This window comes from Monodon monoceros, unplaced genomic scaffold (assembly GCF_005190385.1).
Source record: "Monodon monoceros isolate NGI ecotype Baffin Bay Population unplaced genomic scaffold, NGI_Narwhal_1 Super_Scaffold_18, whole genome shotgun sequence".
Classification (NCBI taxonomy): Eukaryota; Metazoa; Chordata; class Mammalia; order Artiodactyla; family Monodontidae; genus Monodon; species Monodon monoceros.
In genome coordinates, this window is record NW_021703774.1 from 29,079,403 (window position 1) to 29,149,493 (window position 70,091).

General features: G+C 39.9%; 3 protein-coding genes across 3 annotated transcripts; all 3 read right to left on the bottom strand.

The window, feature by feature from the left end:
* Positions 1–1,135: 1,135 nt before the first annotated feature.
* BECN2 (beclin 2) lies at positions 1,136–2,440 on the bottom strand. Its single transcript, XM_029230984.1, has one exon. It carries the CDS (start codon positions 2,432–2,434, stop codon positions 1,136–1,138), a length of 1,299 nt encoding a protein of 432 aa, XP_029086817.1. The 5' UTR covers positions 2,435–2,440.
* Positions 2,441–49,120: 46,680 nt separating this feature from the next.
* On the bottom strand, positions 49,121–49,438 carry LOC114897793 (signal recognition particle 14 kDa protein-like). Its single transcript, XM_029226862.1, has one exon. It carries the CDS (start codon positions 49,436–49,438, stop codon positions 49,121–49,123), a length of 318 nt encoding a protein of 105 aa, XP_029082695.1.
* Positions 49,439–50,118: 680 nt separating this feature from the next.
* Positions 50,119–60,454, bottom strand: MAP1LC3C (microtubule associated protein 1 light chain 3 gamma). The gene is made up of 4 exons (XM_029227514.1): positions 60,397–60,454; positions 60,235–60,290; positions 51,105–51,211; positions 50,119–50,338 (listed from the first exon to the last, which is right to left on the bottom strand). The coding sequence occupies exons 1-4, from the start codon at positions 60,452–60,454 to the stop codon at positions 50,119–50,121; spliced, it is 441 nt and encodes a 146-aa protein (XP_029083347.1).
* Positions 60,455–70,091: the final 9,637 nt, after the last annotated feature.

Below are 70,091 nucleotides of genomic sequence, written 5' to 3' on the forward strand. Positions count from 1 at the left end.
ACAGCAATGACTTCCATTTACAGATGCTGAGTATGTATGAGAGGCTGTTCTAGGCACCACCTGGACTACTAAGCTAAAGTGGCTCTCAGGAAGTTTGTAGTTTGGTTAGAAAACACACAGAGAAGAACATGGGCAAAGACAGGATGGAGAATGGACTTAGCATGTTTGGGAACAGAAAGGAGCTGGGAGCAGTATAAGGTGAGCCTAGAGAGGCAGGGAGGACAGATCACCCAGGCTGAAAGCCATGGTAAGAATTTGGGACTTTATTCTGAGAGCAATGGAGAAGCAGGTAAATGACATGACACAATTTGATTTTTTTTTTTAAATTTTTTGGCTTCACTGCATGGCGCAGTGGCATGTGGGATCTTAGTTCCCCAACCAGGGATGGAACCCATGCCCCCTGCAGTGGAAGGGCAGAGTCTTAACCACTGGACTGTCAGGGAAGTTCCACAATTTGCATTTTTAAAAAGTCCTCTGGCTTTTACAACCTTCAGCTCTCTGTAAGGGCTCACCTTGTGACCCTTACCTGACCACTGATCAGCAGAAATGTTACCAGTCCTCTCTGGCCACCACAGCCCCTCACCTCCAGGTTAGTCTCAACATAATGGCACAGCCCAATGACACACTTTTCACTTTAAATCATTGAAGAAAGTGTAGAAGTTTATTGAAAGTTTTTCTGGGATGAAGAGGAAGGGTTTACACTGTATATCACAGCAGAAGTGTAATAATCTTTCAACATTTACTTCCTGACTCCAAAGTTCCACTACATAAAATTGTCCAAGTACTTTCCTCATAAAAAATTAAAGACCTCCACCTCTCTCCTTACTACCCCATCCTCTCACCCCCCACCCACCCCTCAGTTCTCTCTGCAATCTTTATCCCTTCTTAAGGAGGAATAATCTTGTCAACCTATGATTTCACCTTTGTCATTTTGAATGTTTGTCTGGGAAGAAAGGGAGAGGGAGGACAAAGCAAAGTCTTTTGGTTTGCTCTGGACAATAATCTTAAATTAGTGCCTGTATGGCCATCCATTTTTTAAATTATAAACATATTCTTCAGTTTTAAATTTTATCTGATAACATTTTCACAAATAAAATCTTAAAGCAAAAAAAAAAATTCTCTCGTAGAAAAAAAGTTATTTTTGACAATATCTTAAGGAGACCCAAGTGAGACTACACTTAAAATTTATAAGCATAAGCTTGAGTGCTTTTGTCCACTCCTCCTCTGTGTTCAAGTGGGTTCTGATGGAATAGAATCCACCACTGCTTCTGGGGTCTTCCATCAGGCCTTTCTTCACATGAATCTTGTAGGGCAAACAGAGACCTGACCCACCTTTCTCAGCCAGTTCCTTGAACTGCTGCATGCAGTCCAGGAAAGCCATCATAGCCTGGTCAAATTTGTTATGCAAGAAAACATTCCGCTTCCCATTAGAGAACAATGGCAGCTCAATGCAGTCATCTGTTAAAGACTTCAGATAGGAATGGTTTCCACAGGGGATGAGTCGGTACCTCTGAAACTCCAGTCCAATTGTATTGGACAGGGCAAGGAGCAGCAAGGCTGTCTGTCCCCAGGCTATGTTAATCTCATTCCAGCACACAGGGACAGTGGGGAGGCAGCCCAATCTGAAGTTATTGATGGTAGTTAAGGGGCCGTCATGCCAGATCTCAAATGCAGCATTAAAGACACTGGTTTTCTCCAGCTGGTGCCACTGGATCTGGGCGTACCATAGCCGCTTCTCCACACTACTCAGCTCGTCATGTAGTTCTAGTTGTTGCCATTTCAATTTACTGTAGTCCTTCTGGTACTGCTTTTCTTGCTGGTCCAGCATCTCAGTCTCTGCCTGGGCTGCCTTGAGATCTGCTGCTGCTCTTTGTTGGTTCTTTTCCACCTCCTCCAGCTCCTGGACCAGCCTCGTTTCCTCCAGCTCCAGGCCCTTCAGCTTCTCCTGCAGCATCTCGCTATCCTCACTTATCAACTCCCTGGTCTCCAAACAGCGTTTGTAGCTCTGAATCTCAGATTCTGTGATGGTGAGTTGGACGTCCAGTTGCTCTAAAAGATTGTCAGTACAGTCCTCACACATGGGGTGGTCCACATCTATTTCACCGGAGAGGATGTCAAACATGTCGCTTGCAGCCTTCTGGATGCTACTGAGACTTCTCAGGGAGCCCAAATTCCCAAGCAGGGTGAAGCTGTCAGGATTGTCCCAGGACATTCTGCCACCAGGGAGGCCAGGAAGGGTCCTGTAAGAGGCACCTTCCTGTAGATTTTCAAAATCTGCCTCCTCCCTGGAAGGAGGGCCTCCCTCCTGGGTTTCTCCTGGCTCCCCCTGAGCTGAGATGAGCATCAAAGCTTCAGGTTCTTGGGAGGTCTCCATGGACTGATTCAGTTGCAGGGGCTGGCTGCAGCGTTGGCAAATGAAGCGGAGGGAGGACATGGTGGAGGTCTTGACTCTCACCTTCACACTGTTCCCTCCGGGTCTCCAGGGAATTAACCCTTTATACCCTTTAAAACTCTTTCTAGAGGAGAGATTCTTTTCAAATGCATATCTCATCTTGTCACTGTCCTATAAACCTTACAATGGTACCCTCCTTAGATACTTTTAGACCTCACTTAACTTCTTATAGACAAGTGACTCTAAAAAGAAAAGCTGATCATCTTACTCCTCCTTTAACATTAAAGAGTAATCTTTCTAAAACTAAAATCTGATCATGGGCACCTCCTTAAAATGTTTAATGCCCTTATCTTAAGATAAAGTCTAATCATCTTAACCTGACACCAAGGCCTCTGCCCATCTTTCCAGCTTTTCCTTTCCCTATTTCCTGCCACCCTCACCATGCACTTCTGCATAATAACTGAATTTCAGTTCTTCCAACATTTCTTATTGTTCCCTCTGACTAGAACACTCTTTCTTTCCCTCTTTATCTGGATAACTTCTACCCAACCTTTAGGGTTATGTGTCATTTCCTTCAGGAAGCCTTCCCTGACTACCAAATTTAGGCTTTCTGTTCTGATGACACACTTCACATTCTTTATCACATAGTAATGTAATGGGCATACATGGAAAATATATTCGTTTAATTAACAAATCACACCAAATAAAGTAGTTTGGAGGTTATGTATTTTGCCATCAGCTCAGCCAGAGATTAATACACCAAACATTTACGTAACATAAAAGAGCAAATAACAAAAAACTTTAGAAGTATGTTGGCTTTCACAGACACCCACTCAAGTAAGCACCTTATGTTAGCCAGAAGTACTTGCTCTGAAATAAAACCCTTGTGAACTTCTAACCCACAGTTATTGACTTGATGGAGTGGAGCATAAGATAAACGCACACAGAAGAACCCAGTCTTAAATGGAGACCGCAGTAAGGGGCGGAAAGTCATAGGGCCTTTCTCTCCCAGTGTCCAGCAGGAAGCAGCATGCCAACCACACCAGGAGAGGCTCAGGGCGGGGGCAGGAAGCCTTCCTGCAGACTCACTGAAGTGTGGCCCAGGACCTTACCAGTTTAAGCACACGAGGCAATTGTGCTGCACTGCACTTCATGCTGAGGGACTTTGCTCTAGCAAGGAAACACACCTCCCATTGGCTACCCTTCACTGTAGTTTTCAAACCCCACTTAATCAGTCACCATCATGGCTGAAATTGGTAATTTACACTTGTTACCACTTAGCTCTTCATGCATGCTTTCACCAGTATCCTATGTGAACCTCAAAAATTCCTGGGAGGTGGGAAGATGGTAAAGAGAGGTTGAACAACTAGTCAAGGGTCCTTCTAGCCCTCATAATCTCTCTGAAATGCCTCAAATCAATCCATTATAGAAACATCCTCTAGAAGTTGGGAACATCTGATTTATAGGCAACCTGTCAGAAGCACAAGTGACAACAAGGCTTGCTATTGGCATCTGAAGTGGGGGGCTGGAGGCTGCCTTGTGGGACTGATCTCCTAACCTGTGGGATCTGATGCTATCTCTGGGTAGACAGTATAAGAATTGAGTTGAATTGTAGGACACGCAGCTGGTGTCAGAATTACTTGGTGAGGAAAGGACCCACACACTGCGATTGGGAGCAGAATCCTAGTTGGTGTAAGAATATTATGGAGTCAGTGTTTAATGGGGACAGAGTTTTAGTTTGGGAAGATAAAAGTTTCTGGAGATGGACAGTGGCAATGATTGCACAACAATATGAATATACTTAATACCACCTAACTGTATACCTAAGAATGGTTAAGATGGTATTTTATCACAATTAAAAATAAAATAATAGTAAAAGAAATTAAAGGACCTGCCTAAAGCAGCTGTCTCTCGGCAGTAAGTAAGAGAGTTATTAGAAACTGGCTAAAGAGCACTTTTCTACTTGCTAGATGGGATGCTGCCTGATTCATGAATCATTTAATAAATCCAATTAGGTCTTCGAAAAAAAAAAAAAGACAGAAAAAGACAAAAGAAACTGACTGAAAGGTTGTTCATTTTCCTGGAGATTTAAAATGTCCTGGGACTCTCAGCTGGGCTCAAAGTGCAAGGCCATCTCATTGTTAACTAGAAAAAAATATTCACAGCTCAAAAAGACTACCCAAATATGCCTCTGTTTGCTATGATTAAAATCGGAAACTTCATGTTATATATCTTACCACAATTTTAAAAAACCTCAAGGCTGCCCTGTCTAATGGGCCTTTGAATGTCCCGTTTCCTTTATAAACCTCCACAGACTGAGTGTGGGACATGCAAAGTGTCTGAGGAAGGACTTCTGCTGCTGCAGAGGCCAGAGACCTCGGGGGCCCAGATGTGACTCATGCAGAATAAAAAGGCAATGATCATAATTACAGGGGAGGCTAGCTTTATGGTTCACATAAAAAAATCTTGAAAAGGATTTTAAGCTTTATTTCATTTTATTTTGCTTCAGACTAACCAGGTGTCCTTTCAAAGTCTCCTTGCTAGCAAGACTCCAGATAAGTTATTTGGATCAAGCTGGAATGAAAATATTTTCTTCAAGACTCAAACCATCAAAAGAGCCAAGATTCTGGCTTTCTGTCCCAGGTCACCTGCTGATTTTGGAAATCATTTAAGCTCTCAGTCTGCTTAGTTAAATTCTGTGAAATGGGTGTAATGCTGGCAATTAAATGTTGCTCACAACAGCTATGAAGCGGTTTCCAGTATATGGACAAGGCAAAGTACACTGAGCACCCTCCTTGCTTGGCACAGTGTGTGGGTTAAGTGCTCAGTAAATCATTGAAAATTCGCATGCCGTCAGTGCTCGGAAGTGCTTAGACTGAGGGACTATAGCTCCCATCTTCTGCCACTCCCTACTCATTTCTAATACCGTGCCATCATCAGGGAGGGGAAAATTTCCCCCCTACCCCTCCTGAGTTCTTGTGGCTGGACTAATAATTAAATTGACACAAGACAGTTTAACAGGAGAAAAGTAAACAAATTTTAATTTGTGCACACACAGATCCATAGAAATGGGACCTAAGAAGTGGCCAAAGCAGGCAGCTTTTAAACTTTTTAGACAAAGAAGCAATACATTTGTGAGGAATTGACAGGACAAAGAAACTTAGGTTTTGGGTGCTCAATCAGTGAAGAATCTAAACAGAGTATGGGCTTGTGGTAGTAAATGTTAAATGTAACAAGGCTTGTTTATAGAGGCTTCTCAGCACCAATTCCCTATCTCTGGTGATAAGGGTATTCTTTCACAGGGGAAATTTATTTCCTGCTTTTGGGGAGACAGAAAGGAGGGTCCATGTGTTCCTCTTGCACTGGCTGTGTACAGTCCTTAAGTTCTTAAGTAACTTTAATTCAAAATAATCAATACACCATTGAGGCATATTTTGGGGCAGCCTACTCTGGGCCCCACCACTGTAAAAGTAAAGTATAAAATTACAACAGAGCTAACTTGAGGAAATTGTACATCTAAAACAAATATTCTTTATTTGCAAAAAACATTCACAGAATTCCTAGAAGTATATTGTTGGCTAATGTGTTACAGATCATTAACTCTTCATAATTGGGATTCAACACCAAATGAAGGTCAGAATTTTCTTCCATGACCATCTACCTGTGAAGACTGACTCCTCTTTCACCTAGGCACTGACACTTGCATCCACAGATCTCAGCAAATGGCACTTGGTATATTTACCCCTACGCTGAACTATATACCTCTTAAGAATATTGTTGAAACATCTTGACTCCATTTTATCCTTCCTTCCTTTCTTCTTTTCTTCCCCCTTCTTATGGAAGGGCTTCTAGACACCATGACTCATGACTCCAGTCAAATAATCCATACATCTCATTATAATGAAATATACAGTCATCCCTCAACATCCATGAGGGATTAGACCCAGGATCCCTGTGGATACCTAAATCCCCAGAGGCTCAAGTCCCTTACAAAAAAATGACACAGTATTTGCATATAACCCAAGCACATCCTCCCGTATACTTTAAAGCATCTCTGGATTACTTATGCTACCAGATAAAATGTAAATGCTATGTAAATAGTTGCCAAGGCGACAAATTCAAGTTTTGCATTTTGGAACTTTCTGGAATTATTTTTTTTCGAGTATTTTTGATCCTCGGTTGATTGCATCTGTGGATGTGAAACCCATGGATATGGAGAGCCAACTGTGTTGGTAATTCTTTTTTTTAGAAATCATAATAATTTGATAATTAGACTAAGGATCTGGGAATCAAGTTTTTATTGCCTGTACCAGATTATTCATCCCTTTCACAAGAAAGGCCCTTAGATATTCCTGATGACACATCCATTACCTCACAAGGGAACTGTGGGGATCACACACTCCCAAAGCCCTTGGCTATCCGTACAGGGAATGCACCATCCTCAATATTTAGGCTCAGGCAGATTTTGAGGGGAGGGGGGCAAGATGGCTGGAAAGCAGGACCTCGGTCCTCATTTTCTTTGAAGAAAGAATTCAGCAAAGAGACAGAGACTGCGAAGCAAACAAAGCATATATCAGAAGGAAAGTACGTGCGGAAGAGCACACAGACAAATTCTGTGTTATGTGCAATAGGGGCGGCATAGATTGCTTATATGGGGGCAGTATTTTGGGTTGTCTCCAGCCAATCATCTTGTTTGTGCCCATATTTGGCCTGACTCAGGGTCCTTCCTTGTGGGAGCATGTGCATCTCTCAGCCAAGATAGATTCCAGCGTGAAGGTTTCTGGGAGGTTGGCAGGACATGTTATGGACTGGCAGCCTCTCCCTCCTTTTGACCCCTTCCCTAGACAACCTTCCCTGTGCATGTGTGGGCTGGGAAATCCTCTTGACCACAAGAATGAGAGAAATGTGGTCACTTTGTCTTTTACCCAATCAGGGCCTGATGTTCCTGCTAGTGTCATACCTTGGAGCGTCAGCAGGAGACCTGTTGCAGTTCCTCAGCCTGGGGCTCATCTATCTCCTACCTCAAGGACTTTGTCCTTACCATCCTTATAATCATTATCAGGGAGAGGAAATTCCCCAGGAGGCGGCTCTCATCCTGATGACCTAACGTAGCTCCTGTCAAGATGGTGAATGCTCACAGGCAGGACAATATATAGAAGGCCAAACTAGCTGAAACCCAAATGCTGACACCCCCGACAATCTACCCACTGCTTCTGATGTTCTCCTCCGTGCCATGGGCTCCATTAAACATATCTTTCCTCTTTCTAAGACTAAATTAACACAACTACCCTCTTCTTTCTTCCCGGTTCTGGGGTTTAGGACTGTTGGTAGCCAGCTGGTTTCTTCTACTCTGTTTTGATATAGTAGGAAAATCTCTGGCCTGGGATTCAGGAAACTTGGTTTCTTTCTTTCTTTTTTTTTTTTTTAACATCTTTATTGGGGTATAATTGCTTTACAATGGTGTGTTAGTTTCTGCTTTATAACAAAGTGAATCAGTTATACATATAAATATGTTCCCATATGTCTTCCCTCTTGCGTCTCCCTCCCTCCCACCCTCCCTATGCCACCCCTCCAGGCTGTCACAAACCACCGAGCCAATATCCCAGTGCCATGCGGCTGCTTCCCACTAGCTATCTACCTTACGTTTGTTAGTGTGTATATGTCCATGACTCTCTGTCGCCCTGTCACAGCTCACCCTTCCCCCTCCCCATATCCTCAAGTCCGTTCTCCAGTAGGTCTGCGTCTTTATTCCTGTCTTACCCCTAGGTTCTTCATGACATGTTTTTTTCTTAAATTCCATATATATGTGTTAGCATACAGTATTTGTCTTTTTCTTTCTGACTTACTTCACTCTGTATGACAGACTCTAGGTCTATCCACCTCATTACAAATAGCTCAATTTCGTTTCTTTTTATGGCTGAGTAATATTCCATCGTATATATGTGCCGCATCTTCTTTATCCATTCATCCTATGATGAGCACTTAGGTTGTTTCCATCTCCGGGCTATTGTAAATAGAGCTGCAATGAACATTTTGGTACATGACTCTTTTTGAATTATGGTTTTCTCAGGGTATATGCCCAGTAGTGGGATTGCTGGGTCATACGGTAGTTCTATTTGTAGTTTTTTAAGGAACCTCCATACTGTTCTCCACAGTGGCTGAACCAATTCACATTCCCACTAGCAGTGCAAGAGTGTTCCCTTTTCTCCACACCCTCTCCAGCATTTATTGTTTCTAGATTTTTTGATGATGGCCATTCTGACTGGTGTGAGATGATATCTCATTGTACTTTTGATTTGCATTTCTCTAATGATTAATGATGTTGAGCATTCTTTCATGTGTTTGTTGGCAGTCTGTATATCTTCTTTGGAGAAATGTCTATTTAGGGCTTCTGCCCATTTTTGGATTGGGTTGTTTGTTTTTTTGTTATTGAGCTGCATGAGCTGCTTGTAAATTTTGGAGATTAATCCTTTGTCAGTTGCTTCATTTGCAAATATTTTCTCCCATTCTGAGGGTTGTCGTTTGGTCTTGTTTATGGTTTCCTTTGCTGTGCAAAAGCTTTTAATTTTCATTAGGTCCCATTTGTTTATTTTTGTTTTTATTTCCATTACTCTAGGAGGTGGGTCAGAAAGGATCTTGCTGTGATTTATGTCATAGAGTGTTCTGCCTATGTTTTCCTCTAAGAGTTTGATAGTTTCTGGCCTTACATTTAGGTCTTTAATCCATTTTGAGCTTATTTTTGTGTATGGTGTTAGGGAGTGATCTAATCTCATACTTCTACATGTAGCTGTCCAGTTTTCCCAGCACCACTTATTGAAGAGGCTGTCCTTTCTCCACTGTACATTCCTGCCACCTTTATCAAAGATAAGGTGTCCATATGTGCATGGGTTTATCTCTGGGCTTTCTATCCTGTTCCATTGATCTATCTTTCTGTTTTTGTGCCAGTAACATACTGTCTTGATTACTGTAGCTTTGTAGTATAGTCTGAAGTCAGGGAGCCTGATTCCTCCAGCTCCGTTTTTCGTTCTCTAGATTGCTTTGGCTATTTGGGGTCTTTTGTGTTTCCATACAAATTGTGAAATTTTTTGTTCTAGTTCTGTGAAAAATGCCAGTGGTAGTTTGAAAGGGATTGCATTGAATCTGTAGATTGCTTTGGGTAGTAGAGTCATTTTCACAATGTTGATTCTTCCAATCCAAGAACATGGTATATCTCTCCATCTATTTGTATCATCTTTAATTTCTTTCATCAGTGTCTTATAATTTTCTGCATACAGGCCTTTTGTCTCCTTAGGTAGGTTTATTCCTAGATATTTTATTCTTTTTGTTGCAATGGTAAATGGGAGTGTTTTCTTGATTTCATTTTCAGATTTTTCATCATTAGTATATAGGAATGCCAGAGATTTCTGTGCATTAATTTTGTATCCTGCTACTTTACCAAATTCATTGATTAGCTCTAGTAGTTTTCTGGTAGCATCTTTAGGATTCTCTATGTATAGTATCATGTCATCTGCAAACAGTGACAGCTTTACTTCTTCTTTTCCAATTTGGATTCCTTTTATTTCCTTTTCTTCTCTGATTGCTGTGGCTAAAACTTCCAAAACTATGTTGAATAAGAGTGGTGAGAGTGGACAACCTTGTCTTGTTCCTGATCTTAGTGGAAATTCTTTCAGTTTTTCACCATTGAGGATGATGTTTGCTGTGGGCTTGTCATATATGACCTTTATTATGTTGAGGAAAGTTCCCTCTATGCCTACTTTCTGCAGGGTTTTTATCATAAATGGGTGTTGAATTTTGTTGAAAGCTTTCACTGCATCTATTGAGATGATCATATGGTTTTTCTCCTTCAATTTGTTAATATGGTTTATCACATTGATAGATTTGCGTATATTGAAGAATCCTTGCATTCCTGGAATAAACCCCACTTGATCATGGTGTATGATCCTTTTAATGTGCTGTTGGATTCTGTTTGCTAGTATTTTGTTGAGGATTTTTGCATCTATGTTCATCAGTGATATTGGCCTGTAGTATTCTTTCTTTGTGACATCCTTGTCTGGTTTTGGTATCAAGGTGATGGTGGCCTCGTAGAAGGAATTTGGGAGTGTTCCTCCCTCTGCTATATTTTGGAAGAGTTTGAGAAGGATAGGTGTTAGCTCTTCTCTAAAAGAGGAAACTTGGTTTCTGCTCATAATTTGCTACAGATAGTTATCTGTCCATCTCAGTTTTCTCATTTGTAAACTAAGGGACTTGAAGCAAGTGATATTCAAATTCTTCTTAACCTCAATTGTGTATAACTTTTTCATTTCTTTTAGTTAGGGTTGCCAACTAGTTCTTGTGCCCACCTCAAACTCTCTCCTTCCATCCATAACTATATCACTGAAAAGTCATTTAAAACCCAGAGTTTATTAAAATGTACAGACTTACATCCAAAAATAACTATGTGATATGACCATATGACTATAGACTATGTTTTCAATTATTTGGGTAGCTTGGGCTAAGTGTTTATGCTTGACACACTGTTTCAATGGCAATGATGTTGGTGATTGATGCCAAATTCTGGGTCACATCGTCACGATGTGCCCAGCAAACAGAGCCTAGAGTGGCAGGATCCTGTGTGGTCCCAGGGCTGTTGGAGTTATGGAGAAGGTGGAAAGTGAGGGGTCTCTACCAGTTGTCAGGGCACAAGTTTAAGTGAGGTGCTGCAGGGGAGAGTGAAGCAAGTGGTCAGAGTGAGGAACACAGGATTAGATCTGGAAATGGTGGAACAGTTCTGGGCAATAAGACTGATGAAGGCAAAGGTATTTGGGGCCAGCGTGGAGGGCGGCCAGCCAACTTTATGTCAAAAGTTTGGGCTGGCTACAGAGTTAGCTTATCATTATCACATTCATTTATTGAATCCTTACAGGCACTGGGAAAAGGATGGAGGCTAACATTTGTTGAGTACCTGTCATGTTCCCAGCTTAGTTCATAGATTGTGTTACTGTTGCTCAAATATTCATCCTTCCCTCCCTCCACATAGGGACTTATTTTGTACAATGGACTGGGCTGAAGTGACAACATGCTAGTACCAAGTCCAGGTTTCTGCTAACCCTCTTCTGCTCCTGTCCTCCATCGTGAGACAAGCATATCCCATAAAGGAGCTGATCCTTTAACCTTGGTCCCCAGATGAGAAGACATCTAGAACCCAACCATAACCCACCTGCAAAACTCTGAGAAATAAATGCTTGAGTTGTAAGCCACTAAAACTGGGGGATTATTATCACAGCAAAATCTGACTAATAGACACAGTGTTAATCACTTGACATGTATTTTCTCATTTTAGTCCTTTGAAAACAGGCAACAGAATCTCAGAAAGGTGAATATCAGAATCCCTCAGGTGCTGGGATTTAGGCCCAGGCATATTTGACATCAAAAGCCATGATTTCCAGGGAATTCCCTGGTTGTGCAGTGGTTAAGACTCCATGCTCCCAATGCAGGGGACCCGGGTTCAATCCCTGGTCAGGGAACTAAATCCCACATGCATGCCACAACTAAGAGTTCACATGCTACAACTAAGGAGCCTGGCTGCTGCAACTAAGGAACCCACGTGCCACAACTAAGACCTGCTGCAACCAAATACATAAATAAAATATATTAAAAAAAAACATGTTTTACAGTAAAACATAACAACTCTAGTCCTTGATGAGCAAAGTGCGCTAAGTTGACTTAGCATAGAACTGTGGTCTTAGAGAAAATGTTAACTGAACATGCCTCCAGTAACCCTAGGTACAAAAGTCTCAGACTCTTCCACTGAGCAGATGTCCTAATATGAGTTCTATATAAACAAAGCAGCCTCAGATGCTCAGATGCTGGCAGCCTCTTCTCTCCCTTCTCCCTATAGGCCAAACATACATAATATAGTTAGGAATAGACCACAAAGTGGCATCACAGCTAACAGATGGTCAGACTGCTTCCAATACCTTTAGAGAGAATAAAAACAATATGACCCTACCTCACAGATCCTACATTCTTCTGTCAGAAAGCCATGGCTCTTTTGCTTTCATGAGTCATGCTTGCAGGTATTTGTGTGTGACTCTCAGGGGTGAAAAACGATGCTCTGGCATGGAGAAGAACTGCAGGGCTTACTAGTCCCTTACCAGTGGAAAGTAGGAAAAGGAAAACCATGTAACATGGAATGGAAAGGCTGTTTGGTAATTGGCTGGGGAAGGACAGCAGGATTTCATGGAGTCAACCAGAAAAGGTATTTCAAGTATATTTTTTGAAGAGCCTGAGTAACTTTTCTGTTTTCCAAATGTACTGCATCCAGGGTCAGACTGGCTCCAAGAGAAGTTGAATACGGCCCTGTGGTCTACTAAGAAACTTCTTTGTTAGTGTCTTTAGGGCTTAAAGGAAGGGTCTACTTCCTCTATCCTGTTGCTCTAATGTCTAGGAATTCACACAGCCTGTGCCTGGGTCAGAATCTATTTGTTCTTAGTTATGCAGAATTGGGAAGTTTCTTCTTTCTAGAACACGCTAAGTTCTTTCCTTTTCCTAGATGGCTCTTCAAGCACAGATGACTGCCTTCAGGCCTCAGCTTAAACTTCACATCCTCAAAGTCTTACCTGGCCATTCTGTGTAAGCAAGGCTCCTCAGGCACACCTAGGTTAGAGCACCTTTACCCCAACTGAGCTGTAGCTTAGCTGATTATCCTGTGTCTTTCCCCATTAGAATTTGGGCTCTCTCACATTAGGGAGTAGATCCAGCTTGTTCATTGCTGAGGCCCTTATGCCTGGCACCTTATGAGCTTAATAATTAGGGACTTAAATGAATGATTGAGTGAATGAGTGCATCCTTGCATCAAATCTGAAAAGCAAGTATAATTTTTTTATTAACTGCTGAATTCTGTTAAAAAGATTTAAAAAAATGTTGCCTTAATTTTATGACATAATATATAAATACTTAACACTACAGAAAATTCAAGTATTTTGAGGAAATGGAAGACAGAGGGAAAGTACCCCTTTCTTTATCCTCTACCTTTAGTCCCTCCCCCTCCCCCAAGTAACCATTTACAAGTGTTTGCTCTCTTTTCTATAAATGTGGTGATTTATAATAAGAAATATATATTTGGTCTTCAACCTCATTCCTGGCCCAGAGCCCCTAAAATCCTTAGAATTTCCTAAGAGATGAGAGTGACAAAGCTATTTTTTGTTATATTAATGAAGTGACTTTTGAACCACATTGACGGATGGGGGCTAATTGTCAAGAGAACCAACCAAGTGATTGGAGGGTTAAAACTTTCAGTCCCACCCCTGACCTCTGAGGAGGAGAGAGAGGCTGGAGCTTGAATCAATCACAAGTGGCCCATCATTATTTAATCAATCAAGCCTCTGTAATGAAGCCTCCATTAAAAACCCAAAAGGATGGGGTTTGAGAGCTTCTGAGTTGGTGAAAGTGTGGAGATTTGGAGAGTGATGCGCTCAGAGAAGGCATGGAAGCTACCCACCCTTTCCCCCTAGCTTGCCCTGGGTGTCTCTTCCATCAGGCTGTTCCTGAGTTATATCTTTTTATAACAAACCAGCAATCTAGTAAGTAAAATGTTTTCCTGAGTTCTGTCAACCATTCTAGCAAATTAATTGAACCAGAAAGCTGGTTTGGGGAACCTCTGACTTATAGACAGTTGTGTCAGAAGCAGAGTTAACAACCTGGGCTTGGAATTGGCATCTGAAGTGGGAGAGAGACAGACTTGTAGAACTGAGCCCATAACCCATGGGATCTGATGTTATCTCCAGGCAGATAGTGTCATAACTGAGTTGAATTATAGGACACTAGGGTGGTACCCAAGAATTGCTTATTGGTGGTGAAAATCCACCACACATTGGAATTGAATGATCAGAAACTTCGCTAACCTTCTCTTTTAACACGTTTATGTATCTCCGTGTCCACAGAGGTATCCTTTAATGTGAATTTTATTTTTCTTCAAGGATGACAGAGCCATCCTTTGTCCTATACGGTGCTTATTACATGTAACTTGTTCCATTTCCCTATCTACGGAAAAGTAGCAAATGGTAACCAAGTATTTGGGGACTATTTCTTTTTGATCTTTTGCAATTAGCTTTTTTTTTTTTTCGGTTGTGCTAGGTATTAGTTGCGGCAGGCAGGCTCCTTAGTTGCAACAGGCAGGCTCCTTAGTTGCAGCTCACCGGCTCCTTAGTTCTGTCATGTGGTCTCCTTAGTTGCAGCAGACGGGCTCCTTAGTTGTGGCATGTGAACTCTTAGTTGCGGCAGGTATGTGGGATCTAGATTCCCCAACCAGGGATTGAACCCGGGCCCCCTGCATTGGGAGCACCTAGCCTTAACCACTGCACCACCAGGGAAGTCCCTGCAATTAGCTTTTGTTTTCATCCAAAAGCAGAATTTACAAAGATTGGCTGTTTCCCTCAATAGTAGACAATGTAAACTGGTTTGCACTATCTGTAAACAAGTTACTTTTACTCTATAAATAATTATTTTGCAATTTCCTCTTGTAACAGGGAAGAACTAATCTGATTCCATATTGAATCTATTTTTTTAAAGCTCTAATCTTTGCACTCTATAGCTAATTACCTTGTTAATTCTGCACTCAGGAACATTAATTATAAAAGGATTGTGACCTATAGCTTGAAGTATATATAATTGCCCCTTTCCTTCCAGAAACTCTGCCTCCTATGCTTAACCTTTAAAGGTAAAATGCTTTTGCTTAGCTCACAGGTATCCTAATTATTAGAAAGATAAATCTCCTTTGCTTAGAGATCACGTATCCACATAGAGATAAGGAGTTACAGGACAGGAAAGGACATTTGTCTTAGGACAGGAAATAACACTTGTTGAAGACTTACAGGAGTATCATGACCAGGCCTCTGTTGAACACATACAATATCAAAGAATTAACATGTCCCCTTCAAGGTCTGGCCGGCGCCAAGAATTCTGCAACAACCCTTCACCTCTTGATCTCATTCCCTCCTGTCTTCCCCTTTGCAGCATAAAAGAAGCTTGTATTCAAGCCCAAACAAAATGGTTCTTTAAGATGTTAGTCTGCCATCTTCTCAGTTTGCTGGCTTTCCAAATAAAGTTGCTATTCCTTGCCTCAACACCTTGTCTCTCAACTTATTGACCTGTTGTGCTGCAAGCAGTATGAGCTTGGACTCAGTAACACTTTCATCAGAAACTCATGATTATGATTAATTCAAAACTTTGCACAGCATTTAATCCTTATTATAAGGGAAATTCATATTAATAAAAGCTTACCTTAGTGCTTCTATAGTTCCCATGTTTCATAAACACATTGACAGGTAGGTTTAGGGTCCTTGTTCTGTCTAGCCATTTTTCACACAAACTGAGTTGAATTGTGAAATAGCAGGAGGGAGGCCCAGGGATTGTAAAAAGCCATGCCTGATGTCTTCCCAATCCTGACTGCTCTTTTGCTCTGTAGACAGAGACCACTAAGCACGTGCAGACTCACTGCCTCTGCTGTAGGCAATGACCAATGGACTTGCCAAATCCAACACAAATCCTGAGACAGAGCACCAGGAGACATACTTTGGAGCTTTTGTCTCTTCCTTTGACATTTCTTGAGATGTCTTTTGATTTAAGGATAGTTTGAAAATCTTATTCATCAAGTACTTTTTTTTCTACTCTAATGTCCTGGCCAGCACCAGTCTTAGATTCCTTCCTATAAATTTGCTTGATGGATTTCTAGGAGGGGCATTATAAAAAAAATACATATTTTTTCCTTGAGAGCCCTGTTCAAGTACAGTATTAAAATTTTCAGTCACCTTGTCTTCTGTGGATACTTTAATCCCAGTACCTGGCACACAGCAGGTTTTCCATTAAATAATAATTGAATGAATGAAGTGCTAAACCTGAAGTATTCAGATTTTCTGACTACATGATGGTATATTATTCTACTTTTACTAGCGGTTGTTTTATTTAAAAATTCTTTCCTTCTCCCCTCTAGTCACAGTTATGCAAACTTGACCACTCTAAAAAAATAATTAAGAATATAATTTTCCTTTCTTTTTTAAAAAAACTTCAAAAGATTATTTTTATTTAATAAACATTTATTGAAGCTGCTATATCTAAGGCCTCATGCTTAATCTAGTTCTTGTCAAAAGGAGCTCACTCTAGCTCATCAATAACTATACAATGTTTTTATGTTATATTCTTCTTAATTTTTTAATATATTTAGGGGTGTGTGTGTGTGTGTGTGTGTGTGTGTGTCCTAGGGTAAGTGTCCAGCAAGAGTGTTAAAGACTATGAATTTCTTTTGGAATTCTGGGCTAATAGTCTTCCCTGAAAGATTTTATCAAGTGACAGCATCATTAGCTGTATAGGATATCCCTGTAAACACATATGAGTTAAAAGATTAGTATCAGAATATATAATGAATTTCTACAAATCAATTAGAAAAATAAACAACCAAAAGAAAAATGAGAGAAAGACATGACTAGTGATTCTTAACTCTGGCTGCACATTAGAATCACTGAGGGGTACTTCCCTGGTGGTCCAGTGATTAAGAATCCGCCTTCCAATGCAGGGGACATGGGTTCGATCCCTGGTTGGGGACCTAAGATCCCACATGCACAGGACAACAAAACCCTCAGGCCACAACCAGAGAGCCTGTGTGCCACAACTGCTGAGCCCATGCGCTCTGGAGCCTGCACGCCACAACTAGAGAGAAGCCCACACGCCACAACAAAGACCTAGCACAGCCAAAAAGAAAAAAAAAATCACTGAGGACTTTTAAAAAACAAAAATGCCTCCCATTGACTAATGACTGAAAAAAAATGCACAACATGAGAGTTGTGAGTTAAGTTTTATATGGGGCAAAATGAGGAATAGCTAGGGAGACAACATCTCAGATAGATCTGAGAAACTGGTCCAGAGAAGTAGGGGGGAAGGTCAGTATTATCGTGTGATTTTGGTGAAGGGGGATACATGCAACTAAGCACACATTTAGGCAGAGGGTTGCTGCTAGTCATGAGGAGCAGATGTCACCATTAATGATTTAAGTGCTTTTCTAGATATGAGGAGATGTGAAAATTTGGGCTCATAAAATCTTCTTCTGAAAATATCTAGCTAACTGAAGGCCTATTCTTCCAGTTTTTCCCAGAGCACAGAGTGGCTCATTCCTGATCTCAACCCTGAACTCCTTTCAGAGTATGTTGAAGGTCAATGGCTGCAGTGGCTAGTGACTTAATCCTTGTAGAGTCAGATGGCAAGGGACAATTTTCTGTTGGCAGCCCCAGATTCTGATTTAATTGGTTGGTTTGAGACCTCGAATCTGCATTTTTCTTAAGCTCTTTAGGTGATCCAGAATGCATTCAGCATTGAGAAACACACAGATAGAAGATGTACCTGCATCTGGTCTTGAAAGATCAGTAAATTCATATAAGAAGAAAAAAAGAGGAATAAAGTGTTTTGAAAGGGCATGGGAATATATGAACAGGAGTCCTATAAATCAGCAGGCAGAGATGGGGCGTACTCATGCAGAGGAAGGGAATCTTGTAATCTTAGAACTGGAAGGGGGACTTCTTTGATAGTCCAGTGAGTGAGACTCCACTCTCCCAATGCAGGTGGCCTGGGTTCAATCCCTGGTCGGGGAACTAGATCGTGCTGCAACTAAGAGTTCACATGCCACAACTAAGTCCACATGCCACAACTAAAGGTCCCACATGGTGCAACAAAGATCCTGCGTGCCGCAACAAAGATCCCGCAAGCCACAACTAAGATCCAGTGCAGCCAAAATAAATAAAATAAATAAATATTTTTTAAAAAGAACTGGAAGGAACATAACGACAACATAATTTCTGCTTATATCTCTCCTACTACTATGTTATCACTACTGCTGCTACTACAAAAGTTGTTGTAAAAAATGTGTGTGTGTGTGTGTGTGTGTGTGTGTGTGTGTTGAAGGCAGCAGAAAGTGCTTCCCCAAAATATGCCTCCTTGGCATAAGAATTACTTTGAGCTGATTATTTTGAGAAACTACAGACACAGAAGAAGCTATGAAAACAGAGTAGAAGTTACCCTTTTGCAAGGGAAATTTAGGACCCTACCAGAAAGGGAGCTATTACCAGAGACAACTTCTTCACCTGAGAGACTTACCTGCTTGGCAGGGCAACCTTTGTTTTGCAAATATGTCTTCCTCTCACCTCCCCATGAATTGCCTCCCCTACTTTGAAGCCCCAGGTGCCTATCCCTTTCCTTAGCTCAGGATGCTATATAAGCTTCAATCATCTGGCCGCCTTTTGAGTCTCACATCTTTGTGCAGCTCCTGTACAAACATATGTACTCTCTTTTTTTAAAATTAATTAATTAATTATTTTATTTATTTTGTCTGCGTTGGGTCTTCATTGTTGCACGTGGGCTTTCTCTAGTTGCGAAAAGGAAGGGTTACTCTTCTTTGTGGTGTGTGGGCTTCTCATTGCAGTGGTTTCTCTTGCTGAGGAGCATGGGATCTAGGCATGTGAGCTTCAGTAGTTACAGCACACGGGCTCAGTAGTTGTGGTTCGCGGGCTCTAGAGCGCAGGCTCAGTGGTTGTGGCGCTTGGGCTTAGTTGCTCCGCAGCATTTGGGATCAACTCAGAGCAGCGACTGAACCTGTGTCCCCTGCACCTGCAGGCAGATTCTTAACCACAGAGCCAGTATGGATGTCCCATACTCTTTTTTTTTTTTTAATTTTTAATTTTTTGGCCGTGTTGCGTGGCATGTGGGATCTTAGTTCCCTGACCAGAGATTGAACCTGTACCCCTGCAGTGGAAGCTCAGAGTCCTAACCATTGGACCACCAGGGAAGTCCCAAAACATATGTACTCTTAAAAATAAGGCAACAGGCCCAAAATGGAGTTATGTTAAGCCCCAGGTCACCAAACCAAGCCTTAATTAGTTGGCTCTCCCAGAAAGGTAATTTTAAATGGAATTTTAAACCAGTCAATCAGGAATCATCTGATCAGCAGATTAGTGGGGTAATCTGCCTGGTAGACCCCCTGCCATTCCTAAAGGAAAGTGACCTTGCAATAACCGAGCTGCTTTTTTGCCTGGTATAACTTTCCTGTTCCCACTCTCTTCTGCCTATAAAAGTTTTTCATTAGGTACAGCTCCTTTCTATCTGCTTGATTGGGTGCTGCTCAATTCTAATTGATTTTTGCTTAAATAAACTGTTAACATTTTTTTTTTTTTTTTTTTTTATGGTACGCGGACCTCTCACTGTTGTGGCCTCTCCCGTTGCGGAGCACAGGCTCCGGACGCGCAGGCTCAGCGGCCATAGCTCACGGGTCTAGCCACTCCGCGGCATGTGGGATGTTCCTGCACCGGGGCACGAACCCGTATCCCCTCGGACTCTCAACCACTGCGCCACCAGGGAAGCCCCTGTTAACATTTTTAATGTGCCTCAATTTTTTTTATTATTAATTAATTAATTAGTTTTTGCTGTGTTGGGTCTTCATTTCTGTGCGAGGGCTTTCTCTAGTTGTGGCAAGCGGGGGCCACTCTTCATCGCGGTGTGCGGGCCCCTCACTATCGCGGCCCCTCTTGTTGCAGAGCACAGGCTCCAGACGCTCAGGCTCAGTAGTTGTGGCTCACGGGCCTAGTTGCTCCGCGGCATGTGGGATCCTCCCAGACCAGGGCTCGAACCCATGTCCCCTGCATTAGCAGGCAGATTCTCAACCACTGCGCCACCAGGGAAGCCCAATGTGCCTCAATTTATCTTTTAACAGTTTGTAATTAAATTTTTCTCCTCTAATTTATCTTTTTACAGAGGGATCTCAGCCAAGAACAATGAAAAGTAGGAAAAAAAATTTTTCCTCCCCTACACTATAAAATAAAATAAATATTATTATCTACAATCCTATTCCTCCCCTACACTATAAAATAAATATAAAATAAATATCATATTTATTAGTATAATATGGTTATCATTTACATAATTTATTATATATAAACATTATTATATATATATGGTATTTATGATTTGTTGAGAACTTTGTTATTTGACTTGCATAATTCTACAAGGTAATGAAAATCACTAACCCCACTTTATAGTTGAGGAAACTAAAGCCAGTGAACCTCCATGACTTTGGCAGCTGTTGTGGCAGGTCACAAAAGCGGGAGCCAGGAAAGAAATATAATTTGAGGGACTTCCATGTCAGGTAATGGGGACTGGGGGGTGCCTCGTTTATTCAGATCAGCATTCCCACTGAAAAGAGATGAAAATGCTGGAAGACATCTGAAGACTTCTTAAAGCATAGAAGGAGCATACTGAAATATAGTGAGGAATGCAGGCCAAAATCTAGGAGAAGGAAGAACAGAGAGGAGAACAGGAACTCCACAGTTGACTTTTGCCCTTTGGGCATTTGCTCGTCTAGATGAAAACAGCTGCTAAATTGACAGTGGGGAGAGGCTAACAGAGGTAAAAGCCAAAGGCACCCTACAGAGAGGAAAGTCTACAAATGTCTCCCTCAAAATCAGACAAAACAGCAGAAAGCCATTCCCCTTTCCCATCTTTCTAGAGTTGTAGCAAGAATTTTCTCATTGTTGGGAGAGATGGAGGAAGCATGGGTGAAAAATGTGTCTCTGAGAGTTTACAAACCTAATGCCCATCTTTCCTGGGAATTGTATCCCATTCATATCAGAATCAAATGGTGAATTTAAAGTGGTTGCAGACTGGTAATGCCCCAGGAATTTAAGAAATACAAATGTAAAACCTCAATAGAGGAATAAGCCTATGCTTCTAGGAACACCAGTAACTATTCCAGAGCTATCAGAAACTTATCATCAAAGATAACTAAATTCATTTTGAATGGGAATCAGCTAAAACAATGGATGACATACACTGACCTCTGATGACTTTGACAATTGGAATGAAAAGACATAAATTATTCTAAAGGATGATTGTAGTATTTAAAATATAAGACATACTGGGTTTCCTTGGTGGCACAGTGGTTGAGAATCCACTTGCCAATGCAGGGGACACGGGTTCGAGCCCTGGTCCGGGAAGATCCCATATGCCGTGGAGCACCTAAGCCCGTGTGCCACAACTACTGAGCCTGTGCTCTAGAGCCCATGAGTCACAACTACTGAGCCCACGTGCCACAACTACTGAAGCCCACATGCCTAGAGCCCATGCTCTGCAATGAGAGAAGCCACTGCAATGAGAAGCCCACTCACTGCAACGAAGAGTAGCCCCCACTCACTGCAACTAGAGAAAGCCCACACACAGCAATGAAGACCCAACACAGCCAAAAGTAAATAAAATAAATTAAAAAAAAAAGACATACTAAAAATATCTTTGAGAAATAGAAAATTATAAATTGGATTCTAGCACATTTGAAAAAGAAAAAGGAACTTCTACAAAGGAAAAAATTCAATAACTAAAATTCAAAATTAATGTACTAATGAGTTTGGAAAACAAGAGAAAGTTACAGATTTAGAAGATAAGTCAGAAGCAACAATGCCACACAGACAAAAAGATGGAAAATATGATAGTGAAACAGGAAGGAAGGGGGCAGGGCACAACCTTTGAAATAATGACATAGCCTGAGGACTTGACATAAACGAATTAGAACCAAATGGGTCCAAGATGGTGGACAAGTCAACTTCTACTAGACCTTGAACCTCAGTATATGCTCACTGTAACACATCAGCAAGCTAAATGACACACCCACAGGTGCCATGACACTTCTAAGGCAACCATAAGGATCAAAAAGCAGGCGGTGTCCCAATTCTTGGAAATCCCTGCCCCTTCCCGAAATAGCTGTAATACTCCTCCCACTCATTAGCCAATGAAATTACCCACCACTATAAAAACTGACAACCCCATACCCTGGTGCCTTTCTCACCTTCTGAGTTGACCCACCTTCTGTCTGTGGAGTGTGTTTCTCTCTAAATAAATCCACTTCTTACCTATCACTTCGTCTCTCACTGAATTCTTTCTGTGATGAGACATCAAGAACCTGAGCTTCATTAAGTCCTGATACCAGGTGTGTGACCTCAGTTGGAAGATCGTGGGTTTTGGCTGGGTTTGAGTCCCGGCAGCATGGGTTCAAGTCCCAATCTGAGGTGCATGGTCTCAGCAGCAAGTATAAGAGTTGTGAATGATGGAACAGATGATCTAATATACATTTAATTAAAGTCCCAATTTAATTGAGCGAAGAGAGAGAATTGACAAAGGCAATATATGGAGAAATAATGACAGTGAATTCTCCAGAACTGATAAAAGATTCAAGATTTCAATTCAAGAGGCCTCATAAATCCCCAGTTGAGTAACTTTTTTAAAAACAATACCTAGATATATCATAGTAAACCTGCAGAAAATAGAAGTTAATGGGAATATCTTAAAGCAGTCAAAGAAAAAGTAAAATATTATCTACAATCCTATATTGGATGAAATATCTTTCAAGAACATGAACAAAACAAAAACATTTTCAGAACAAATGAAAATTGAGAGTTCATCACCTGTAGACTCTCATCTGAAGGAAATTCTAAAGAAAGTGGTAAATATGTGGGAAAATCTAGACAGATGTCGACTTCGTCAAACAGAAAAATAATGTAATGGAGAGTTTTTTAAAAAGGGTAAAACTAAAAGACATGAAATAAAGAAGTAACCTGGAGTGGTAAATGGAGTTAAAGTGTTCTAAATTTCTTTTATTATCTACAATGAGGTAAATAAATTAAATTTAGACATTAACGAATTAATAAAGCACATTGTAGTTTCTCATTCCACCACAAAAAGAACAGAAACACATAACTTCTAAGCTAATAAAGTGGAGAAAGGTAGATTAATAAAATATAATAGATGTCAAATAAACTATAAATGGAGACCAGAAAAAAGAAACTGGAAAACAAAAAGCATAAGCCTTATGGTAAAACCCAAACGTGTCACTATTATGCAATAAAGAGAGATACATCTAAAGCATACATATAGACTGAGAGTAAAAGAGTAGAAAAATATATACCATACAGACACTGATTTCCCCAAATCTGTATAGCTATGTGAATATCAGACAAAACTGACCTTAAGACAAAAAACATTATAAGAGATAAAGGGAGATATGATAAAATGTTCTAATCAGCACAGGATAAAACCATGATGAGTCTCTGAGCAAAGGAAGGCAGGGTTTTATAAAAGCAAATCTGGAGTCTATGGAATGAATAGTGACCCTCTCCTCAACCGTATGGAATAGTAAATTAATTGTCTTATCAGTATCATCCAGGAACACACCTGTAGTTAAAGTTTAGTTTATTAACTCCTTACAACAAAGGAGAACTCACATCATGAAGAACTGTAGGGCATTCCAGTAGGAGGGGTTAGAAAAGACTTAAGGGTTTAGGCTTGTGTGAGGGGCTGCTCTTCTCTTCCTCCAGCTGAAAACTATCAAGCAGTAGAGGAGCATTGTTAGGGAAGTAGTTCAGTTATTTATGTTTTCCAGGAAACCTTGTGATTTCAGCTGCAGAGTAGACTTGAGGTAGTCATCTCTGCTATAGTCCTGGCTTTGTCCTTCTCATTAGTTAAACCAGATCCACACCATTTCCTCATTATAAACCCTCAGTTTTAGTTTTTTGGTTTTGCACAATCAATATAGTTTTTGAGAGGTAATTTTCCTTTAACCTTATCTTTTTATTCATGAGGTTAGAGACAAGTTTGATAAAACAGAAGGCTTAATCTTGGGGGCCCAAATGAGTTGCAAATATTTAATACCAGGGCCAACTCCCATGAAATATCTTTATTCATACATTCCATGTTCTCCATTAGCATGAATCACTGACTTGACTGCAATATTTATAAGCTGGATGCAACTGCTCCCTGAACAAAGTGCTTTGTGTGAGTGAAGTGTTTTAATATCCTCTCATAAAAGACATATGCAAGAGTAAAATAAATTCCGAGTCTTTTCCCTTCTTTTTCAGCCAAAAGTTCTGTTCAAGATTTTGTGGCTGTAGCTTAATAGCTGTGACTAATTTTATTCTGTTACCAGAAATTCCCTCTGTTTTCTTCCCATGGTTTCCATTTCCTTCCTGGTGGTTTGAGCCTTCATCTCAGTCCCTGCCCCCACCAGTCACCTGGGCCACTCCCCGCCTTTGGGATGACCTCATTTGGGCCCCAGTTGCCATGGCAATGCCAGGAGTTGGGAGTACTGTGCTTTCTTCTATGAAGTTTTGTTACTTTCAAGGTCTCAGCAATTCTTTTCTCTGGATGACTAATTCAGGATCCTCTTGGTTAGTGTTTACATCAATGACACTCATTTAATTTTCCTAGCTACACTTCCCCCACATCTATAGGTAATCACGCCTCCCCCATGCCAGCCTTTCAGAGGACTCTCCTCTGAAATACACACCCACTAAGACATTTGAAATGGTTTGGATCTTTACATGTTTATTGGACAACAATCCAATGCTTCCCACACTTCTAGACGTTAAAAGCTAGATTGGTGCCAATTGGTAGTGGTGGTTGACACTAGCTTACTCATGGAGAAAATTCTGGGTTCCTGTAACTAGTTGGAACTTTCCAGATACCTACAGTGGTTCTAGAGAGAGAAGTGCTGGAAAACAGTGGGGACTCTAGGGCCCACCTCATCCTGATTCCAAAGACTGACTGCCTACTCTTTTCCCCTGTGCCATTCCATCCCTTTGTGTTCCCCTACAGCCTGACCAAGATAGGAATTTTAAAGACTTTAACCTGGATCCAGACATAATAATAATTAGGGTAAAAGTACCAATGAAGGCCTACATACCACATACTTAAATAGTTAATTGTTTAAATCAAACTAAAAATTAAAAAAAATATATGTTCTATTGAAACTGTACCCCATAGTGTTAATAGAAACGGGAATTCTTGAGCTTGTGTCTTACAGAACAACAGGTAAGGGAACAGGTTGTTAAAATCCGCCTTCACTGCCCAAGCTCACCTTAAGTATTTTTTGAACTGCTGATGTATGACCTTTTGACCTCAGAGGGCTGAAAACTCCACCCTCAGATCATGCTAAGTGCCTCCAGTTTTGAACATACATCCCATGAAGAAGCATGTAACTCAGGTATGCCCTTCCCCATGCCTAAGACCACCCTGCTTCTTTATCTTTTTGGGGCAGCGTACCTGAGATTTGTTCTCCTATCTTGCTTGGCTGCCTTGTGACTAAATCCTTTCTCTGCTGCAAACTTGGCGTCTCAGTGATTGGCTTGTTGTGTGGGGGCAAACAAACCTGGTTCTGGAATACTATCTTCCTACCTTGAACAATGTACCTTCATAAAACCTTGAAAGCCAGGTTCAAATTTGGAATTGTTTGACCCATTAGTAACCTGCATCGTGATGTGGTGGTGAGAGGGAGGTGTGGGGGAGATACTGTCCCGGTTCACAGATTTGGTCTCTCTCCTCGCTCTAACCAACAACATGAGGTGCCTTACTTAGACAAGGAAGGGTCCAGGCAGGCCCTGGAAGTGGGCTGTACCAACTTGTGTAGGTAATTCTGGGGCCTCAGTATCCTAGCACTGTTCAGAAGGGTCATGGGTTCCAGGTGGGCACCGTGGACTAGGACCCATGGGGAGGGCTGTGGCTAGAGAGGCTCAGAGCAGTACGCTTTAAGTCAGTGGCCAGGGAAAGGGCTTTACTGGCCCAGATCTAAAGGTGGGGCTGAGGACAGGGCTTGTCAGAGGGCAGAAGCCAATCTCAATTATGCCAAGTTTCAATTCAAATGATAGCTTGGAGATATGTGTCTCAGTGGATTCCCGTGATTTTTGTTTCTTCCATTTTTACTTTCCCTACCTCCTTCTTATTATTTGGATTCTTATGCTGATGATTGGTCACCATCTCCAGTGTGTGTCCCCACCCCCAGCACAATTTAGTCCATACCCCAGCATGAGTCAGAGAGCCATCCCTGAGCTCCAACTACAGGGAAAATCTGTGCACCTGAGGAGTGGGAGGTGATTCCCCAGCTGGAGACTTGGGCCTTGCACAGGGGCAGCCCCAGGTGCAGAAGACCCTCAGGATCTGCGTTGACTTTAATCTGCTGCAGTGCTCAGATGTGGGTGATGCTGGAGGTCAGGGCAGTTCAGTTTACAAAGGAAGATGCAAGACAAAAGGGGAGGAAGGGCTCTCCCAAGCTCTGTACTCTTAAACCCAGCTGCTTAGGTGGGAGTCTCCCTTGGATGTTGTCGACATTTTAAACCTAGGAAGTCCAAAAAGAAGTGTTGGTTTTCTCTAAAATGTAGTCTTCCCACTGCCTCATCCTGCAGGTCTTTCTTCTGCAGTAAATGGCAGCAGTGTCCATCAATGTAGTGCATCAGGCCTGACATTGAGCTTCACCCTGCATTTCTCTCTTTCCCCCAATCCCACACCCAGTGCCTCAGGAAGCCCTGACAGTTTAACCTCCAAATTAGCCCTTGGATTTGTCACTTCTCTCCATTTTCCCAGCCACTCCCTTATCTAAACTACATGCTCTAGCCTGGACCACCTACATCTACTCCTGCCTTCAATCCCTTCTCTGCACAGTCACAGAAGTGACCTTAAAGTGTCAATTGGATCATTTCACCCTGGTGCTTGCAACACTTTCATGACTTCTTATCACATTTAGAATAAAATCCTAAGAAAATAAAGGTTCTGCCCGATCTCTCCCCTGCCCACCTCTCCACCTCTTCTACTTTTCCCCTTCTTTCCTTTGCACCAACCTCCTGGACTTTCAGTTCTCAGAACAAAGGCAGCATATTCCTGTGCCTATAGGGGATAGGCAGGGAAGGCAGTGAGGGACTGGAGACTGGAGAGACTAGGCTGCTCCCTCCCTCATGCAAAATGTCTCCAAAAACGAGAGCAAAATGATGTATTTTTTCAGAGCCCATTGGGTCCCTCAAGGGAGATTTAAGAGAAGTGGTAACAATGTTCAGGTGATGGAACAGAGACCCAGAAAAACCCTACTCTTCCTCTAAGATGGGATCATAAAGTAGAACCAAATTGTAAAATGTTTAAGGACAGAAAGTACAGGTGCTTTTATTAGATCTGATCTCATAAAAGCAAAAGAGGAAAAAGAAAATTCCACATGACTTTTAGAATAATTTATCAGAGAATAAAATCCAACACAGGAAAAGTGAAGGTCAGTATCTGAATAACCCAGTTAATTCCTTCAACTCTTGAGGATGTTTTCTCATGACCTATAAATTCTACAGTATTTGTGTGTTGTCTTTGATTATTCTCTGGCTTCCATGACTGTGTCCCTTCCCTCAGAGTGCATTATAACCCTCTTGTGGAAGAGTGTTGGGAATAGTAAGTATGTGGGTAAGTATAAAAGACTACTTTTTCCTCCTCATTCCTTTAAAGTACATATGACTATGTGGTGGGGTGTAGGATATATGCAGATATATACATATGACAATTACAAAATAAAGGAGAAGGGGGTGGGAACTGGTCCCGCACAGTTGCAGGGTTCTTATATTTTATGTGAAAGGGTGCATTATTAATTCTATGTAGACTGTGAAAAGTTAAGGGTCTATGTTTCAATATCCTTAGCAACCACTAAAAATAATAATAATAACACCAAGAGGTATAGCTAAAAGTCAATAAATAATTTAAAAAGAAATTCTAAATGATGCTTAATTAATCCAAAAAAAAGCAGGAAAGGAGAAGGAACGGGAGGAGAACAGGACAACCAGAAAATAAATAACCTCTGTGAGTACAGAAACCTTTGATGTAAGGAGAGGAGGGCAGACAGAATAAATATTGCTTAGCACACAGCAATATTTCCAGGAGAACTGCCGGGTGCTTTATGCCTGGTAGTTTATCTAATTTGACAGTAGCCTAAGACGGTGAGTGGTGTTGCCTTGGAGGGGCCTTAGGATGCCCCATAGCCTGCCCAGGGAGCCTGGGATGGGTGGGGAGGGGCTGCTCCTGTGCCTGTCCTTGGATCAAGTGTCTGTGAGCTAAGTCAGAGCAGGACACCCAGAATCAATCGCTCACTGATGGGCTTACAACAGGCCAATGTGAAAACCATAACACAAAACAATGCACTAATTAAAGGCAAGTAAGTCATCAATGTGATCTGGACATTCTTTCCCTGCAGGCCTATTTACGTGGGAAACCACTTCATAACAAGAAGATTCTTGCAAATTATGGGATTAGCACCTTCCAGTCATACTCTGGAGAGAAGCAGAATACTTAAGAAACCTTGGGAATGACATCGGAACTCCACTGATTTGTCACATTCTCTTTTACCCTTTTAGACCAATTATCAGCTATCTAACCCCCTTGCTACAACCTTGCATAATACTTGGTTTTGTATCTCCAGATCTTTTCAGATGTTTACACAAAAAGACATACATACATTTCAATCTTTTTATAAAAGTGAGATTATTAATATATTGTTTTATGTAATTTTATTTCCACTTAATATGTCACGAATACATTTCCAGATTTGTACCAGTAGGTCTTCTCACTTTTTTGCAGCTCCCTGTAATATTCCAGTGTACAGATGACACCAAGAAAGGACTCTTTTACCCCTTTATTAATGGTTATTTGTTGCTTACACTTCCCTTCCTGCTGAAGGGCCCTGAAGAGCCACTGTTTTCCCTCTGGGCCCTCTTTGCCCTTGTTGCCTTCACTGGATGACCTTCCTATAGAGGGAGCAAGCAGGTCCTCCTTTAGGTCTCTGCTTCAGTATCACTTCTTTAGCAAGGCCTTCCTTGTTCATCCACAGAATACCCTGCTCCCTATCTCATCATCCTTTAATCAAGAGCTGACTTTCTTTGTCTTAATATTACTTATAATTACCTGAAATCATGTCATCTGATTATCTCCTTTAAGGGAGTCTGTGAATCAGTGACTTCAGCTGACACTAAATAGATGTTCAACATATATTTGATGAATAAATAAATGAATGAATATATTTTTACTACCTCTGCAAGTATTGTATCTCCTTGGATTGGGATTGTTGGCATGAAATTTAGGTAAACGTTGCCATATTGTCCTCAAATGGTAAACACGTTTGTGCTCCTCATCACCAATGCTCCAGAGTCACTATCCCCCACAGCCTGGCTAATATAGAGTATTACCATTTAAAAAATTTTCCCCAGTGAGATGAGTAAAAAATAACCATCCCATAACTAATTTACTTTTTATTTCTTTAGTTATGTGGAATGCGAAACATCTTTTCAAATCTTTATTGGCCATTTGTATTCCTTTTTCTGTCAATTGTCTGTTTCTATGTAATCTTAGTCTGAAAGTTTCTTAAGAGGTCTACAACAATTGCTCTGTATTAACAGTATAATATTTAAACTAAAACACAGTTTCAGACAAAATAATTTTAAATACATAATAAGAAGAATATGAATAGCTTGCTAGGTGCTAAGCACTGTTTTAGGCACATTTCATATATTACCTCATTTAATCCTCTCCCAAATCCCACATGGTAAATATTTTTATTATCTACAACTTACAAGTGATGACCCTGAGGGCATCAGAGGCATTGTGATTTCCCAAGGTGGCACAGATGAAAAGGGCAGTCTGACCCTTCACACGTGGCATGCTAACAGAAGTTACCATCTGTCTCTGAAATGAGATATTATGAATCTTCTCATCTACCGATCATGGTAAGTACTCTGTGACAGCTGATCAATCTCACTCACTTGCATGTGGCTCTTTTCACATTACCCTGATTGTTTAGACAGAACTGGCAGCATAATTTGCAGGGCCCAATGCAAAATGAAAATGCATGGCTCCTGTTAAAAAGTTCTTAAGAGTTTCAAGATGGCAACAGCAGAGCATTAAACCAAGGGACCCATCTAAGTGCAAGTTCCTGTATGACAGATCATATGTCCATGAAGCAGTCCTAGGGTACAGTCCACAGTTATGACAGATAAAAAAATCAACACAGAGAGATGAAGTAACTGGACTGAGAACACAGAGGCAGGCCTAGCCTTTGAACCCAGGTTTGTCTGATTACAAGGCTTGGGTGGATTCTTTGCAAACCATTACACTGTTTCCTGGTATAATGTTGGGTTATGTACCTGTTCAAATTGTACCCATGGAATTGATCCTACTTGAGCTGGAGGAGGATGGAAAGAGATGAGGTATAAATAGGACACTTTTTCCAAGAGATGAGAAGAAAAAGCGGAGTGGTCTTATCACCCGTGACTCTAGACATTGTTAGGTCCCAGAGTAGGCTGCCCCCAAGTATGTAGCAATGGCATATTATTTTGAATTAAAGTTACTTAAGAAACAGCCAATGCAAGAGAGACACTCTGACCCTCCTTTCTGTCTCCTCAAAAGCAGAAAATAAATCTCCCCTGTGAAAGGTGTGCTCAATGATTTTTGATGTGGCTCAATGATTTTATATCATGTATTTTAATCTAAATAGAATATGGATTTTTAAAAATACTCAAAGTGAAAATAAAATGGAATGCAAAGCCATGATTTGTGGTCCCTCCCCATTATCACCCATGAGATAAAGTCTAAACCTAAATCCTTTCCCACCTTTCTATCTTAGCTCTCTCTGCTCTCCCATTTCCACCCCAACACCTAGGCCAAATACCACACTAGTGAAACCACTCTTCTCCTTACGTATCATACTGTTCCTTTATGCCTCTCCTTTGTTCCTTTTGCTCCCTCTACCAAGAAGCTATCTCTAGATCCTTCATCATCTGCACTTTCCTCCTCACCTTTCAAGATTCAGCTCAAGCTTCGTGTTCTGCATAAAAACTCATCTGCATACGACTCATCCTTGTTGTCCCTTCCCACCCCACTTGTGCTAGCACACATTTCCTCACAGTCAACATACAGTGTACACTCATGAAAATGAGAAACAAACTCAGCTGTATATCTGAGTGCAACAGGACTTCAGCCTTACATAAATCATGAGCCACAGGTTCACCTCCTTTTGATCCTCATAGCACATCAGAGAAATTGCTGGTGTGCATCAGCAAGGGCCTTTCCACCGCTTCCAGTCTAATGTGGAAAGTTTCCTGACGCTCTCTGGAGGGAGAAGAAAGGACTAGTCTAGTCCAGGGAAGGACCATGGGGCTTTTTAGAGACACAGCACTTTCTTTGGATTATACAGAATTGCCCAGCTCAGCAGAGAGATGTGTGCTTAAGGTGAAAAGTAGGAAAATGAGAGGATTTCGGTCTCTGATTTTAGAAGGAAAAAGTTGACTTCATCTCCTTAAGGCTGGTTCTTCTCAAGCTAATCTCTCTCTGACCCTCTGCACTCTCTAAAGCTCAAATTATTTCCTTGAAAAATGTGTGTTGGAGTGTGATGGGAGGAGATGAATATGTAAGAAGAGTTTAACTGTATAATATAACTGCAGTGATGAACTGTGTATGAACCATAGCGTAATGTGGCAGAAAGTAGGGACAAAGGTGTTTTGCCAGTATGGTGGGGCTTGACCTCTTTTGAGATGTTGCTAAGAATGGGCAAGGGAGTTGAAGTTTACATATTCATAAATTAAAAAAATATATACTGTAGAGGGAGATCCAGATGGCAGAATAGAAGGACATGGAACTCACCTCCTACCACAAATACATCTGCATGTCTCACAGAATACCTACTGAACTCTGGCAGAAGATCTCATACAACCAAAACTGTAAGAAAGAAAGATCACCATGTAACTAAGTTTAGATGAAAGAAAAAAAAGGAATTGGGATGGGAACTGTGTCCCTGTGAAAGAGGAAAGGCTCCCTCACCCTGGGAACCCCTTCACCAGCTGGCAGATCAACTGTGACATATAGGGAGCTACACAGGCTCAGAGGAGAGTTCAGCCCCTGGCTTGAAGCAGGCAGAACAGAGAGAGACCAGCACAGACGATCCTGGCTACCTTGCTGCACTCCCTAGCCTGAGACGCACACCTACTGTTGCACAGGGGGGCTGGGTGTTGAAACTTGGGCTTCAGTGTACAGACCCAGGGAGAGGACTGGGGTAAGCTGCTCAGAGACAGCTCAAAGGCCTGGAGTGTGGTCTGGAACACATCTGGGGGTGTGTGTAGGGTGGAGCCCAGGTCCACCATAGAAGCCCCATTGTTAACCTGTGTGAAATTAGGGTTATGGCCCCACTATAGCAGCCTCATTCTCAGTGTGCTCACAGTGGCCGTGACTCCACACTACCATCTCTGGGAGCACACAGGCACCAGCAGGTTGCCCACACACAGAGGCAGGACTGAGATCTGAGCCAATTCCTGGTGGCTGTGTGAACTTATGCCACCAGCAGATTTGTGAGCACAGTGCGTGAGGGACATTCGAGCAGATTATTGGCACCCCCGTGGATGGGGTGGGTCCAGTATCAGCAGCTGCAGGCTTTGTGGGTGCATGCACACAGAGGCGGGGCTGGGGTCTGGACTACTTCCTTTAGCTCCCATGGCAGGTTTGGGTGTCAGACTTTAGAAGACATGCTGACAGTTTTGTGAGCACAGTTTCTTTGGGACATCTGGGCTGATTGCCAGTGTGCCCATGGCTGAGAAAGGTCCAAGGGCAGGGTCAAAAACAGTGTATTTTGTTAGTACACACACGGGTGACAGGTGACAACATAGAGCACACTTCCTGGTGGACAGCTCCTGCAGAGGAATACTCAGTGGCTCCTTTAACAGCGGGAGCCCTCCCATTCTGCCTACCTCACACCGCAGCTTAGAACCAGATCTGAGGGCTTCTATACCAACTGGGGAGCAGACCCTGCCCCTGACAGGGCTGTGACAACCAAAGAACAAAGAGGAGGCCCCAACCAATATCCAGCACAGGCTCTGGTCACCACAACACCAATTACACCCCCTACCAAGGGGATAATGGCCAGCACACACTGAGGAAAGATGTGGTAGACATCCATACTAAAAAAAGACCTTGCACCAAAAATATTAGACTCACACAGGCTACACAGGGACACTCCCACATAAAAAGAGCCCTTCAAGACCACAGTAGATAACAGTTTCTCCTAATTCATAGGGTCAGAGAAATATAAGTAAAATGAAGAAGTAGAGGAACCACTCCCAATTAAAAGAACAAGATAATTGCCTTGAAAGGACAAACAATGAAACAGATCTTTCCAGTCTCCTAGACCCTGAGTTCAAAAAAGAGATGATAAAAATATTGAAGGAATTAAGAAAGGCTATTGATAGAAATGCAGATCACTGTAACAAGGAACTAGAAACTCTAAAGAGGAGCCAATCAAAATTAGACAACTCAATTGTCAAGATGAAAACCAAGCTAAAGGCAATAAATAGCAAAGTAAATAACGCAGCAGAATGCCTAAGTGAGCTGGAAGATAGAATAATGTAAATCACCTAATCAGAACAGCAGACAGAGAGACAAATAAAAAAAAATGAAAGCAATATACAAGACCTATGGGATAATATAAAGCAAGCCAATCTACCCATAATAGGGATCCCAGAAGCTGAAGAAAAAGGGGATCAAAAATGTATTTGAAGAATTTATGGCTAGAAACAGATGTCCAGGTACAGCCGCACAGAGGGTCCCAAACAAGATGAACTCAAACAAACCTACATCAAGATACATTAAAATTAAAATGGTAAAAGTTAAAGATAAAGAGAGGGTTCTAAAGGCAGCAAGAGAAAAACAAAGAGTTACTTACAAGGGAACTCCCATAAGGCTATCAGCTGATTTCTCCACAGAAACTTTGCAGGCCAGAAAGGAGGGGCAAGATATATTCAACGTCCTGAAAGGAAAAAACCTGAAACTTAGGACACTCTACCCACCAAGATTATCATTTAGAATAGAAGGAAGAATAAAGAATTTCTCAGACTAGCAAAAACTAAAAGAATATACAATACTAAACCTATCCTAAAAGAAATATTGAAAGGTCTTCCTAAATAGAAAAGAAGCAAGAACCTATAGGAAAGAGAAAATCACAATAGGATAAGCAAGTATATAAAAGGATTGAAGATCACTTAAGTAAGCCAGTATAGATTAAAAAAAATTTTTTTTAATTTTGTGAAAGCAATTATAACTACAATGAAGAGCAAAAGGATAAACATGAAGATGTAAAAGAGGATATCAAAATCATAAAAAGTGGGGGAGGGTCATAAGAAAATGTTTTTTTAGAATGTGTTTGAGTTTATGTGACTACAAGTCTAAAGCAAGTAGATATAGTAATGGGTTAATATACTTGAAAACCAAGGTAACCACAAATAAAAAACATACAATAGATTCACAAAACCCAAAAAGAAGAGAACAGAAGCATAATACAAAAGAAAATCATTAAACCACAAAAGGAAAAACAAAAAGTTAAAGAAGGAGCAAAGAAGAAATACAAAATCAACTGGAAAACAAGTTTAAAATAGCAATAAATACACATCTATCAATAATTACATTAAATGTCAATGGACTAAATGCTCTGATCAAAAGGAATAGAGAGGAAGATTGGATAACAAAACAAGAGCCTACAATATGCTGCCTACAAGAGATCTACTTTAGGGCAAAGGACACACATAGATTGAAAGTGAGGGGATGGAAAAAGGTATTTCATGCAAATGGAAATGATGAGAAAGTGGGGGTAGCAATATCATATCAGACAAAAAGACTTCAAAACAAAGACCATAAAGATAAAGAAGGACACTATATAATAATAAAAGGATTAATAAAGAAGAGCATGTTACACTTATTAACACATATGCACCCCATGTAGGAGCACCTAAATACACAAACCAAATACTAAGAGACATAAAGGGAGAAACTGATGGGAATACAATAGAAGTAGGAGAATTTAACACCCCACTGGCATCAACAGAGATCTTCCAGACAGAAAATCAATAAGGCAACAGAGATCCTAAACATATCCTAAATAAAATAGATCCTAAATGTATCCTAAATACAATAGAACAGTTAGATTAATTGATATTTTCAGGACATTACATCCCAAAAAACCCAGAATACACATTCTTCTCAAGGGCACATGGAACATTCTCTAGGACAGACAACATACTAGGGCACAAAGCAAGCCTCTAGAAATTTAAGAGGTTGGAAATTATTTCAAGCATCTTTTCTGATCACAACAGCATGAAACTAGAAACGAACCACAGAATGAGAAATAAGAAAAAATGATTACATGGAGACTAAGCAACATGTTATTTAAAAAACCAATGGGTCAACATTGAAATCAAACAGAAAATTTTAAAATACCTTGAGACAAATGACAATGAAAACACATCCATACAAAACCTAAGGGATGCAGTAAAAGTAGCCCTAAGAGGGAAGTTCATAGTGATACAGGTCTTCCTCAAAAAATGAGAAAAATCTCAAACAACCTAACCTACCACCTAAAAGAAGTAGAGAAAAAAAACAAACAAAACCTAAAGTCAGCACAAGGAAGGAAATAATAAAGATCAGAGAGGAAATAAGTAAAGTAAAGATTAAAAATACAATAGAAAAAAAATCAATGAAACCAAGAGCTGGTTTTTTGAAAGGATAAACAAAATCAACAAACCTCTGGCCAGACTAAATAAGAAGAAAAGAGAGAGGACCCAAGTAAACAAGATAAGAAATGAAAGAGGAGAAATAACAACTGATACTGTAGAACTACAAATAACCATAAGAGAATACAATGAATAATTATATGCCAAAACATTGGACAGCCTAGAAGAAATGGACAAGTTTCTGGAAACATCAGCCCACCAAAACTGAATCAAGAAGAAAGAGACAATTTGAACAGACCTACCACTAGAAGTAAAACAGAACCTGTAATTTTAAAATTCTATGCAAACAAAAGTCCAGGACCGGATGGCTTTACTGGGGAATTCTACCAAACATACAAAGAAGAATTTATACCCATCCTTCTCAAACTCTTCCAAAAGATTGAAGAGGAGGGAACATTCCCACTGTCATTCTATGAAGCCTCCACTCTGATACCAAAACCAAACAAAGACACTACCAAAAAAGAAAATTACAGGCAAATATCTTTGATGAACATAGATGCAAAATCCTCAATAAAATATTAGCAAACCAAATCCAACAACGCATAGAAAAGATCATACACCATGATCAAGTTGGATTCATCCCAGGGTCACAAGGATGATTTGACATATGCAAATCAATCAGTGTGATACATCAATAAAAGAAAAGACAAAAACCACATGATCATCTCAATAAATGCAGAAAAAACATTTGATAAAATTCAACATTGATTAATGATAAAAACTCTCACCAAAGTAGATATAGAGGGAACATATCTCAGCATAATAAAAATTGTTTATGACAAATCCACAGCCAACATAATACTCAATGGTGAAAAGCTGAAAGCTTTCCCACTAAAATCTGGAACAAGACAAGGATGCCCACTCTCACCTCTTCTATTCTACGTGGTATTAGAAATTCTAGCCACAGAAATCAGACAAGGAAAAGAAAGAAAATGTATCCAAATTGGAAGGGAAGAGGTAAAATTGTCATTACAGGCAGATGACATGATACCATATATAGAAAATCCTAAAGACGCTACACAAAAACTATTAGAACTGATAAATGAATTCAGCAAAGTAGCAGGGTACAAGATTAATATACAGAAGTCTGTTCCATTTCTTTACACTAACAATGAAATATCAGAAACAGAAAGTAAAAAAAAATCAATTCCTTTTAAAATTGCATCAAAAAAATAAAATACTTAGGAATAAACCTGATCAGGTTGGTGAAAGACTTATATGCTAAGACCTAAAAAACTGTAATAAAGGAAATTGAAGATGATTCAAAGAAATGGAAAGATATACCATGCTCTTGGATTGGAAGAATTAATATAGTTTTTATGGCCATACTACCCAAAGTAATCTACAGATTTAAGGCAACCCTTATCAAATTATCCAAGACATTTTTCAGAGAATCCTAAAGTTTATATGGAACCATAAGAGACCCAGAATTGCCAAAGCAATCCTGAGGAGAAAGAACAAAGTTGGAGGCATAACCTTCCCAGACTTCAGATAATACTACAAAGCTACAGTAATCAAAATAGCGTTGTATTGGCACAAAAACAGTTGTATGGATCAATGAAACAGAATAGAGAGCGCAGAAATAAACCCTCACACAATTAATTAATTGGTCAATTAGTCTTTGACAAAGGAGGCAAGAATATACAATGGAGAAAACACAGTCTCTTCAGCAATTGGTGTTGGGAAAGCTGGACAGCCGCATGGAACTCAATGAAGTTAGAACACTCTCTCACACCATATACAAAAATAAACTCAAAATGGCTTAAAGACTTAAATATAAGACATGATACTGTAAAACTCTTAAAAGAGAACATAGGCAAGACATTCTCTGACATAAGTCATAGCAACGTTTTCTTGGGTCAGTCTCCCAGAGCAAAAGAAATAAAAGCAAAAGCAAACAAATGGGACCTAATCACACTTATAAGTTTTTGCACAACAAAGGAAATGATAAACAAAATGAAAAGACAACCTACGGATTAGGAGAAAATATTTGCATATGATGTGACTGACAAGGGCTTAATTTCCAAAGTATACAAACAGCTCATACAGCTCAATATCAAAAAAACAAACAACCCAATCAAATACTGGGCAGAAGACCTAAATAGACAATTCTTCAAAGAAGACGTACAGATGGCCAACAGGCACATGAAAAGATGCTCAACAATGCTAATTATTAGAGAAATGCAAATCAAAACTACAATGAGGTATCACTTCACACTGGTCAGAATGGCCATCATCAAAACGTCTACAAATAATAAATGCTGGAGAGGGTGTGGAGAAGAAAAGAGAACCCTCCTATACTGTTGATGGGAATGTAAATTGATACAGCCACTATGGAGAACAGTTTGGAGGTTCCTTAAAAACTAAAAATAGAGTTACCATATCATCCAGCAATGCAGCAATACACACACACACACACACACACACACACACACACACACACACAATGGAATATTACTCAGCCATAAAAATGAAATAACATTTGCAGCAACATGGATGGACCTAGAGATTATCATGTTAAGTGAAGTAAACCAGACAGAGAATGACAAATATTTTGATAGCACTTACATGTGGAATCTAAAAAAATGATACAAGTGAACTTATTTACAAAACAGAAACAGACTCACAGGCATAGAAAATAAACTTATGGTTACCAAATGGGAAGTGGTGGAGGGATCAATTAGCAGTTTCAGATTAGGAGATACATGCTACTATATATAAAATAGATAAAACAAGATCTTTCTGTATAGCACTGGGAACCATATTCAATATCTTGTAATAAACTATAATGGAAAAGAGTCTGAAAATGAACATATATATATACATATCTATATATATCTGAATCAGTTTGCTATACACCAGAAAACTAACACAACAATGTAAATCAACTATACTTGTATTCTAAAAAATTACTGTAAAACTATTGACTTTAGCTATAAAAATACCCTGCTATGTAGCTTTTTGGGCTCCTCTGACTCTGGATTTTGTAGGTATGGGCTCTGATCAAAATGACCTAGGTCTCTTATCCCACCTAGCAACATTATTCTATTCTATTTATTTAATTATATTCTGGAATAAAATATTTCCTTTGATCTGTCAGAATGTTAAGTATTTTCATTTGCTTTCACTTAAAATTTTCAAACAATACAAATGATTACATTAGATCAGGGCCATCCTTGAGGTGTGCGAGCACTAGCAAATATTTTTTGTGTGGTTTTGTAAACAACTTGGCAAAAAAATGTCAGAAAATGGATGGGTGAGAACAAGTGCCTGGGCTGCACAGGAACCAAGCTCAAGGCTCAGGGGTGAATTTTTTTTTTTTAACATTCTTTTTAAAAATTAATTATTTAACTTATTTATTTATTTATTTGGCTGTGCCAGGTCTTAGTTGCAGCATGCAGGACCTTTAGTTGTGGCATGAAAGATCTTTAGTTGCAGCATTTGAACTCTTAGTTGTGGCATGTGCACTCTAGTTCCCTCACCAGGGATCGAACCCAGGCCCCCTGCATTGGGAGTGCAGAATCTTAGACACTGGACCACGAGGGAAGTCCCTCAGGGGTGAATTCTTAATAGTCAAGCCCTGAACTTACACTTTACCCTGTCAGACTTGCATGAGAGTCACTCAAAAGCAAGGTATAAGCATCAGCTGGTGACCATCTCACACAATTCCACAAAATTGGCTGGTATTCCACAATAAAGCCAATGGAAACTATCTGTTCTCATGTCATCCTCCTGGAACCAGAGCCCAACCCTGGGCCAGTCTGGGATGACTCATATACACAAATCCTGGAGTTCCTTGGAGCATCTGGTCAACCCCAAGGGGAGAGCAGTTGAGGGTTGGAGAGCACCTTGGAATCTGGTCTGCATCTGTGGCACCTTGTTGCAATGGCACTGCCAGCTCCAGCTGGTCCCAGCCAACAGAGGGGAGTCAGAAATTAAGGAGGACACTTCAAAGTACAGGGCTTCTTGAGGTGTGGGTCCTATAATGCAGGGCAGGGGTCCCACTTGCCTGGGTTTAAGGATTATACTCTGAGTCTTTACTTTCCACTTAAAAATTCTATTTCTGATTTTTAAAATAATTACCTATATATTAAGGAATATTTACAAATTACAAAATATTTCCAGGAATCCCACCACTAAATATTAATCATTCATATTCATTTGACTATTAAGTGGCTACTCTATGCCAGGCACTGTGCTGGGAGCTATGAATAGAACTGCATACAAGATAGGCACAGTCCCTATCTCCATGAGCTTATACTCTAGCATGTTGGTTGTATTTTTAATTACTAATTAAATTTTTTTCAATTAGATAATTCATTTACATAGTTCAGATTCAAGAGGTACAAAAGAGTAGACAACAAAATATTCCTTTTTAGGGCAATGAAAATACTTTGTATGACATTATAATGAATTTATTCTTTATACATTTCTTCAAGCCCATAGAATGTACAACACTTGTATCTATGTGAGAAAATGGATTTTAGCTGAACTTATTGTGGTAATCATTCCACAATATATATAAATCAAACCATCTTGCTGTATGCCTTAAACTTATATAGTGATGTATGTCAGTTATTTCTCAATAAAACTGGGAAAAAAAAAGAAAAAAAAGAATGTACAATATCAAGAGTGAACCCCAAGGTAAACTATGGACTTTTGGTAATTAAAATGTGCCAATGCAATTCATCCATGGTTAAAAAAAAAAAAAGTACCTGTTGGATGAGTGAGTATATGGGAAATCTTTATACTTTCAATTTTGTTGTAAATCTAAAACTTCTTTAAAAAAATAGTCTTAAAAGAATTTCCTGTCTTCACTCATTTTTTCTCCCTGAAGGCCATCAAAATTATATGTATATAATAAAATACATCCCAAAGTATGCATATTCCTTCCCACCACTTTTATTTAAAGCAAAGAGTAGCATAGAAAATACAAACCACTTAATACATATGTATCTAGGTTTTTTCATGTAAAATATACCTTCGAGATTATTCCATATGAGTTCCTAAGGAGTTTTCCCTTTCTATCTTATAGTTGCATAATACTGAGCCAAATATTGTCAATTATTTAACAAGGTCTCCCTGATGGATGTTTTATTTTCCACACTATGCTGCATCAGTAAATTTCACATATTGCAAATCTGTGAGCTTACCACAAAATACCCTTACCAATGGAATTGTTGCATCAAAAGGTGTGTGCATTTATAATTTTGATAGGTATTGCCAAATTGTTTTCAATGGAGTTTGTACCAAATAACATTCCAGCCAGCAATGGATGAGAGTCTTGATGGCTGGTGACACTGATGTATTCCCTTTCAGGCTTAGTTTTCTTAACCACCTTCAGATCATATGGCACACACAGTTTGATTTTTTTCCTTTGTAAAACTATTTTATTCTCCAAGTAGAAAGAAGTGATCTATTCTTTCCAAAAAAGTGATCTACTATTTCCATCATACCCTTTTCCATGTTTCATGCATAGTTGGCACCACCCAAGGTTATAAAAAGCTGAGCCATATTATAGTTTCCTTTTATATTTTATTTTCCTGTTTCTAGAACTTAGTAAGTCCAAATATTTAGTAAGCAGGATTTAGCCAGGTAACCAATCATATTTACACTGGAAACAATGAGGCCATGTTCAGAGCCAGGCCACTTATCTTTGCATTAGATGGAGGGAAATAGCAGAAGTCAGCAGCAGGGCAACAGCAAAACAGTGAGGGATAGTGCTTCTGCTTGTGCTAGATAGATCATTTCCCATGATTACGGTGATCTAGGATGTGAAGTGTGAGAAAAGAGAGATGTTTAAAATGCAGTGATAAGCACTTTTTACTTAGCTTTGCTCAAATCTGTTCACACACACACACATTCTAAGAAAACAAAGCTGCTTTCATTTTATTTTTTAAATACAAAATATTCAAGAATACCACTCATCCATAAATACTTTCCTAAATTTTAAAAATTGTGTACTGTTTGTAATTTACTTTTCCTCATCTAATGTATCAAAATAATTTTATCATGCCATTAAATAGTCTTCTCCAGCATTTTTAATAGCTGCAATGTATCCATCATAGGGTGAACACATATTTATTTAACCAATCCTCTAACGTTTTAATGTTTGGAGTAGGATTTTGTTTTTTATTTTAGAAGCTGTGACATCAGCATATTACCTGGGACAAATGGATCATTTTCCTATAAGATTTTCCTATAAGATTTCCCATAACAATATCTTATGAAAATATTTTTAGGTTTCTTATTATTTGCAAGGGACAGCTTTATATGCATTATGGGAAGCAGAGCTAAACCATTCATAAAAGAATTGTATTCTGTTTAGAAATCCAGATTATTTACAAATTTAACAAGATAATTAACATACAAGGCAGTGTGGGCTCTGTCCCAATGAATGATACAGTCAATAAGAGAAAGGATTAAGAAGGAGAGATTACTGGATTACTGGGTTTCAGTGTGTCAGGAAAGGCTATATGTAGACAGTGATACTCAACCTGTACAGTGACTCATCTGGGCCTCACCCCCAGAGATCCTGGTTACACTGGCCTGGGTGGGGCTCACACATATGCATTTTAATAGCCATCATGAGGACCACTGGTGTAGAAGATGTACGAATCTTGAAGGATAGGTAGATTCACATAGAAAAAACTAGGGTGCTGGATATTATAAATGGGCAGAGAAGGTTGTGAAGATCTATATAAACAATGGACAGAGATGAGAAATATTCATGCAGAAATATAGACTCTTGGAATTTAGAACTGGGAGGAACACAAAGACAGTCAAATCACTCTGCTCACATACCTTTCTAGTTCCCTTTAGATGACCCAATAGTTCACAGGAACTTTTACCTACAGAATCTTATCTGACTTTCATACTTACTCTGTGGGGTAGGAAGAGATGATCAACCCTGTGTTACAGTTGAGGAAACCCCAACAATTCTTGGCCAAAGACTAATATTGGACTCTGCACAGACTTAGTAGAAGTGAGAAAAAGAGTAGAAAGATAATTAGGGGAATTTCCATTTTCCATGATGGCAGGCTATGTTATTTGGGCCATATTTCTACTGAAGACAACTTAAAATGATATAGTATGAAAAAAACTTAAAAGTTATTGAAGAGTTAACTTTTTCAAAATTATTGAAGAGATAACTTCTTTAAAAGTTATTGAAAAGAAAGCTCAAAATTAAGAAGTCAAGAAACAAGAAGGAGGTGGCAGGCCACAGTTCACTCTTGCCTGGGGCATTTGCAGATCCGGCTGGAAACAGTGGAGAAATTGAGCTGAGACTCAAAAGGGCAGACTGAACCAGAGTATACCTGCTTCCCTTATTTTTTTTTTGCTTCCCTTTTCTTATTTCCCTTCAAGTGAGAGGAGTTTGGGGTGGAGTGGGGAAAGAGAACTTGAGTTTGGAAAATGAATGCTGACCTTATGAATCCTTGCAGCTCAAGTTAACACTATCAGGCACTAAAATATATTTACTTTTAAATGGTTACAGATTCTTGGTATACAGGTGCTTGGCATTTGCAAATGCGAAGCCTCTCTGGAGGAAAGAATGTTTATCCTCAGCCTCTGGAAAATTTCACAAATAAACTTTCAAGGGGAAAATGTAGCACAAAATCAAAGATAAATTACCACAACAAGGAAATAAAGTGCAATGAATAGAAAAACCAGTATAAACTAGCCCCCAAAGACCTCAAATGCTAGAAAGAGATTTTTAATGATAATTATGTATAAAAATTTTGACAAGCTTAAAAATATCTTCAGGGAACAGGAAACTGTAACAAGTGGAATAATAGATTTGTAAAAGAACCAAATAAAGCTTCTACACATGAAAAAATAAAATAACCCAAATTAACATTTCAGTAAAGTGGGTTTTAGAGTAGATTGAACACAGAAGAGAAAATGATAGACCTGGAAGATAGGTCAGAAGATATTATATAGAATGAGAGAGAGAGAAATATAGAAACTAAGGAAGAGAGGATAAGAGACTTCAGGGCAGAGTAAGAAGGTTCCAGAAGGAGAGAGAGCATTGGCAGAGGCTGTATTTGAAAGGATTATGTTTGAGAGTTCTCCAGAAAGGTGAACCGTATCAATCTACAGATTCAAGAAGCTTAATGAACTCCAAGGAAGATAAACAAAAAGAAAACCATAACTAAACACATCACAGTAAAACTGCAGATAATCAAAGAGAAAGAGAATATTTTAAAAACATACACCCAGAGAGAGAGAGAGAGAGATTACCTTCAAAGTAGCCAAAGTCAGATTGATAGTTAACTTCATTAGCAAAAAATAGAAACCAAAAGAATATGGAAGGACTTCATTAATTCATTGAAAGAAAATAATTGCAAACCTAAAATTCTATGCTGAATAGAAACATGTATAAAGAATGAAGATAAAATAAACACATTTTCAGATCAAGAAAAAAAGAGAGTTCATCACCAGCAAACATCAATAAATTAAATGATAAAAAGAAGTGATACACATATGGATATGAATGAATTCTGCATCAGGCAGCAAAATTTGTCCTCTAGTTACCACTCCTTCTCTGTTTTTCTCTTCCTGCTTTTCAACATCCTATAAAAAAATGTCTTGTGTAAAACATCTCTGCTTGTAATATCTAGAGGGGTTCCTGTTTTCTGCTCTGCTTCATGATTTTCTGCTGTTCTTTCTCAGTTCTTCTCCATGTGCCACTTCCTGGACCACCTTGGCTTCCTCAGGATCCAGGCCCTTCAGCTACATCTTCAGTCTCTCCCTCTCATTCTCACTCTTCCACTCCCTGATCTCCAAACAGTGTTTGCAGTTCTGACTCTCATATTCTGTGACACAGAGGAGTGTCTGGCCACTCTAAAAGGTCACTGGTGTCCTCCTCACACAGTGGACGAGCCAGGTATTTTTGGACTGAGAGGATATAAAAAAATGTCCCCGGTGATCTTTGGTTTTCCCTAAAACAAACCTTATTCAGGATAAAGCTATTGGGATATGCTGCAGGTATTATCCCCAATTTGGGGGCATGGTCTGTGAGAGATACCACCCAGTAGCTAGTTGGCACCTTGCCTCCCTCTCAGGCCTGAGCTGTGGCGAACGATGGAAGTACTATGTTTGGGGTGGTGCCAGAGTCCAGTGACTCCATGAACTCGTCCATTTTTGGAGTCTGGCTAATGTACTGCCTTCCAATGAAGCACACAGAGCTCCCTGATGCCAGCAGCACTCTCATCTCCATTCCAAACCTTCTCCATCCCCCCAGCTTCTCATCTCTTTATGCCCTCTTAGAAGCTTCTTCTAGAACATCATACCTCTAGGATACAAGTCTAACTTTGTCACTCTCTTCCTTAAAATCTTTCATTTACCTAGATGGGATTAGTATCTTTAGTAACTTCAGGACATTAACCTTTACATAAAGGATATTAAAAACTTCCAATAACTTTCTTTCTTAGGCAGAGTGAGCTTTCTAACATGGAACCTGAGCCATGGCACTCCAGACCTTAGAAGCATATACCATCCCTTCCACTCTTCTCAGGATAAAATTCACTCTTAACTGTCCCTCAAGGCCCTCACCTCCTATCCAGCCTCATATGGCACTGTTCCTTACGTGTTCCACTCACTCTCAAAGTTCCAGCCACACTGGAATGATTTTAGTTCTTCAAATATTCCATCCTGTTTTCTGTACCTAGAATATCTTTCCTTCTCTTCTTGGTCTAATTCTTTCTCATCATATATTTGCTTCAACATCACATCCTCCAGGAATTATTCCTGGACTCCAAATTTGAGTGGATGCTATAGGTACTTATCTAGAGCACCGTATCCCCTTATCACACTGCACTGTAATGTGCTGGCCCGTTGTGAGCATACAATAGAAACCTGTTTCATGAAATAAAGTTTAATATATGTATTTTACTATGCACCTATCATATGTAACTCTCTAGCACTGACATGACAACATCAAGCTTTTACAAGGCACCATTTATATATGTATATATATGTATATATAATATATATTAGCTAATATGTGTGTACATATTTGTACACACATATTAGCTAATATCTATATCTATCTATCTATCTATCTACCTATCTATCTATCTATCTATGCAGCTTAGTTAAGCACTATATTTGGCAGATACTTACTCTAAAGCAGAGAGACTTTCTGGGTTATGGTATACCATATTGGGGTATAGATCACAAGAGCAAGGACCAAACCTCTGCGCACTTCATAAGGAAAGAGGTAATTATTTCAGCCCAAATACCCATACTGACCAAGTGGCTACAGTAAAGGTGGAGAGCCACAAGGCCATTCTTCCTCGAGTCCAGCAGGAGACAGAGTGAAGCTGGAAGGCTAGAGCCAGCCACAATCACCACTGGCCCAGGGAGGCAGAGGGCCAAAGGCAGGCAGAGAAGAAAGGGTGAAAGTGAAGAAACATGCATTTATTGGTGAAAAATAAATCACAGAAAACATAGGATGTGGTTGGTGGAGGAGTAGGCTAGGTGTGCTTTTTAAAAGTATGTGGTTGATGAAATATGGCCACAGATTCTGAATTGAAGTATTTTCCGTCAAGAGGTGCTCTTTCCCCCGCCGCCTTAATCTGGGCTTTACCAAAGAATGTGGCAGAAATGACGCTAGGCAGGTGTCCAGAGCCAGAGCTACAAGAGGACTTGCATTTTCCCCTTTGCCCCCTTGGAATGCAGCCCTGAAGCCCCCATTTGAGGAGCTGACCTAGCTTTCTGAGGATAAGAGGCAAAGTGAGTGGTCCAAGCCACCCACAAATAGCCAGAACCAAAGGCTGGGCCTGGTGACAGCGGAGGGCAGCTCTTCTCAGAACTTCCAGCTTCGGATCCTCCAGCTGAGTGAGTGAGTCCAGGTGAAAACAGCAGAGGAACCTCCAACCAATCCACAGAATCATGGGAATTTCCATGATTTCTCCATGGAAATAATAAAGCCTTGTTTTATGTCACTGAAACTTAAAGTGGTTTGTCATGCAGCAATAGTGAACAACAAAGTTGTGTTTTGTGTCCTTTTTCTTCTTGGTGGTAAAGGCCTGAATGGAAAATAAAACAAAAGAAATTGACGGGAGGGAACATCAAAAACAGGCTGAGAATAGAAGAAATAGTTCCTGAGGAATCTTCTCTTGAATCTTCCTACTTCTACCCTCTGTATTCCCACCCCTCTAGTCATTTCTACCTCCATTCTGGTGGCTAATGGATACTTTTCATTGTTGTTATTTTTAGTTTAATTGAATGTAATGTAATCACCTAAAATAATAGTTTAGTTTAATTTGGTTTAATGTTACAGTGTTCATTGTTCAAGAGAAATTGGCCCAGATTATTCTGTGGGGGTGGTAAAGAAATGGTCAAATGAAATAACTGAAGACTGGGTATAAATGAAAGCAAGACTCATTAGAGACTCCAGGGTCTAGAGAAAGGACTAAAAGAAAGTAGCTACCAATAAATTATTTGGTGAACCTTTATTATGTGCCCATTGTAAACAGAGCAACTGCTGAAAACATCCTGCTCCAACCAGAAAAGCCAAAACATGTAGGGAAGCAGCATCAGGAAAAATACTGGAAATCAAAACATCACAGCTCACTTTCCTGCAAAGTGTACAAGCTCTCCCCCAGATCTATGCAGGGCTGGCTTCTCCTGTGGACTCATTTCAATTGTCACTCCTCAGCGAGGTCTCCCTGACCACCAAGGTAAGGTATCTCCCCATCTCTGTCCCAGGACCCTGTCTCCTGGCCTTCATACCACTTATAATGCTTCTCTGTGTTTTCTTTCTTCCCTCACTGGAGAGAGCTGCATGAGGCTGAGCCCTTATTTGTCTTGTTTGCTGCTGTAGCTCCAGCTCTTTGAAGCGCCTGGCACACAAGAGATGCTTAATCAATGTTTACTCACCATAAGTGAATAAAAAACAAAAAAAAACAAATTAATAAAGGGAAACTTCACTAAAATGGAGTCAGGAGGCCAGAGGGGGAGCTCTCACTCAATGTCAATACAGATCCCAACAGAAAGAGATGGTATCTTGCATCTCCTGCAGGAAGTGACGCTACTATCACCAGCAAGATTTTCTTCTCGCAACAGCTCAGCCAATGAAAGACGGTCACAACTCAGACAATATTTGTTCATAACAACCCCTCCTAACTTCGCCTTCTCCTCTATAAAAGACTTCCCTCTCCTTTGTTTTACCAGACTTGCATGTGGTTTGCCATAGTCGCACGTCCCAAACTACAATTCTTTGCTGCTCAGGAATAAACCCATTTTGCTGTTAAAAAAAAAAAATTATCCTTTTTCATGAAATTACTTTTTCCTTCTCCAAACCCAGTTCAGACTGCACTCCCCTGGAAGCTCTCCCTCCTTTGGGCTCCCCCACGCTCCCCGTTAACTATTTTTATGTGACCAAGCTCCTCCGCAGTTCTGTGTTCACAACTCTGTCTCCCATGCGGGGTAGTAAGCAAGTGTAACTCAGCTTCAATTCAAGCACTACTAGGTCCTCACCAAGTGAAGAAAGGAAGACTGGTAGAGGGGATAAGCCAGTCTACGCCAGTCTGCCTGATTTCAAAACCTGGTTTTGCTGCTTGCTAGTTGTTAGGTGAGTTTCTTGACCTTTCTCTGACCCAATTTCCTCATCCTTAAAATGGGAGTAATAATACTTAACAGATAAAATGATTATGAGGACTTAATACATGTAGAGTGCATTGAACAATGCCTGGCCCATAATAAGGATTTTTTTTTAACATCATTAACTTGGAATCTTTATTCTTGATGATTTTGTAATAGGCTTACCCTTAGTTTGGTTAAGCAAACTCTCATTTGGCTATGAGAACTCATTCAAATTTGCTAGAGAAACTATGATGATAAAATTATACAGCAATCTGGGAAAAATACCCATGAAATAACACAACTTTTTGTAAAACTGTCAGGTTTCAATTCCAGTAACCCATAAGACAGGGCTTAAAGCCTGTTCATAATCACATCATTCCAAAATGAGGAGCTATTGCCAGAAACGTTTTATGGGGTGGAAAAAGGAATAAAAGATGGTCAGTGCTGATAAATACTGGTTTAATGATACAGTGCTCTTCACAGACGGCTACAGAGACTGTAAACTATTATCCAGAAACATACAACCATACAACACAGACCACTTAGCCAGACCTAAATTAAACTGGCTTCTTGTAACTACCCTGTAAACACTACAGCCCTTCCTCCATCCAAAAATGACCCTAATCTTACATGAAAACAGTTACTGTAGGGGAATCAGAAACCCAGCTTTGTGGCCAAAAGTAAAAACCAAAGGAAAAATAGCAATTCAGTGGTTAGCTGGTGAAAGCGGGAAACCTGGTGCCCTTCACTGCGCTGCTTTGCTCTTCTTACTCTGGCTCTTTTTCAGCCCATCCATGTTAGCTCTCAATAGGTTTGAACAAGCCATCTGAAACGTATTCACTTCTTTGGAGCTCACCACAGTGCTGATCTTTTTCCCATCAGTAGCTCTTAACAGACACTTGTTTTCTGAGGGCTCAAAGCCCTCCACAGAACCCTTCCTTGGAATGGGTTTAGTTCGACCATCATACTTCTTCAGGGTGATGCACACGCTGCCCGACAACCGGCGCTTCTGGAAGAGCCTGGTCAGCTCCGTCAGGAACTGCTCTCTCTCCAGAAGCACCATCCTGGTGCTGCTGGCTCCACTCTGTCAGCATAAGCCCCAAGCCCCATAATAAGGATTTAAACACAATTCATTATTTAAAAAATTCTATTGCAAGGAAAACTAATCATTTAAATTATTTGAAACTGAGCAGTAACAATTTTGGCATAAATCTGTGTGGCATAGACAGACTAAAAGAATATAAGGGGAAATAACCGAGTCAAGTGAATGCTGTGGAAATAACAGTAATCTCTTTAATGACACAGATAAGACCTGCTTCCCCTCTGTGCCCATCCCCCCACCATCTCCACCATGAGGCAGTTCACACTGGTTGCATTAAGCTCCACGGAGACTATCCACACATCTCAGGTTCTCCATGCCCGAGCATACACGTGACTCCTGCCCACAACAGGGAGATCAAACCCCTCAAGGGACTCTAGCCTGGTTTCCACCAGAGGAGACGCTTAAAATACCTCCCCAGCTCATTGCACAAGTTAACCACTTAGAAAAGACTTACTATTTACAAAATTCTCAAGAGCCACCAAAGAGCACGAGCACAAAAAGCAAACAGGGCAGGCATTGCCTCACTGTCATGGTTGGTGCTGATCACTGCAGGGCGTCCTTGCCCCCTGGACCATCACTGCACACACAGAAAGAGGTCCGTGTCTCCTGCATTGGTGAATGCATTGGTTAGAGGATACGTATTATAGAGGATAGCAGGGCCTGCCCCCAAGGTTGCTTCCATCCTTGGGGGCTGCTGACCCCAAGCAGCCAGATATCTGGGAGGCATAGGTCATGTACACGAAGCCATCCTCATCCTTGTAGTCCCTGTAGATCTCTGCCATGGTCACATTCATACTTCCTAAGTTCTTGTTGTTCACCAGCAAGTAAAATGATTCAGTGGCCCCAAGGACCATGCGGCTCCTGGGTTGCGGAAGAGGGTGTGTGTGGGGGGGGGCAGGAAGGGAAAAAGTTAACCTGGAAGGGAATGACCCCTGATCCATAGCCTTTCTTACCTCTGTCTGGCTAGTGTCTGGCCGTATCGACCCAAGATGCCCCCACCTCCCCACTCTAGCCCAGTCATCCTCAAACTTTAGATTGTTTTGATAGCAGAGCAAGCTGAATCTGTTGGTAATGGCTAGCCCTATCTAACCACCCTCAGACCATACATTAGAGGCACAGCCAGTACACCCCCAGTCTCAGCTAGGAGGGGCTAAATTTATGTTGTGGGTGGGAGAGGAAATAGTTTCAGAACGTGGTTAACCAACACTGGATAATCCAAAGCCCTGCCACAAAGGGGAAAATATTTAGAGGTAAAATGCTGTCACTGGGCTTTTAAAATCTTGAAAACAGAGGGCTTTGGACTATTTTCCAAAGATTCCTTTGAAAAATTCTTAGAGAAATTTGAAGACAGAAATTAAAACACAGTACCACTAAAATGTTGAAGCAAAAGAAAATATAGCTGGTACATCAAAATTGGGAGCTCTCACTTATTTTAGTGTTGTAGCAAGGTAATGAACATCTTTTTAAAATTGGTTGATCATGAGATCATCCTTTTTAAAGGCAGAGTTGAAGAGAAAAGGTGAAGCACAAATCCTTCTCCTTGTCTCTCTGCCATATCCCATCTCTCATTGTTCCAAAAAGCCCAGGGCCACACAGCACACACCCGCATGAGCACTTTGTTACCTACCGGATGACACTGAGGAACTGGGTCATGGTCAGCTCCTGTGTGACCAGGAACTTGGTCTTGTCCAGTGAGGGCAAGAGCTTCTCCCTGGGATAGCGCTCCACTGTCACCTGTCAAGAGCTTCGACCTTCATCTCTTCTGAAGAAACTGCCAAAGAATACACCTCAGTCCTCTATATCTTAGGAACTTGGAATAGAGAGAAGGAAGTCATTGGCTGGGTTCTTTTTTTGTGAACTTTTGAATTCTATTTAATTTATTTTTTTATACAGCAGGTTCTTATTAGTTATCTATTTTATACATATTAGTGTATACATGTCAATCCCAATCTCCCAATTCATCACACCACCATCAACCCCCCGCCCCCCACCACTTTCCCCCATTTGTGTCCATACATTTGTTTTCTACATCTGTGTTTCTATTTCTGCCCTGCAAACCAATTCATCTGTACCATTTTTCTGGTTCCATATATATGCGTTAATATACGATATTTGATTTTCTCTTTCTGACTTACTTCACTCTGTATGACAGTCTCAAGATACATCCAAGTCTCTATAAATGGCCCAATTTCATTCCTTTTTATGGTTGTGTAATATTCCATTGTGTATATGTAACACATCTTTTTCTTTAAAACATCTTTCTTGAAGTATAATTGCTTTATAATGGTGTGTTAGTTTCTGCTTTATAACAAAGTGAATCAGCTATACATATACATATATCCCCATATCTCCTCCCTCTTGCATCTCCCTCCCACCCTCCCTGTCCCACCCCTCTAGGTGGTCACAAAGCACTGAGCTTATCTCCCTGTCCTATGTGGTTGCTTCTGACCAGCTATCTATTGTACATTTGGTAGCATATATAAGTCCATGCCACTCTCTCACTTCATCCCAGCTTACCCTTCCCACTCCCCGTGTCCTCAAGTCCAATTTCTACATCTGAGTCTTTATTCCTTTCTTACCCCTAGGTTCTTCAGAAACTTTTTTTTTAGATTCCATATATATGTGTCAGCATATGGTATTTGTATACTCTTTCTGACTTACTTCACTCTGTATGACAGACTCTAGGTCCATCTACCTCACTACAAATAACTCAGTTTCATTTCTTTTTATGGCTGAGTAATATTCCATTGTATATAGGGGCCACATCTTCTTTATCCATTCATCTGTCGATGGATACTTAGGTTGCTTCCATGTCTTGGCTTTTGTAAATAGAGCTGCAATGAACATTGTGGTACATGACTCTTTTTGAATTATGGTTTTCTCAGGGTATATGCCCAGCAGTGGTATTGCTGGATCATATGGTAGTTCTATTTTTAGTTTTTTGAGGAACCTCCATACTGTTCTCCATAGTGGCTGTATCAATTTACATTCCCACCAACAGTGCAAGACGGTTCCCTTTTCTCCACACCCTCTCCAGCATTTATTGTTTGTAGGTTTTCTGATGATGGTCATTCTGATTGCTGTGAAGTGATACCTCATTGTAGTTTTGATTTGCATTTCTCTAATGATTAGTGATGTTGAGCATCCATTCATGTGTTTATAATAATATAAGATATAAGAATATTCTTATATCTGCTTCTGTGTTTGATCTGTTATGAAATGTTGCTTTGGTTGAGTTATATGAAGAAAATCTGGCCCCACATGTATTTGTAATTGGAAAATGCATTTTAGCATAATAGCATTTTTATTTAATTGTAATTTTTCTTCTTTTATTTTACACCAAAATTCAACAAGTGGTAGTTTCTTAAAAGTTAGTTGTAATGTAGAATATGAAACCATATAAATTGACTTTTTATACTCTGTGTAACATTACAGTCCATTGGTCCATATTGTACTTTGTTTGCATCTTTTACTCATGCATGATTTTATAACATTGGCATTGATTATTTGGAAAATGTGGGTTTATTGAGCTGTGCTTATCTTGTGATTTTGTCTGTATAGCTTTGCTTTTACCATTTGTCCTAGGGTTCTTCCGTCCAATTTTTTTGTTTTAATATAATGTTTAGTGCTTGATATCATTGGTGGATTTGTTTGTTGGTGTGGTTGCTCTCTTCTTTCATTCTGTTTAAAAAAAAATTTATATTTCTTATTTTAATAACTTCATTTTATGTTATTTTAGTTTTTTCTTTCCTTCTTTCCTTTTTTGTCCCTTTTCTTCTGAGCTGGGTGGCTGACAGGGTCTTCATGCTCCAGCCTGGTGTCAGGCCTGTGCCTCTGAAGTGGGAGAGCCAAGTTCAGGACATTGCTCCAGCAGAGACCTCCCGACTCCATGTAATATCAAATGGCGAAAGCTCACCCAGAGACCACCATCTCAACGCTAAGCCCCAACTCCACTCAATGATCAGCAAGTTACAGTGCTGGAAACCCTATGCCAAACAACTAGCAAGACATGAATACAACCCCACCCATTAGCAGAGAGGCTGCCTAAAATCATCCTAAGTTCACAGACACCCCAAAACACACTGGTGGATGTGGCCCTGCCCACCAGAAAGACAGGACCCAGACCCACCTACCAGAACAGTCACCACTCCCCTCCACCAGGAAGCCTACACAACCCACTGAATCAACCTTAGCCACTAGGGGCAGACACCAAAAACAATGGGAACTACGAACCTGCAGCCTGTGAAAAGGAGACCCCAAACACAGTAAGTTAAGCAAAATGAGAAGACATAGAAACACACAGGAGATGAAGGAGCAAGGTAAAAATGCACCAGACCAAACAAAAGAAGAGGAAATAGGCAGTCTACCTGAAAAAGAATTCAGAGTAATGATAGTAAACATGATTCAAAATCTTGGAAATAGAATGGAGAAAATACAAAAAACGTTTAACAAGGACATAGAAGAACTAAAGAGCAAACATAAAATGATGAACAACACAATAAATGAAATTAAAAATTCTCTAGAAGGAATCAATAGCAGAATAACCGAGGCAGAAGAACGCATAAGTGACCTGGAAGATAAAATATTGGAAATAACTACCACAGAGCAGAATAAAGAAAAAAGAATGAAAAGAATTGAGAATAGTCTCAGAGACCTCTGGAACAACAGTAAATGCACCAACATTCGAATTTTAAGGGTCCTAGAAGAAGAGAAAAAGAAAGGAACTGATGAAATATTTGAAGAAATTATAGTTGAAAACTTCCCTAATATGGAAAAGGAAAGAGTCAATCAAGTCCAGGAAGTGCAGAGAGTCCCATACATGATAAATCCAAGGAGAAACACACCAAGACACATAATAATCAAACTATGAAAAACTAAATACAATGAAAAACAGGAAATAATGTACAAGGGAATCCCCATAAGGTTAACAACCGATTTTTCAGTGAAACTCTGCAAGCCAGAAGGGAGTGGCAGGACATATTTAAAGTGATGAAAGGGAAAAACCTACAATCAAGATTACTCTACCTAGCAAGGATCTCATTCAGATTTGATAGAGAAATTAACACCTTTACAAACAAGCAAAAGCTAAGAAAATTCTGCACCACCAAACCAGCTTTACAACAAATGCTAAGGGAACTTCTCTAGGCAGGAAGCACAAGAGAAGGAAAAGACACACAATAACAAACCCAAAACAATTAAGAAAATGGTAATAGGAACATACATATCGATAATTACCTTAAAGGTAAATGGATTAAATGCTCCAACCAAAAGACATAGACTGGCTGAATGGATACAAAAACAAGACCCATATATATGCTATCTACAAAAGACCCAGTTTAGACCTAGGGACACATACAGACTGAAAGTGAGGTGATGGAAGAAGATATTCCATGCAAATGGAAATCAAAAGAAATCTGGAGTAGCAATTCTCATATCAGACAAAATAGACTTTAAAATAAAGACTATTACAATAGACAAAGAAGGATGCTACAAAATGTTCAAGAGATCAATCCAAGAAGATATAACAATTGTAAATATTAATGCACCCAACATAGGAGCACCTTAATACATAAGGCAAATGCTAACAGCCATAAAATGGGAAATTGACAGGAACACAATCATAGTAGGGGATTTAACACCCCACTTTCACCAATGGACAGATCATCCAAAATGAAAATAAACAAATAAACACAAGCTTTAAATGACACATTAAACAAGATGGACCTAACTGATACCTATAGGACATTCCATCCAAAAACAACAGGATACACTTTCTTCTCCAGTGGTCATAGAACATTCTCCAGAATAGATCATATCTCCTTGATCACAAATCAACCTTTGGTAAATTTAAGAAAATTGAAACCATATCAAGTATCTTTTCCAAACAGAGTGCTATGAGACTAGATATCAATAACAGGAAAAAATCTGTAAAAAATACAAATACATGGAGGTTAAAGAATACACTACTGAATAACCAAAAGACCACTGAAGAAATCAAAAAAATACCTGGAAACAAATGACAATGAAAACACGATGACCTATAGGATGCAGCAAAAGCAGTTCTAAGAGGGAATTTTATAGCAATAAAATCCTACCTCAAGAAACAAGAAACACCTCAAATAAACAACCTAAACTTACACCTAAAACAATTAGAGAAAGAAGAACAAAAACCCCCCAAAGTTAGCAGAAGGGAAGATATCATAAAGATCAGATCAGAAATAAATGAAAAATAAATGAAGGAAACAATAGCTAAAATCAATAACACTAAAAGCTGGTTCTTTGAGAAGATAAACAAAATTGAAAAACCATTAGCCAGACTCATCAAGAATAAAAGGGAGAAGACTCAAATCAATAGAATTAGAAATGAAAAAGGAGAAATAACAAATGACACTGCAGAAATCCAAAGATCATGAGAGATTACTACCAGCAACTATATGCCAATGGACAACCTAGAAGAAATGGACAAATTCTTAGAAAAGCACAACCTTCTGAGACTGAACCAGGAAGAAATAGAAAACATAAACAGACCAATCTGAGGCACTAAAATTGAGAGTGTGATTAAAAATATTCCAACAAACAAAAGCCCATGACCAGATGACTTCACAGGCTAATTCTATCAAACATAAAGAAGTGCTAACACCTATCCTCCTCAAACTCTTCCAAAATAAAGCAGAGGGAGGACCATTCCCAAACTCATTCTACAAGGCCACCATTACCCCGATACCAAAACCAGACAAAGATGTCACAAAGAAAGAAAACTACAGGGTAATATCACTGATAAACATAGATGCAAAAATACTCAACAAAATACTAGCAAACAGAATCCAACAGCACACTGAAAGGATCATACATCATGATCAACTGGGGTGTATCCCAGGAATGTAAGGATTCTTCAATACATACAAATCAATCAATGTGATACACCATATTAACAAATTGAAGGATAAAAACCATGTGATCATTTCAAAGGATGCAGAAAGAGCGTTTGACAAAATTCAACACGCATTTATGATAAAAACCCTCCAGAATGTAGGCATAGAGGGAACTTACCTCAACATAATAAAGGCCATATATAACAAACACACAGCCAACATCATTCTCAATGGTGAAAAACTGAAACCATTTCCTCTAAGATCAGGGTCAAGACAACACTGTCCATTCTCACCACTATTATTCAACATAGTTTTGGAAGTTTTAGCCACAGCAATCAGAGAATAAAAAGAAATAAAAGGAATCCAAATCGGAAAAGAAGAAGTAAACTGTCACTGTTTGCAGATGACATGAGAACCCTAAAGATGCTACCAGAAAACTACTAGAGCTAATCAATGAACTTGGTAAAGTAGTAGGATACAAAATTAATGCACTGAAATCTCTTGCATTCTTATACACTAATGATGAAAAATGTGAAAGAGAAATTAAGGAAACACTCCCATTTACCACCGCAACAAAAAGAATAAAATACCTAGGAATAAACCTGCCTAAGGAGACAAAAGACTTGTATGCAGAAAACTACAAGACACTCACGAAAGAAATTAAAGATGATACAAACAGATGGAGAGATATACCATGTTTTTGGATTGGAAGAATCAACATTGTGAAAATGACTGTACTACCCAAAACCATCTACAGATTCAATGCAATTCCTATCAAACTACCAACAGCATTCATCAGAGAACTCGAACAAAATATTTCACAATTTGTAGGGAAACACCAAAGACCCTGAATAGCCAAAGAAATCTTGAGAAAGAAAAACAGAGCTCTAGGACCATGCTCCCAGACTTCAGACTATACTACAAAGCTACAGTAATCCAGATAGTATGGTACTGGCACAAAAACAGAAATATAGATCAATGGAACAAGATAGAAGCCTAGAGATAAACCTGTGCACATATGGTCACCTTATTTTTGATAAAGGAGGGAAGGATATACAATGGAGAAAAGACAGGCTCTTCAATAAGTGGTGCTTGGAAAATTGGACAGCTACATGTAAAAGAATGAAATTGGAACACTCCCTAACACCATACACAAAAATAAACTCAAAATGGATTAAAGACCTGAATGTAAGGCCAGACACTATAAAACCCTTAGAGGAAAACATAGGCAGAACACTCTATGACATAAATCACAGCAAGATCTTTTTTGATCCACCTCCTAGAGTAATGGAAATAAAAACAAAAATAAATGGGACCTAATGAAACTTAAAATCTTTTGCACAGCAAAGGAAAACATAAACAAGATGAAAAGACAACCCTCAGAATTGGAGAAAATATTTGCAAATGAAGCCACTGACAAAGGATTAATCTCCAACATTTACAAGCAGCTCATGCAGCTCAATATCAAAAAAACAAGTAACACAATCCAAAAATGGGCAGAAGACCTAAATAGACATTTCTCCAAAAAAGATATACAGATTGCCAAAAGACACATGAAAGGATGCTCAGCATCACTAATCAATAGAGAAATGCAAATCAAAACTATAATGAGGTATCACTGCACACCAGTTATAATGGCATCATCAGAAAATCTACAAACAACAAATGCTGGAGAGGGTGTGGAGAAAAGGGAACCCTCTTACACTGTTGGTGGGAATGTAAATTGATACAGCCACAATGGATAACAGTATGGAGGTTCCTTAAAAAACTAAAAATAGAACTACCATCTGACCCAGCAATGCCACTACTGGGCATGTGCCCTGAGAAAACCATAATTTTAAAGAGTCATGTATCACAATGTTCATTGCAGCTCTATTTACAATAGCCAGGACATGGAAGCAACCTAAGTGTCCACTGACAGATGAATGGATAAATATGTGGAATATTAAATATTATACAATGGAATATTACTCAGCCATAAAAAGAAACAAAAATGAGTTATTTGTAGTGAGGTAGATGGACCTAGAGTCTGTCATACAGAGTGAAGTAAGTCAGAAAGAGAAAAACAAATTACGTATGGTAACACATATATATGGAATCTAAAAAATAAATAAGTTTCTGAAGATCCTAGGGACAGGACAGGAATAAAGACACAGACATTGAGAATGGACTTGAGGATATAAGGAGGGGGATGGGTAAGCTGAGAGAAAGTGAGAGAGTGGCATGGACATATATACCCTACCAAATGTAAAATTGATAGCTAGTGGGAAGTAGCCACATAGCACAGGGAGATCAGCTTGGTGCTTTTTGAGCACCTAGAGGGGTGGGAGGGAGGGAGATGCAGAAGGGAAGGGATATGGGGATATATGTATATGTATAGCTGATTCACTTTGTTATACAGCAGAAACTAACACACCATTGTAAAGCAATTATACTCCAATAAAGATGTTTAAAAACCAAAAACCCAAAAACAAATCCACCGACGATAAGCGCTAAAAACTATACTAAAAACAACAAAAAACAGACAGCATCCTAGGACAAATGGTAAAAGCAAAGTTATACACACAAAACCACACAAAGAAGCATACACATACTCACAAAAAGAAAAAAGGAAAAAATATATATCATTGCTCCCAAAGTCCACCATCTCAATTTTGGGATGATTCGTTGTCTATTCAGGTATTCCAGTGATGCTGGGTACATCAAGTTGATTGTAGAGATTTAATCTGCTGCTCCTGAGGCTGCTGGGAGAGATTTCCCTTTTTCTTCTTTGTTCGCACAGCTGCTGGGGTTCAGCTTTGGATTTGGCCCCACCTCTGCGTGTAGGTCACCTGAAGGCGTCTGTTCTTCGCTCAGACAGGACGGGGTTAAAGGAGCAGCTGATTCGGGGGCTCTGGCTCACTCAGGCCGGGGGGAGGGGAGGGGTATGGATGCGGGGCGAGACTGCGGGCAGGCATGACGCTGCAATAGCCTGAGGCACGCCATTTGTTCTCCCAGGGAAGTTGTCCCTGGATCACGGGACCCTGGCAGTGGCGGGCTGCACAGACTCCCGGGCGGGGAGGTGTGGAGAGTGACCTGTGCTCACACACAGGCTTCTTGGTGGCTGCAGCAGCAGCCATAGCGTTTCATGCCCGTCTCTGGGGGTCTCCGCTGATAGCCGCGGCTCACACCTGTCTTTGAAGCTCGTTTAGGCAGTGCTCTGAATCCCCTCTCCCCGCACACCCCGAAACAATGGTCTCTTGCTTCTTTGGCAGTTCCAGACTTTTCCCTGGACTCCCTCCCGCCTAGCTGTGGCGCACTAGCCCCCTTCAGGCTGTGTTCACGCAGACAACCCCAGTCCTCTCCCTGGGATCTGACTTCTGAAGCCTGAGCTTCAGCTGCAGTCCCTGCCCGCCCCGGCGGGTCAGCAGACAACCCTCTTGGGCTGGTGAGTGCTGGTCGGCACCGATCCTCTGTGCGGGAATATCTCTGCTTTGCCCTCTGCACCCCTGTTGCTGCGCTCTCCTCCATGGCTCCAAAGCTTTCCCCCCATCTCCGCCAGTGAAGGGGCTTCCTAGTGTGTGGAAACCTTTCCTCCTTCACAGCTCCCTCCCACTGGTGCAGGTCCCATCCCTATTCTTTTGTCTCTGTTTTTTCTTTTTTCTTTTGCCCTACCCAGGTACGTGGGGAGTTTCTTGCCTTTTGGGAAGTCTGAGGTCTTCTGTCATTGTTCAGTAGGTGTTCTGTAGGAGTTGTTCCACATGTGGATGCATTTCTGATGTATTTGTGGGGAGGAAGGTGATCTCCATGTCTTACTCTTCTGCCATCTTGAAGGTCTCTCCCTGGGTTTTGTTTTCTCAAAGAACAGGATATCACAGGCGTCCCCTGAGGAGTTCAATGTCTTACCGGGATCTTGCCAGGGAACTTCACTAGGATTCCAGCAACTTCCTCCCTTCTGGTTGCTGTGAACATTTAAGATTAAATGAACACGTCAGCATGGAACAGAAGCCTGTATCTTCTTGTCTCCCTGTCTCAAGGGCCAAAACCCAGCTATTGTGAGAACTTTACCTGAGCTCTTTCTTTGCTTGAAAGGTCTGAGGCTTGGGCTTTTCTGTGGAGTCTGCATTTTGCTCAACAGCTGTGTCTGTGTGTGATTTAAAAAAAAAAAATCTCACAACCAGGACCTAACTCATTCTTCCAGCTGCTTCCAAACCGCCTGTAGGATCCCAAAGGAGGCTTTTATGTAGGGCTGTGTGACATCAGCCTTCTCCACCCCTCCCTTTTCAAGATTCCCCCTCCCTGGGCAGGAGCAGGTCAGTTCTAAGAATGGGAATGGAACAGCCACCTTCTTCTGGTTAAAGAAAGTCACTTCGCTCACTGCCATTTAAAAATTTGTCTTTGCTAAAGAAATTAAGATTTACAATGTAGTGCATTGGTCGTCACTATAAATGGTCCTGTGAGCTAAGGAGTTATGGATAGAAACAGTCTTGTGTCAGGACATTTTAATACTATAGTAATGAAGTAAGTTGAAGATCAATTCACCTTACCCTGAAATATGCTGCTATTTTTCACAGTAAGAAATAGGTATTCCAGAACAGTTGAGTAATTTGTCCAGATAAAAAGATATAAAGCCAGAGTTAAAATCCAGGTGTGTATCAAAGTAATATTATACTCTGCAGCTTACCAGCATATTTTGTCATATTTTTTGCATGGTCTAGGTAAATGTGTGTAGGTCTAGGAATGTGTGTAGAACACTTATCATACTCAGGATCTTGCATTTAAAAGATGATGAAACTGAGATCCATGGAAATTGACTCACTGGCCTAGGATCAAATGGACAGAGACAGACCCAGTTCTCCTTGTTCTCAGACCAGGGTGTTCCACACCATCGTGCTTCTTTTATGCATTAATTATGGTTTTAGTGATTCAGCTTCCCCATTTGATGCCGACTACCTCCTTACCTGACATCCAGGAGCACAGTGGTCCCTCTGCATTATTCAGAGCCATCCATGTTCTGAGAATAAACAGGACCATTTGGATCTTCTCCACTGTCTCTGAAGGTACCATGATCTTCATGGGTCATCCCTGGTTCCATTCCATGCAGGACAGTGGACATTAAAAATTCTTCAGCCTAATGATGATGACATAGAGAAAAGTGACTGAACGTTCTCCAGGTTTGTTGAGGGACAGAAAGAAAAGTAGGTTATTCTGCTCTTTACATAACTACTTTAAAACTTCTCCTTTTTTTTTAAATTTTGCTTTTCCCTGCCTAGGAAACTAGTACAGTAGTTGCTGGACTCACTCTGAGTCCTTTAGTCCAGAGGGAGGAGAGGGAACTTGGCTTCAGTAGTTAGAAGGCCTCTAGAACCTAGAGCCACTCCTCCATGGACAGCATCCTTCCCCGACCCCACACAGGCCCAGTGGAGTAAGTTGGGGCAATGACTTGAGGTGCTAGAATCCAGTTATGGTCTGACAGTCTTCCACAAAGACATGATTGCCTTGGGACCATTTTCTGTTCCCTTGCTTGAACTCCCCCTTCCTCCCCATCTCCCCCAATATCATCTAACCAATCCCTTAAGCTCTGGGCTTTCAAAATGTCTTTTCCGTTGCTCAAGAAGAAAGACTCCTACATACTACATATTTCATATTAACTTTATAATATTTTCCTTTCATAGCTACTTATATTTTATTTGAGAAAAGTAATCATTATTACCATTAAATGGTTCTATAGTTAGGATAGGCTATGCCGTAAGAAATATACCCCTAAATTTAATAGCTAAACATAAAAAGGTTCATTCTCACCTACATTACAGTCCAGTACATGTAGGAGGCTCCCCGTCTGGCACTGTTCCAGAAGAAATTCAGGTGCGTATGCTGCTTTACACTTGCAATTCTGTCATCTCAAAGTCCTTTGTTTCCACAAGGTCAGATGAGAAAAATAGGTGGAAAAGACACACTTACACTTAGCCTTCTCAGACTTAACGTGCTTAAGGTGGTACCTATTGAGTGTTCATTCACCTTCCATTGATGAACATTAATCATATGACCCTAGCTATAGAGAGGCGTCTAACATAATCCCTACTTTCCCCACCGCAATGATTATACTCCAAGCAACTCTTATGTTCTTTATTAATTTTATATTTTAATATTCCACAAGAAAAGTGTGCTCTGGGAGTTATATCACTTGGGGCTGAACTCTGGATCTATCACCTACTGGCTGTGTGACCTTGTGCCAATTGATAAACCTCTTTGTCTGCCTCAGTTACCCTGTGCGTAAAATAAAAATAAAATCTACCTTGTGGGACCGTGAGCATCAAATGAATTAGTTAATATATGCAAACACTTAGAACAATGGCTTGTACATACAACTCAATAAACATAAATTAATGTTTTCACCATTTGGTTGATGAATAGCCTGAGGATCAGAGGGGTAACACAGTCTATGAAAAAGACAAGGTCAGTCTGGACAACAGACTTGGCTTATCAACATCATGAATGTCTTCATCATCACTATTATCCTTCATTGGAATAGGGAGGAAGCACACTTATTGTGTTTGACACTGTGCTTGCTAAACACTACCTATATTTTCTCAATTATTTCTTCTGAAAAAAGAGAACTGAAGCTCAGAGAAACAGAATAACATGCTCTGGATTGCACAGCTGGTGGGATTTGAACAACACAAAAACCATGCTCCTAATGTGTTCTGGAATTTTAAATTAAAAACTTGGGAGTAGAAAATCTTGTGGTCTTAGGGGAAATATTTTCTGAAACATTTCTCTAGCAGCCTCGTCATCCCAGCAGTTCTTAAATGGCCAGCCTGTCACCCCACTGTATGAAGAATGCACCCTCTATTCCCCCAAATGCGAAGACTATTTCTTCCTTACTCCCCAAACACCATCATAGATGGTCGCTTCAGAAATCAAAAGATGGCATCCCAGAACAAAGGTGAGTAGGCTGCCTTCAGGTCCTTTGGATGCCAGGGTAAATGATTTAAAGGCCTGCCCCACAGCTCCAAAAATCCAGTCATATTCCTTGGTCTCCTTTCATGAGTCAACTTGGCAGGTGTTTGTGTCTTATGGAAAAAAAGCTGTTCTGACATCAAAGCATCCCTTGGACATAGGAAAGTAGAAAGGGGAAAATAAGCCTAATATGGGTTTGGAACACAATTTGGAAACCAGATTGGGGAAGGTGGCAGGCCTTGATGGAATCAGCCACGGAGGGAGTTGCAAGCCCGTTTTTCTAAGATCCTAGGCAAATTCTTGCTTTCTGCACCTCATTATTTATTGTAATGTATTCCTGAAGACACCTGGCCATTGGCCCTGTGGCCTCCTAAGAAACCTCCAGTTTTAGAATGGTCTGGTTTAGCTAGTTTCACTTTTCTGTAAACATATTCTGTGCATCCCTTTCTCTAAGCTTTGGTCATGGAAAGCATCCCCCTCATCCCAACTGCCTCTTATCTATCTTCATTTCATACACCCCATTCAAGCACAGTCAGGTTCCAAATTCTAAAAAGGTCCCAAAGAAGATATATCTATTTCTCCGGGAATATTTGCTATAGGTACAACTCATATCCAATTAATACAACCAAGCACGTGTATATTTAACTTTCTTGTGTACATGACATATAAATGGCTCTGGCTCATTCCCATCAAACATTTCCTTCGAAGTGTAGAAGATATAGAGGTAATCAAGACACAGAACCTACCCTCACTGAGTGGCCACACTTGAACATCCCTTTCTTGTCTCTGTTCTGCATTAATTGGGCCATTTGTTGCCTAGGTCTAATCTTATCTAAGACAAAAATATACCTGTGAAACACCCTAACAGGAATGGTATCCAGAATGATTTATATCATGAAATGGAGTAAACCTTCCAAGGAAGGCTGTCAAGTGTTTCTCCCTCTTCTAGCCCCTCTTCTGTAAACTGACTTTATATATCTTTGTGGCTAATAAAATTACTAAAACATTCTTCTTTTGGTTTAATAAATTAGCTTTAAAATCTTAATTACCATGAAACCAAGAATTTCTTCACTTTTTTCCAAAATGCAGTATTGAAATATTTGATGCAACATTGTTTAAATACTGAAAACATTATCTAAATATTAAGAAATAAGTAAATTATGACATGCATTTTATGGAGTTAAAGAGAGTAATTAGTGGTAAACTAATCTATGTATATTAACAGGAAGAGGTGTTCAAATCCTATGTGGATTAAAAAAAAGTTAGTTTCAGAAACTATGTTTTAAAGAAGTCACAGACCCAGCAATCCCACTACTGGGCATGTACCCTAAGAAAACCATAATTCAAAAACATACATGTACTGCACTATTTACAATAGCCAGGACACGGAAGCAGCCTAAATGTCCATCGACAGAGGAATGGATAAAGAAGATATGGTACATATATACAATGGAATATTACTCAGCCATAAAAAAGAATGAAACTGAGTTATTTGTAATGAGGTGGATGGACCTAGAGTCTGTCATGCAGAGCAAAGGAAGTCAGAAAGAGAAAAACAAATACCGTATGCTAACACATATATGGAATCTAAAAAAAACAGCACTGATGAACCTAGTGGCAGGGCAGGAATAAAGATGCAGATGTAAAGAATGGACTTGAGGACGCAAAGGGGGAAGGGGAAGCTCAGACAAAGTGAGAGAGTAGCACTGACATATATACATTACCAAATGTAAAATGGATGGCTAGTGGGAAGCTGCTGCATAGCACAGGGAGATCAGGTCGGTGCTTTGTGACCACCTAGAGGGGTGGGATAGGGAGGGTGGGAGAGAGACGCAAGAGGGAGGGGATATGGGGATATATGTATACATATAGCTGATTCATTTTGTTGTAGAGCAGAAACTAACACAACATTGTAAAGCAATTATAGTCCAATAAAGATATTTAAAAAATAAAAGGCCTTGATATATAAAAATAAATAGATAAATAAATTAAAAATAAAGGAAGTCACAGAAAACAAAGCTTCAGAAAAAAATACCCACCAATCGGACAATAGGGAAGATTAGGATTGGGGGTATTAATCAAAAGAGACTTGAAGTTGGTCTGTAATGTTGGAATTTTTATAACAATATATTTTGTGCCCTACTTGTATAATTAAAAGAAACAAAAGTAAAACATTGTATATACTAGGGTGAGTTTTTAAATAGACTTAAAAGCATGTTGAAGTCTCTTCAGACCTTAAGCAATGTGGAGGAGCTGCCCTCTTGTGGAGCTTTTGAAACAGTCTTTAAATAGTTACTCATAAATCAAAGAATTTACTGTTTGGTTCACAGAATTTTGGAGTTGTAATTTCTGAGTTAGAGGTCAACCCCTCATGTTTGTCCTGTGAGAAAAAAGAACACAACAAAGGTTCAGTGGTTTACCCAAGGTCACTTCGAGTTTTCGGCAAGTCAGAATTATAAACCAAATCTTCTGATTCCTATCTGGAATTCAGTTATTCTTCTGCCTCCCCTAAACCATAAGTCAACAAGTGTTAAACACTGACATTGTGTTTAGAGAGACTTCAGGTGCTATACAATATACAGTGCCTGGTAGCCGTAAGTCATTTAATAAGAATGTGGAATGCTGACCATATTGCCAGGAACTTGCTGGGGGTTGAGAAACAAAGGTGGATAACACTTTCTGTAATGGATTGTAAAGTCAAATATAATTGACGTAGTTTTACATTACCCTCAGCCTGCATCAAGTCATTAAACAAGCAACAAGTAACAAGCAACAACAGTCTATTGCTGCAGAGGGGCGAGGGTTTGGAGATAGACCCCTTATGAGGCACAAGTGCATGAGGAAGGCTAAAAACTGACGATAGAGCAGGAACACTGAAAAACAAACAAAACTAAAAACGCTAGCACCACGCTAGAGGAATTTGAAGTCAGTGGTGCACTTGTCATAGCAATAACAAACCCAAACCAGTTAAACTCCTGACGAGAGTGTACAATGTCACACTCTAACCCCTAGTGGAAGAGGCATGCCCATTTCTAGGCATATCATTTACTTCAGTCACTACTGTTCTATATCAACATATGGCATGCAAATCAATCAAAAAATGAGACACACACACACACACACAAAACAAGGAAAAAGAAAACAATGTCAAGACACAAGATACAGAATGACCCAGACTCAGAGATGACCCAGATATTAGAAATACCAGAAAAGGTATTTAAAATAACTATAGGTAATATGCCTTGTGTAAAATACGGATAATATGTGCATGATCAGATTGGGGAAATGTCAGTAGAGAAATGGAAACTGTAAATTAGAAATGCTAGAAATAAAAACAAAAAGCTCAAGGAAAGAATTGGTTAACTAGAAAATGGGTTCATAGAAATTACCCAAACTGAAATACAAAAACAGAGTAGAAAGTAATCATAACAGCACTAATAGCTGTGGGACAATTTTGAGCAGTCTAACATGTGCAATTGGAATCCCAAAAGAAGAGAGAATGGGAACTACATAGGGAAGTGGGACTGGGAATCATACTGCTCGGTTTATTTTCACTTTATCCCTTCTTTTCAGCATTGAACCTCACCTTTCCCTCAGCTGTGCTTCATGTCTTTCAAGATCAGAGGCTGTCTGGTGCCAATTGCCCAGAGTTAACTTTGGGAAATAAGGATAGTTGCTTGATTTTGTGCATGAGGGACAGGATATGTGGCATCGAATTGCTGTCGTTCCTCTATTCTAAGGTACACGTTTTAACATTTTTGCGAATAGTGTGTACCTTAAAGTTGATGGAGTTTTTTTCCAATGGTACATAAAATAATGATGCATCTTACAATCAATTACATTTTCAATTTGATGGAATACTAATACTATTAAAAATTACTGTAAAACAGAAAATATGAAAGACCACACAAAACAAGTAAATGGCTTAATAAATTATAAGGCCAACATTTTACTTTATGATATGGATAGCCTAGTAAGTTATGTTATTATAAGCAAACTGTCATAAAATACACCACCCAGGAAATAAAACTTTGCCAGCAATTCCCAGAATCTGTTCCATGTGCTTTGCTTTAATATCAATGTCCAACCACCCCACCCCCTGTAACCACCACCCTAAATTTTATAGTTATCACTTCTTTATATTTCTCTATTGTTTAATCACCAGAGTGTGCATCCCTAAATAATCTAGTTTAGTTGTGTCTTTTTTTTTTTTTTTTTTTTGATACGCGGGCCTCTCACTGTTGTGGCCTGTCCCGTTGCGGAGCACAGGCTCCGGACGCACAGGCTCAGCGGCCATGGCTCATGGGCCCAGCCGCTCCGCGGCATGTGGGATTTTTCCCGAACCGGGGCACGAGCCCGTGTCCCCTGCATCGACAAGCGGACTCTCAACCACTGCAACACCAGGGAAGCCCTGTACTTTTTTTAATATGGAATTCTCCTCTCCATCCCCTTCCTTACAATTTATCTGTTGAGAATCCAAGGGCATTTAACCTGTAGTTTCTTGCAGACTGGATTTTGCTAATTGCACACTCATGTTGCAGTCCCACATGTTCCTCTGTCCTCTGTATTTCCTGCAATTCGGCAGCTGGATCCAGAGGAATGATCAGACTCATCTCCAATCCCTTGGCAAGACTACAGAGGATGCTGAGTTCTTTCATTATGAGACATAAAATGTCTGGTTATGATGTTAATAGCAGCTGATGCTCAAAGCCTAAATCCATTAATCCACCGGGGGTTGCAAAATGGTGATATTATCTTTTTCATTATTAGAACAGTAAAAAGAGATTTATCTTGTTTTATTACCCACTGGTACAGTACAGACAGGGAAAATGCCTGATATTTCTTTTATTTTCCCATATTCAAGATAATGAATTGATATTCTATCATCCTCTGAAGGTGACCAATTTTTAAAAATGCTTATGATGGGTTCCAGTAAACAATTATCTTTTCAAGATCAAATTCTCCCATGTTTGGACAGTGGGGGCCTCTTCAGGTGTCTCCTTAATCATTTTGAAATTACATTAGTAGTCAGTAAAGGCTTCTGTTTTAACAAGATATCCCAGGCTTGTCTTTTACACTTCTTTTCCAGACTATTTTTCCAAGAAGCTCTCATTTCTTTTGGTGAAAAATTGTATTTTAAGACTACAAGTTGAGTGATAGGGATGCTCATTGGTACTGAATTTTTTTTCTGGGTGTCTTCAGTGTGTATATATATATGTATATACATGTATATATATAGTATGTGTGTATATACATTCATAAGTCTCTATCAGTACTCCCAAATTTATAACTACATTAAAAAAAATTAACCTGTTCTGTATTTTATCTGTATCTCCTTTCTCTAGACATTAAAAATCCTGGTTCTCAAGAAAATTGGGGATGAATTAAAATATCCCATAAATATTCATTTATTCTATCCCACATTATATACAGAATGGTCCTAAAATAACAATATCAGACTACTACTACGAGCTAAACCAAATGTTTTGCATATGGTCTCTCCTCTGTAGTTAAACTACCTGTGTCATCTGGACATACAGCCATTGCATATCATACTCTCCCCTTTAGCTCCCAAATTTTTAACTGTATAAGTCACTATGTTTGATGGTCACCACCAATCTTTATAGTGCTGTTTCTCTATTTCAGTTATTTTCTGATTCCTCAGGAAGAACTTAGTGAGCAGTATTTTCCAAATTCTTGTTCGATGGATAAGTTTGTGCCCTTTATAATTGAAAGTTGATTTTGTTGAATATAAAAGCCTTTGCTTACATTTTCCCTTGAGTATCTTTAACAAGTTACTCCATTTTCTTCATGTATAAAGAATAATTGTGGAAAAGTGTGATGATCATCTTTTTTTTTCTTACATGTCACTTGCTGTTCTTGCCTACCCAGAGGATTTTTCCTTTCTTTAAAGTAACTTGTTGTCACTTATGTCTTGGTGTTGGCAGTTTGGGATCAATAATCTTGGGTATAATAGTGCATTTAAAAAATATTGTTTCAAATCTTTTAAAAATTAACGTTTTCTGAAAATAGGGTTTTTTTTCTTCAGAGACTCCTATTATCTGTATATTGGACCTTCTGCCTCATCTTCAACATCTGTCACTTCCTACTCTTTTAAAGTGTTTTTTTTCCATTTTGTTTTGATTTTTACCTATTTCTTTTAAGGCATCATCTATCTGTATGTTTATTTGCTTGTGTTCCTTCTAGTTTAGCCTTAATTTCCGAAATTTTTTTCTAATCCTTTCCTGAGCTTATCTTTTTTATTTTTCTTCTGAGTTTTTCCAATTCTAAATTTCCTTCGTATCCTACACTATTTTCTTAATAACTTCTAGCACATTTTGAAATAGACTGGTTTTGATCTGCTCTCGGGACCTTTCTGGTAGATTTTCATTATTTGTAAAGACGTTATTCTGCTCTTGACTCCTTTAAATCAATTTTGTAAGGGACTGATCTAAAAACTTTTATGTGGTTTTTTTTTTTTGCGGTACGCAGGCCTCTCACTGTTGTGACCTCTCCCATTGAGGAGCACAGGCTCCGGACGCGCAGGCTCAGCGGCCATGGCTCATGGGCCCAGCCGCTCTGCGACATGTGGGATCTTCCCAGACCGGGGCACGAACCCGTGTCCCCTGCATTGGCAGGCGGACTCTCAACCACTGTGCCACCAGGGAAGCCCTATGTGGTTTCTTTTTAAGTAAAAATAATTTTCTTTAACTTTGAGGAGGCATGGGTCATGGGACCTTCTCAAACCTCAGCTGTTTTGTTGTTGGTGGTTTTTGTTTTTGTTTTCAGTGTTCAAAAACAAA

Bases quoted from the DNA above. Each gene is read 5' to 3' on its own strand.
- BECN2 (XM_029230984.1), bottom strand. From the start codon at position 2,434: ATGTCCTCCCTCCGCTTCATTTGCCAACGCTGCAGCCAGCCCCTGCAA.
- LOC114897793 (XM_029226862.1), bottom strand. From the start codon at position 49,438: ATGGTGCTTCTGGAGAGAGAGCAGTTCCTGACGGAGCTGACCAGGCTC.
- MAP1LC3C (XM_029227514.1), bottom strand. From the start codon at position 60,454: ATGCAGACTCCACAGAAAAGCCCAAGCCTCAGACCTTTCAAGCAAAGA. The intron at 51,212-60,234 runs GTAAGACATTGA...AGCTCTTGACAG, and splicing joins AGTTCCCTGGCAAGATCCCG to GTGACAGTGGAGCGCTATCC. The intron at 50,339-51,104 runs GTAGGTAACAAA...TCCGCAACCCAG, and splicing joins CAGTTCCTCAGTGTCATCCG to GAGCCGCATGGTCCTTGGGG.